The sequence below is a fragment of the Solanum pennellii genome, chromosome 1 (assembly GCF_001406875.1).
Source record: "Solanum pennellii chromosome 1, SPENNV200".
In the NCBI taxonomy this organism is placed as follows: Eukaryota; Viridiplantae; Streptophyta; class Magnoliopsida; order Solanales; family Solanaceae; genus Solanum; species Solanum pennellii.
Genome location: NC_028637.1, coordinates 4,595,428 through 4,667,516, shown reverse-complemented (window position 1 = coordinate 4,667,516; position 72,089 = coordinate 4,595,428). Strand labels below are relative to the sequence as shown.

At 30.3% G+C, this 72,089-nt stretch overlaps 2 protein-coding genes and 2 long non-coding RNA genes across 4 annotated transcripts; 3 read left to right on the top strand and 1 right to left on the bottom strand.

Moving 5' to 3' along the window:
* Positions 1-5,556: 5,556 nt before the first annotated feature.
* On the top strand, positions 5,557-12,451 carry LOC107008574 (uncharacterized protein At2g33490). The gene is made up of 10 exons (XM_015207672.2): positions 5,557-5,762; positions 7,124-7,196; positions 8,215-8,289; positions 9,136-9,197; positions 9,281-9,349; positions 9,814-9,842; positions 9,920-10,127; positions 10,252-10,503; positions 10,681-10,734; positions 10,998-12,451. The coding sequence occupies exons 1-10, from the start codon at positions 5,658-5,660 to the stop codon at positions 11,967-11,969; spliced, it is 1,899 nt and encodes a 632-aa protein (XP_015063158.1). The 5' UTR covers positions 5,557-5,657; the 3' UTR covers positions 11,970-12,451.
* Positions 12,452-32,456: 20,005 nt separating this feature from the next.
* LOC114074412 lies at positions 32,457-34,859 on the top strand. The gene is made up of 3 exons (XR_003574810.1): positions 32,457-32,543; positions 32,672-32,801; positions 34,529-34,859. It is a non-coding gene; the product is annotated as an uncharacterized LOC114074412 (long non-coding RNA).
* An 11,846-nt stretch (positions 34,860-46,705) lies between these two features.
* On the top strand, positions 46,706-49,546 carry LOC114074415. Its single transcript, XR_003574814.1, has 3 exons — positions 46,706-46,734; positions 46,864-46,996; positions 48,282-49,546. It is a non-coding gene; the product is annotated as an uncharacterized LOC114074415 (long non-coding RNA).
* Positions 49,547-53,502: 3,956 nt separating this feature from the next.
* LOC107010045 (GSH-induced LITAF domain protein) lies at positions 53,503-56,840 on the bottom strand. Its single transcript, XM_015209319.2, has 3 exons — positions 56,472-56,840; positions 53,837-53,963; positions 53,503-53,738 (listed from the first exon to the last, which is right to left on the bottom strand). The coding sequence occupies exons 1-3, from the start codon at positions 56,717-56,719 to the stop codon at positions 53,655-53,657; spliced, it is 459 nt and encodes a 152-aa protein (XP_015064805.1). The 5' UTR covers positions 56,720-56,840; the 3' UTR covers positions 53,503-53,654.
* Between the last annotated feature and the right edge of the window lie 15,249 nt (positions 56,841-72,089).

The following is a 72,089-nucleotide window of genomic DNA, read 5'->3' as shown; positions in this document are numbered from 1 at the left end:
TTGCGGTGAGGGCGGTGGCCGGCTCCATAACAGCGGCTTCTCGGAGAAGAAGTTTGCTCTCCAGATCCACGTTGATTTCTTCACTTTTTAGCCACGAGGAGAGAGTAGCCAGGTCAACGGGCGTTGGACTGATGCGAACCGCCTGTTTAATGGAGGAGTAAGCTGATGGGAGCCCCCGAACGACGCACATGACGAGATCTTTTTCGGGAATGATTTCGTTCACGGTGTCGAGGGCTGTGATGATGGTGGAGACCTCGTCTAAATACTCCGCCATAGTTTTCGTGCCTTTGGTAATTGTGTGGAGACGATCACGCAATTGAAAAATATGAGAGTGGGAAATTGATGCATAGCGTGTTGCGAGGGCCGTCCACAGGGCTGAAGCAGTTGTGTAGGATCGGACGTGTTTCTGAACCGTGGGAGAGATGACCGCAATCAAACATGATCGGATCTGGCCATCCACGGCTTTCCAGGCGGCATGGGCCGGATTGGTTTTTTCTGATTTGTCCGTGGCGGTGATGACTGCCGGCGGCGGTTCTGTGCTTCCATCGACGTATTTGAGAAGGTAATTGGCCTCAAGGGCTGTAAGAACGGTGATTTTCCATGTAGGGTAATTTATGTCTGATAATTTTTCGGGAATTAGGGCATGAAGATGCCTGAGAAGGAGTTTAACGCCAGAAGGAAGTGAATCGAGAGGATCCACCTCGGTTGTCATGGCTGCCGCCGCCCAAGAGAAGAGAGGGAACGATCGGTGCCCTAAAGAGAGAAAAAAACCTAGAGAAAAGAAGATCTAGGTTTTCTGGCTCTTGATACCATGAAGGAATATTGATTGTATTGAAGTGTTAACCTAATAAGGGAATACATGGGAGATATATATAGGAGATATAGGAAGGAGTACTAATCCTTAGGGAATACACAGTAAATACTAATATTATTTAATACTATTTATTTAATACTATCTGTTATTAATAATATTTGTAAAGCTACAAATTCTAAAATTACTTTTGGTACGTGCCAATGATTTTATTTCTTGCTTGAACTATGTATCCATTCAAACACTATTATTACATAAATAAATGCATTGAGTATATTATTTATGACTTTGAAATCTAAAGTTAACAACCTTCCTAACTTGTTTGCTGTGGTACTAGAAGATGTGTTTGGTAAAATGTCAAATCATGGTTGTTAAACCTTGAATTATATAGTTTAGACTATCATTTTCTTCCTTTTTAAAGAAACATAACAATATTTTTCAGTTGTTTTGAATTGTATTATTTTGTTTGATTTCAATTATTCTATCAAGACTTTTTAAGGAGGAAAACAAAATCGACTTTTTTTAATTAGTAATTTTAACATATAACAAACATAAAAAATATATTTATATGTTATAACTATAGTTTGTATAATTGGACTCCATAAAAAATTATCAACACGCATTGGCCCAGATGATAATGCCATGTAGGTGGAAAAGGGGTAGAAAATTATTTATGTAATAAATTAGGGGAAGAGGGTAATAGGAACTTAATATAGTATAAGTGTGTATCCAAAATTTTGAGTATAAATTGGGGGTACTTATACATTTCTCCGTTCCTTGTTGTTGTCAATTTGGTCCAACTTTGAAAAGTTAAAAAGTATTTTTTCCAAAAACAATATTGTACTTATTTTAACGAATCCAAGTGTTTGATTATATATGTTTTTAGAAAACAATCAAGTGATTTGAGTAACTTCAAAAGTTGCTTTTCGAATCAGTTCAGTCAGAATGAGTCCCCGAGGATCCTGGACATTGACTTCCGTCAACTATGAACTATTAAGGATCGCATCCCGCGCAACTTGACCGCATTTTTTTTTCTGGAGGAGTAGTAGCATTGTTTTCTCTATGGGCAGATGACTCTATCATTCGAAGTAGGAGCTGGGGTTGCGGGCAAGAGAACTATGCCGCGAGCAAATATATTAATGATCAGGAAGACTGGAGATTGGATTGATGATAAAATAGAATCCTGGGTCGCGAACAGTGATTCGATTGAGGATGAAGAAAGTGAATTCAGTTTTTGAATATATATATATATATATATATATATATATATGATACTTTTCAAAATATATATCGATTTTTATCGAATTTGTTTTGGTCATTCTTAAAAATAAAATTGAAATTTCGTCTTGCCATCATAAATAACTATGCTCACTTGTAGAGTGTAGAATATTGATCAAGTACAATTTTCTATTATAATATATAAAATAAATTCAGACTAAACATGTGGACGAATCAAGAAATGATACATGACTAGAAAAATACGTTAAAAATGACTAAGAAGAGATAACATTAAACGTTATCATAAACATGACCAAGTAATCATATCAATTAAAGTTCTAAAATTAACACACATAATTAAAATCAGTATCGTACGGATGACGTCCACCTAACCAACTTTGAAAGTAGAAGATCAAGCACTCACTTGTGTCCAATCAAGATGACCAAAAACCTAGTGCTGTGAAAGAGCTTGAGATCTCTCATGCTTATGCTTTGAACTTCTCGTGTTTCATCTTTTGTTGTCCAAAATTACATTAATAAGTACATGTGAACACTCTGTCTTCGATTCAATATTTCCAAAAATCAATTATAATAATCCTTAACTAAAAGCACACACTAAATACTGAATCTTCAAAAGATTCAATTCAATATAATAATCATTTGTCAACATTATAAATTTCGATTCAATCCAATAATTTGAATTTTGATAATTTATACCATCCCTCCCATACTCATATATATTAAAATAGAAATTGATCAAAAATATCCTTAAACTATCAGAAATAGCTTAAATATACCCTTGAAGTATATTTCGTCTCAATATACCCTTACCGCAAACTATTGAGTCAAAAATACCCTTCTCATTAACAGATCGGTTAAACGTCACTTAGATGTCATGTGGATGTCACATGGCATGCCACATAGTTCCACTCTTGCCACGTAGACTAACAAACTTATCCTTAATTTTCCTCAATTTTCTCCGTTTTCCGTAGAATTTAGAAACGATTTCACTGAAAAACATAGAACTCTTTTTCCTCATTTCTCCATTTCCTTCAAACGATTTTACAAAATACATAAGTTCTAAGGGAAGGGTATTTTTGACCTTATAGTTTGAGAGGAAGGATATTTTTGAGACAAAATAAAATTCAAGGATATATTTAAATTATTTTGAATAGTTTAAGGATATTTTTGAATCCTTTTCTGTATATTAATATACATAATGTAGAAACACATTTATTAGTCATTGCTTCCCGAATAGTCAATACCTTTAATTACGTTATCTTAGAAAAAATCCTTGAATTTCTTTGCCTCCATACTAATTATTTTAATTTCCTAGAAAAAGTTGGACTGGTCAAGACTTTATAATAAATTTTTTTATTTAAATAAAGAAAAAGGACTAAAATAATGACCTTAAGAAACAAGAAACTACTTGGAGACCTAACTCATTAATTGGACCATTGACCATAAAATAAATCCAAGTCAACATTTGATTGTACATAAAATAATCATTAATGAATTTTCTTAATTTGACGAAAAAAAATAATATTTTTCTATTTGTTGTCCTCTTTGACACGATTATTATGTGATTTCTTATTAAGTACACCTTTTTCCTTAATTGCCTATTTTTCTTTTTTATAATTATCTTAATTATTTATTCATTTTGTTAAATTAAAAAAATTTATTATTTTTCGACCTATTATATTCTCAATTTTTAAAAAATAAAACTTCCCGAAAACTTAATTTTTAAATTCATTCACTTCATAATTAATAGGTGTAAAATAATAAACTTACTATATCAATAATTATTTTCTTAATAGGTGTGTCAATTCAAAAGTGGACAGGTAATTAGTAATACAAGGAGTATCTATATTAGAATCTGATCAATTTAAATTTGTGTGGTATAGAATCCTATTTGAAAGATAGTGTTTCGTGTTAAATTGTTTTTCATATTGAGACTTCAATCTGTATCCTTTGATTAAGGAACGAGCAACTACATCCACCAGTGTTTTCAAAAACGTCTTTGGAGCGAGTTCCAGGGCGGGGCATACCAAAAACGCTCTGGGGCATAAATTAAAGACGTGGATCCATAAAGCGTAAGTCCTAAAATTTGAGGCGTAAGTCCTGAACATAAAAATGCAAGTCCTGGGCGTAAAAATGTATGCATGAGCGTTTTTAATGTATTTTTTTATTTAAATCAATATTTTTATTATTAATGTAATGATATATCTCAAATAATATGATAATCCTTTTTTTCTTCATTATTGAATATTAACACTTTATCTCACATAAAAATCATAATTTATTGAAAAGTTTACTTTTACTTATTTTATTAGTAATAAAATTATAAAATTGAATAGACATGCTACTACGCTCCGTAAATCCATGAGACTTACGTCCCGTGTCTCGAGGCTTACGCCTCGCCCCATATTGTATAAAACGCATCGCCTCACGCCTCCGCCTTTTAAAACACTGACATCCACTAATCATATTGTCTTTGACCGGATTCTATTTGGTACTTCCATCATTTTATTTTATGTATCTTGTTTTAACTAGACACCAAACATAAAAAGAGTATTTATTTTTGGATTTTATAATAAAAAAATTTAAATATATGCTATGAATTTGTAAAATTACTATAACTTAAAAACACTTGAAATAAGCAAATCTAAACAATTTCTTATAAAAAGGTAAATAAGTTTTATGAATTTTAATTTTTGCAAAATCAATCAAAATATCCTTTTGCTTTATTTCTTATATTAATCAAATAAAAAATCAAAATTAATGAATATTGCAAAAGAAAAATGTGTGAAATAAAGGTTGGGTTATGAAGGTGATTAGGCGTCATGCAGAAGTTTATAATTACAAATCAAGATGGTAATATATTAGATCACAAAAGTTAATATTAAAAAATATAATATTATTATATGAAAACTAAAATTAATATAAAAGAAAAATTTAAAATGCATTTAGAAAAATCTCCAATAAATCAAAGTCTTAAAGTCTACATTTTGGATTGTATTGTGTTATGCGAAATTATATTTTCTGTTAAGAATAAGTTCAAACATTTATGGTAATAATTTGACTTTTCTATAATGGAAAAAAAATACTTCAAATAAGGAAAAGAAATCAATGCAAAACTCCATTTTATATATATCATATTATAAAAAGAAAATAATATTCCTTCTGTCCTATTTTATATGATTTTTTGGATTTTAAAATTCAAATAAAATTATTTTTGACTGTAAATTTTTTATAAATATTTTAAATAATTTTAAGTTATCAGTTATTATGACTCATAAATATATTTATTAATTTACAAATATATAAATTTCACTTAAAAATGAAAATTATATTCAATTTTTCAATCAAATCTATACTATTTTATTTTTTTTAAAAATAAATAATATATCACATATATTAGATAATCAAATCTATAATATTTTATTTTTTCAAAAAATAAAAATTATCAGATAAATTAGGTAATTGACATAAACCACAAAACCATAATAAATACATACAACAAAATAGTTGTTCATGTTGATTTTGACCAATTTTTGGACACGCTTCTCTTCTTCCTCTCTAAAATCTCCTTCTTTTTTCCTTCATTCAAACAAAACACTTTGAATCTATGAAGACATCTTTGAAGAAATTGCGAGGATTAGCTACTCTTAGACATGAAAGGAAAGAAAGAAGGCTTCGCCAACCTTCCGATGAGCTTGCTATGGCTGCTCAGGTTTTTTGTTGAATTTGTTTTTTGATTTTTTTAATTTTTTTGATTGATTTGGTTGTGGGTGTTGGGTGGTATGATAAAAGATGCAATTTTTTTAATGAAAATGGAAAAAAGGGATTAATTTAGACAACCCCAATTGGTTTTCTTGGGTAATGGTGTGGGTTTGGAGAGAAATGAATTGATATGGAGGATTTTAGAGGGGTGGGGTGGGAGGGGGTGGGGGAGGATTTTTAGGTTATGGGTTGTAAATCATACAGTTATTCTTTGAGTTTAGTGGGTTCTGAATATTTTAACACAAATGAAGGGTTTGAGCCAAAGTTATTGGGTTCTGCTGAATCTGTATCTACTATTCTGGCTGTGATCCTGAGGTCTGTGCAGCTAGTTTGGGAGTGAGTTACAGTTGATTGATTGATTCATTGGTTGGTTGTTATAAAAATGTTGATTAATTGATGATGTGCTTAGGTATGTTGTTCTAATTGAGACGTCACTTGGAAAACCTACTTCAGTAATTCATGATTAGGATTCAGATTTATGCTATATGGATACGTCTGTTCCAACACAAAGTGCGTTCGTTCCGTTTGCCTAGGCCTTAGTGGAGAGGTGACGGTGGATTAGTCGAAGTGGGTTCAGGTTGGCCTAGACATGTCACCATTATTGAAAAGATGTCTGTCATGACTTTGCATCTCCGTAGTATTTTATGTGAACATGGTCTTTCTTAGAGGGTTTATGTTCTCATCTAGGTAATATAAGACTGCTAATTAATTAGAAATGTTCTCTTTTGATCGGATTAAAAAAAATCAATCTTGAGCACTGGTATAGCGAAAAGTGTTTCCATGTTATCAATCTAGCTTAAAACAAGGTTTCGTTGTATTAATGTAAGGGGTGTGAATTTGGGTATGTATAGGGACTATACTTGTGGTTAGCCCCCAAGAAACAGTGAATCGAGTTCATCATCATGCTGCAGCATTTTGAACTGTTTTAGCTGAGATAAGGAAATGCTGTTTGTTGTAGACAATGCTGGGGATGTTAGTAAAAATTTCATACTCTACCACTTGGGGTCTCCTTCAAAATCCCAACTCTGGTTTGTAGGTGATTTGATTCAGGAATCAACAATGAATATAGGTTTTCCTAATTAGCTGTTCTAATCTTCACTTAATTTATATATACAATTATAGATGAGAGTTCCTTATAGAAACTCTTCACTTAATTTTTATATACAATTATAGATGAGAGTTCCTTATAGAAACTCTTCACTTAATTTATCAATAGATGTATAGATGAGAGTTATCAGAAGTATTTTGTCAATTTTTCTGGTTAAAGTTTATTACAGCCTGGTCTTTGACTGTTGCTTTCACCTCTCCTAGGATATGCAAGAAATGAAAGATTGCTACGATAGGTTACTTTCTGCAGCAGCTGCTACTGCAAATGGTGCATATGGTAATTTACTGCCATTTACTTCACTGTACCTTCTGAACTGCGTGTTTTCTTTTGAAGCTATTTTACAATATGATAGTATCTCTCTTTCATCTTCTAAGAGTAGCTTCAACTTGTAAATACTTTTACTGATAGAGAATTCCTTAAGGGCCAGTCCGCACATTGTTTGGAACTCGCATAAATATTTGAGAATAATTCATGGGCTAGAAGCATACTTATATCTACCTACTTTTCACTTACTTAAATGCCCCAGATAATAATGGTTGTAAACTTAAAACACTCTTGCATAGACTATGTTCATTTTGCATCTGTAATAGGTTCGAGCATTAAGCTCCAGTGGGGCACATTGGTGACTTTGTGTTTCTTCTCAGCGCTCCTTGAAGTGCTATTCCAACTCAATTCATCCTAATAGAAAAGAGTTATTGGTTAACAAGTTTACTTATCAAAACAAAAGAAATGTAGTTATTAGTTAACATAGGCCTTTAATGAATCAAATAGGGAAGCAAAAGCATTAGCTACTAAAATTTGAAAACTTGAATGTTTAACGAGGTACTGCAAGGACATGCATGTCCTGAAAATTTATGAAATGACTTAAGCAGATGGAAGCGTAACTAAATGCTGTTTTATCCATCAAACCAATCTACTTTCTGGTTTTGCTTGCTTGAACTTTCCAAAAATGGAATAGTTTGCTAATTTTACTTGGAAGCTTTGAACTTATATTTTATTTTTTGAAGTGTCAAAAGAAATCTAAATAGTTTTAAGAAGCTCTGTGTCTGTGTACTTCAATCAATTATCACATTTACATTATAATGTGTCATACAGGTTGACCAATAAACAATGACGTACTGGTTAAACACTGGTTAAACATGATATCCATATTTATTGTACCTTAGTATGCATGCAGATGTATTAATAGCAGGGATTATTCCTCAGCTTTCATCGTTGTTTCTTACTAGTTGAATTTGTACTTCTGGAGAACTTTTTGTGCAAGTTATATTTAACTGAGATAGTCTATTTTCAGAATTTTCTGAATCGTTGCGAGAAATGGGAGATTGTCTTCTTGAGAAAACGGCATTGAATGAGGACGAAGAAAGCGGTCAGTATGAAGCATTACTATGTTTAGTTGATTAATGATTGACCATGTTGACTTTTTTTTTTTCAACAAGTCCAATTTACTAAATATTTAAGTTGTAGGGAGGAGACACTTTTATTTAGTTGTTTTAGGGATACAATCACATGCGTTTTCTAATGCTTTTTCTTGAACCAAGCATTTTGAAATTTCTCTGTATAATCTGAACCTAGAGTTATTTCCTGCTTTGAGATCATGTTTGAATTGCCTCATTTAAAGCATAATCTATTAAACTGGGGCTTTTATTTATTTATTAGATCTACAGCATTAATAAATACTCCCTCCGTTTCAAAAAGAATGACCTCATTTCCTTTTAAGTCTCTTTCAAAAAGAATGACCTCTTTCCTTTTTTGGTAACATTTTAATTTTAGCTTGCCAAGTGGCATGTTTAAAGCCACAAGATTGAAGGAAAATTTAGTACATTTGACATAGCTTTAATTTAGGACCACAAGATTCGAAAGTCTTCTTTATTTTCTAAAACTTTGTGCCAAGTCAAGCCAGGTTACTCTTTTTGAAACGGAGGCAGTACTTATCTAACAAAAGCAAAAGGATCCCAGAAGAAAAGATCTATGATGTCCGTTTTGTTGAAGGTTCTCAGTGATGATAGATCTTAAAGTTCCTGAATCGAAAGAAATGGATTATTCTAATAGTGGTTTCCTTTGTTCTTCAATCATAATTTGCACATGTTTGGATTGTTAAAACTCATTATATTTATTTTATATGACATTGCTAAGAGTTCAGCTACAATTTTCCTTATCTTTTTTTATTTTTCAATCTTGATTGTTAAAATTGGACTTGTTTCTATATGAACAGGTAAGGTGTTACTAATGCTAGGTAAACTGCAGTTTCAGCTTCAGAGACTTGTAGATAACTATGTGAGTGCTAAAAGTTCAATGTGAATTATTTGCAAGTTCTTGAAAATACCCTGTTTTGATGAGTGTTTATGTTCTCTTTTCAGCGCTCTCATATTATTCAGACTATCTCTGTCCCCTCAGAATCCCTTATCAATGAACTGCGCGTAGTTGAGGTATGGGACTACACCGACTGATGGTTTTCTTGGGTTAGAATAAGTAGGAGGAAGATGATTGCACTTTGGGAGATGTAATAGTGTAATAAATATAACTTGTATTTTGCTCGTCTTACTTCAAGTATCTCTTCATGGAAATTTTATTTCACTAGATTAACACAATCACATTTTTTTTTGAGGATAATTAACACAATCAAATTTTGTGTTAAACTTTTGGCTCTTATTAAGTCATCTACTTTGATTACGTGCTTACTGTAATATGAAGACCAACTAATCTGATATTTACTAAAATTGACAAGGCTAAATAATTAGTCATTTTGTCGTTCCATTTCATGGTAGATAGTAACTACTGGGATTAGGCTTTCACTTAGAAACATAGTTTATGTGTTGACAATAGATATTGTTTCTTTGCTTGCATTTTTTTAATGCTTAAGCATTTGACGTTTTCTTTCTTCTTTGTGAAGGAAATGAAGATGCAATGTGACGACAAGAGGTAAAACTAAATTACTTCTAATCATTTGTGTAGCTTTTCTCTATGTGAGTGTCCTCTCACTCTCTCTTCTTTGCCAGAGAAGTGTATGAGAAGATGATGCAAAAACACAGAGATAAAGGCAGGGTTAAAGGAAGTAAAGGAGAACATATTTCTTCTCATCAGCTGCAAGTAGCTTATGAAGACTATGATGAGGGGGCTAATGTTTTTGTATTCCGTATGAAGTCCCTCAGGCAAGGACAATCCCGCAACCTTTTAACTCAGGCATCTCGACACCATGCTGCTCAGGTTTTTTTTCCCGTTGATGTTAATAAAATCCCTTGCGTTTCTTAGTGAACCAAAGTGTTTGCTACTACGCTTGCACTATGTTTAGGGTGGTTGATCATGAGCTTTGGCTTGTTTTTCAAATCAGTTATCTTTCTTCAAGAAAGCCCTCAAGTCCCTTGAGGAGATTGAGCCACATGTCAAATTGGTGACGGAGCTGCATCATATTGATTACCACTTCCGTGGGCTAGAAGAAGATGATGGAGTTAATGCTGGCAATGACAATGAAAACAGTTCCGAGGATGACTCTGATGATGGATCTGAATCGCTTGATGATGGTGAACTGAGCTTTGACTATGGACAGAATGACCAGGTTTATACATCAACCCATTCAATGGAGGTAAGCTTTCTCCTTTTTTTCTTTCTTTCTGGGATTTATATGGAAATTCATGAATACTATCTGCTTAAATATTATCCTCATTTAGTAATTTGCCGTTCATTAGTTACTATAACTACACATTCACCGAGCAATATTTTCACTAATCAAGTGGTTGTTGACAACATGACATTTCTGTAGTTGGATAAGGTGGATGTTGCGGTTCCTGAAGTTGCTTCAAAGGGTGCATCAAAGGTATTATACGTTATCTTCACTGACCTCCTTTAGCAGTTGAAAACCTTTCTTTGGAGCCCTACACTGTGTTTGTGAATTTAGTCTCTTTCATCTTTATCATAAAAATGAATTGAGGCTTTTATTTATTTTTTGATAGAAACAAAATATGAATTGATTTTTTCTTAGTATGATTTGTTATGGTTTCTCCTTTCATATGAGATTGCTGAAGTCAACCTGTCATCATCTGGAGATTAAAAAATATTTTCTTCTGTTGGGTTGTATAGGAAAATCTCAGTAAGATTCATGGTGGGAACAGTTTTTCCTTCTTCAGGGATGTCAACAGCACTAAATCAGCACCACTTCTGTCTGGGAGGAAACCAGATCCTGCTGAGGGTGCCGCACGAATGACTTCGTCACTCTCAAACAAGTTTCAACCATATGTTCTACCCACACCAGTGGAGGCGAAGATTCCAGAATCAGTAAAATCGCATAACATAGACCCTCAAACAAAGCGGACTAGCCAGACTACTGGTGTAGTTCAGAAGTGGCATTCCTCCCCTTTGGATCAGTTCAAATATGAAAAGCTTATGGCAGGTGATAAGTTCCTTGGACCTATCACCGTGAATACACAATCAGGAACCACAGAGAGCAAAAATAATGCAAGTACTGGTTGGTTGCCCCCTCCACTGTCAGAAGGCCTCTCATCTGCACAACGTGATTTGTCCAATGCCAAAAAGGTGAAGAGACAAGCCTTTTCTGGTCCATTGACGGCAAAACCATGGCCAAAAAAGCCAATTGTTTCTTCTGGTAGTCCAATTGCCTCATCTGGATACCCTCTGCATTTTTCTCTGCCTTTCTTGCATACTTCAACGCCTGAACCTTCATCGACCCCTAAATTATCTTCACGTACTTCTCTCATGTCATCACCTAAAATAAGTGAGCTACACGAACTACCTAGACCACCAGCTAAAATAATCACTACAAGACCCTTACGTCCAGTTACTCGTTCAGGACCCTTGGTCTCAAAAGTTCAGGATTTTTCTCCTACAAACAAAGCAGCAGTATCTTCAGCTGCTTCTACCCTACCAACACCTCCAGCTCTTCCTCGCAGTTACTCTATACCATCTCGGGGTCAGATAGAAACATCACTTCATGTTTCTAAGCCACTGGAAGATATGACTTCATCACCTCCTTTAACGCCAATAGCCTTGGTGAAGGACCACCATACTTCCCCTGCTTCACAGCCTCCAAGTTAGCTAGTCAAATTGAAGGTGTAACAAAGAGAGCCACCAGGGATTTTTCTGGCTCTTCAAAGGAGCTTAATAATTCTTCTATCAGTGCAATTCAGTTAGGGGTGAAAGGCAGCATTTTGCTAGGGTGTATCCTAAATCTACAGGTTAAGCCTTCTGTTGCTTCTAATATATGGTGACAATTTTGTTCTTACCGTTAAGTATGTCTGTTTTTCTTCTCTCGCGAGATGCAGGCGTTCACCTTGTTACTATTCATAGCTTGTATGAGACCACAATAAGTGGCTTAGACAGCTGTTTTGAGATCTTTGTAAATATCTTACTAGTAGTAACCTATGAAGATGGAGAATAGGAAATTCTAGAGATAATATTTTTTCATTTGCTTCTTGGTAAGTTGTAACAGATGGATAGTTACAGTTTAATTGACATATCCTAATAACTTTAGTGGGAGAATTGGAATATTTTAGAGTTCAAACTTTATTTTGGCTCAATGCAACACAAGTGAACTCTGTTTAAGCATATTAGATTGATTTAATCTTTATTTCAGATAGAGGATGCAGATTACAGTTTAATTGACATATCCTAATAACTTTAGTGGGAGAATTGGAACATTTTAAAGTTCAAACTTTATTTTGGCTCAATGCAACACAAGTGAGCTCTGTTCAAGCAATATTAGATTGATTTAATCTTTACTTCAGATAGAGGATGTTGATTACAATTTAATTGACATAGCCTAATAACTTTAGTGGGAGAATTGGAACATTTTAAAGTTCAAACTTTATTTTGGCTCAATGCAACACAAGTGAGCTCTGTTCAAGCATATTAGATTGCTTTAATCTTTACTTCAGATAGAGGATGCTGAGAAAAAAACCATGCATCAAGGAGATAGTTGTATATTGAGTAAATGGCCAAAGGCCACCTGAATCCAATTTCGAATCTTCAACTATATATTTATACTTCAGGGGATCCTATTAATCACCTGAACATTTTAAAAGTATAATATACACCTCTTAAGAACTCATATCCAGATAGGTATCAAAAAGTAAGTGGCACGCACTTGTCACGTAATTTACCTTTTTAAAAATTAAAAATTACTCCTTCGTTTAAAAAAGAATGTCTCTATTTCCTTTTTAGTTTGTTTAAAAAAGAATGACCCCTTTCTTTTTTTGACAACACTTTAACATTGACTTTCCACGTGACATGTTTAAGACCACAAGATTAAAGAGCATTTTGATACATTTGATATAACTTTAATTTAGAACCACAAGATTAAAAAGTCTTATCTTTTTTCTTAAACTCCGTTCCAAGTCAAACTAGGTCATCCTTTTTGAAACGGAGGGAGAATTATTTTTTCCTTTATTCTACTTTCTTTTATATTAAACCTTTTTTCTCTTTCCTTTCTTGCTCTTCTTTTTCTTTACCTTTGACCAAATGATATCAAACTAGCAAAGTAAGATCAAATTTAGAAATTCTTGAGTGAAATTTCTTCATAAACCTTTTGTACATCAACTGAAAATTCATCATGATTCTTGTTTAATAGAATAAGAGAATTTGAAAGGGTTGATTAGTGGTAAAAGATAATGTCGACAAATTGTACGGATACAACATGAATATGTCGATCTTGTCGAGACATTTCAAAATCTGAGAAAGTAAGATGAGGTATGAACAATATAAAAATGATGGAATTGTTGTTGGACAGAATATTGATTTGTGAATCTGAAAGCACCATTGCAGCTGAATTAGAGATCGATCAGTTGAGGAAAATTTTGAATATCTTATACCTCGTTGAGATGAAGAAACAAGAGTTTGATTTTCAAATATGTATCTGTTATGCATTGATACAACAAACAAAAAGGTTGAAACGATGCATAACTTTGATGGATCATTCATACCTTTTATAATGTTGTGTAGTCATTTTTCTGAATTTTATTTTCGAGATGGATAATTGTGTATTTGTTCATGCAAGAGTAGAATGTTGTGTATCTGGTACATTCTATCATGTATCAACTATATGGTTTAGTAGATGTAATATTGTGTTCCATAAAATTGTGTATTTAACACACAATTTGTGCAGTTATGTTTGATAAAAAAATTGTACAATGTAGTGTACATGATTCATTATGTTGTGTCTAATACATGATTTAGTATTCGTATTAATGTACTCCATGTTTATTTTATCACATACACAGAGGCAAAATCTTCACTTTTTATCTCAAACTAAACAAACTTTTGATAATAACATTTATGTGTCATCATTTATGAATTCGATACATACTTGTGTGACAGTTTAATGTATCATGTATGATAATAAGTATCAGATACATTGTTGCGTGTCAGGATTGCTATTATGTAGTCATGACATGCTGTTATGTGTCAATTTCATAATTATTTTCTTAGTTGTCTATCTATAATAGAAAAAGACAGTATCGACAAATACATGATAAATGATACATTTGGTGAAAGTTATATCAACTATCAAAACAAATTAAGATTATGTATCAAAATTAATATTTGAACATGACACACTGTGCATGACGAAATTGAAATGCATCGTAGTTTAAAACAAAGACATTATGTGTAAATTATGAAATAAAATTAACTAGATACATTAAAAATCTAGTTAATGTATCCCAAACTATAACCGTAAGATATTTTAGTCTTACATGACATCCAAATATCTCCCACGTACCTCAATTGCGTGGAGTCACGGAGTATGCCACATAAGCAAAAGGTCCACAAAATTACAAAAAAAGTTCGGGTGGGGGGGGGGATGTAATAGGACCTTAGTTTAGTTAAGACGTGTCTCTGAAATTCGGTCATAGTTTAGGGGGGTACTTGTGTTTTTCCCATTATAATTTATAGTAATATGATCATATATTATAATTATATAAAAATAATGAAAGGAGACTTATAATTAGAGCTGTCAAAATGGGTTTAACCCATGGGGTTGGCCCAACCCTACCCTTTATTGGGGTAGGGTTGAAATATGATTTTTCAAGCCCATTTAAAACTAGGACTTATAAGCTCAATCCATATAAATCCTTGGCCCTTGAGGCTAGATCAGGGTTGGGCCGAGGTCGGCCCATGGGCCAAAACTTTTTATTAAAGAGTAATTTACAATAATCTCACTAATATATAATCTAATAATTTGAATACAAGTTATGTTGTATTATTATGAATCTTCGTACCCGATACATATATCTTGAAATATAAGAACTCAAAATTAGACTAATTTGTTTTAGATACACTCTATCCAAGTAGATTCACATGTATCTAGGATACATATATAAATCTCGCGCCCTCACCGCCCTCGCTTCTTGCTGGTCACTCTCTTATATCACTTACATATCTTGTATGCGAGATGCATGATAATTACACTAGATTTTTGCTAGTGTTATTGAAACACTAACCATATTTGATTGGAAAATCTTCTCATTTTCTTGATTTTATAGAATTATAAGTTTGAAAAGAAAAAAAATCAAAAAGAAAAATAGAAGCGCTAGCCCACCCCAGCCTTCGATCCTTCTAGGGTTGGGTTGGAGTTGAGCATTTTCAGGCCCAATTAAATAAAGGATCGGCCCGTCCTAGCCTTCAAATCCTTGACCTGTGAGACTTGGACCTGATGGGGGTTGGACCGACCCTTTTTGATAGCCCTACTTATAATATAGGCCATGAGAAAGTTATTATCTTGGAAGTGAAAATAATTTGCTAAAATCATGATTTTTAGTTATTATCTTGGAAGGGAAAATAATTTGCTAAAGTCATGATTTTCCAAGTGGATCAAATTATATATATATTAATTTGATGTATACTATATAATTATAATTATAAAATTATTCATGTAAAATCAAACGTGTGATTTTTAATTTAGAATATAGTATCAAAACTATTTTCATATAAAATATAACATTAATAATATTGATGTATATAGTTATACTAATGATTCACAATATTCCAGATAGATAAGATTATGACATATTTATACCATTTTCAAAAATCATTCTTATCATATATCTATCAATTTTTAAAAATAATTTTATCCTAAACAATGTATATTGTCTATCATATGTTTTTAAGAATTAACCTTATCTTAAAAAAATATGTACTTATTACACTATGACAAAAACGATCTTAAGTGGCTATTAATTAACGACAATAATTTAAGTGCAGTTAAATATATTTTTAGCGACAATTATACTCTTTATAAATGTCCCTAAAGTTTATAGAATCACTGGATCAAATGACAATTAACTAATATCGGTAAAATATCATCTTTGTTAATGTATATATTTATTGTCATTAAAAGCGTTTTTGTTGTAGTGTTAATCCACAATCTTCTTGATACTGACACGTTTGTCACACATTTTTAAGAATCATTCTTATTCTAAAAAATATCTACTTATTGATCTAAAATCTTTTAGATAGAATAGTTTATGACACGTCTATCACACGTATTTAAAATTTGTTCTTATCTTAAAAGATATGATTTTATTCTGAATTTGATATACCAATTAATAAGCCCACACTCACAAATTACTATAAAAGCCAATCATACTATGTCCTCAACTATTACAAGCAAAATATATTTTTTTATATTATCATTCTTTCTCAAGTAAAGTTTCATTATTAACTTGATATATTTTATATTATTTAAATTTTGAATATTTTTTTATATGGACAAGAGATTTTCATGTTGTTCTTGAGTTGATGAATTTTCTTTCATATTGGTGATAGATTAATAAACAAATATTAAGCTTGATATCCTCAGTTGACGATTGAAGAAATATTTTTTCTATGATTCTTCATCATTATCTAATAAGCAAAGTTTCTACTTATTGAATTTATATTTACAAGTTTTTTTTTTTTTAATGTATGAGTATATGTATAAGTGATTTTCATAAGATTATTTACTATTTTATATTAATTGTGATTTTATTTTATGTGTGGCTAAAATGGTTACTTTCATCACTAATAACAAGTTCAACAAGAAGAAAGTTATGTTCATAATCGGAGCAACAAGAAGAAAGTGTTGTTCGTGTTGCTCCCATTATGAATATCACTTTCTTCTTGTTGGACTTGTTTTTGATGAAAGTAATCATTTTAGCTAAACATATAATAAAATCATAATCAGTATAAAATAGTAAATAAACTAATGGAAACCACTCATACATATATTCATACATTAAAAAATCTTGTAAATATAAAGTTAATAAGTAGAAATCTTGCTTGAGATGTAATAAACTATGTAAAAGAATATCTTGTAAATACTGATAGATCTATACTAACTCAAGATGGCAAGCCTATTGCTTTTTTCAGCAAGGGGTTAGCGGCGGAGGCCTATCCAGGAATTTGACATGACGGGTATACTATTACGAAAAATATGAATTTAAGATATAAATTTAATCGATTTAACATTTTAGGTTTTATTCACTAAAAATTGACCGAAGTCATTTATTATATGTTATACCATCTAATATTACTAGTTTTAATAAGCACAAGTTTGATTTAATTATATAAAAAATTAGAGTGCTAAAATTTTTGGAATTTCCAAAAGTGACAAACTTAAAAATTATGAAAGATTAAAGTTATATATATAAAGTGCTACCAATTTTCACTTAGAGAGATGTTACCTAATTTTAGGAAGAAAAAAAATACATAACAAGGTAGATGTAAGATTCGAACTTCTAACCTCACACGGAGAAGCACACCTAACCTATCATTACATATTTGATACCTCTAGTGAATTTCACTCATCTATATGTAATTTATTTTAAAAAATATATAACACAACTATATATCATTTCAGAAGGGAAGTATGAGTTCACGCGAATCTGGTGAACCACTCTTGCATACGCCTCTAGTTAGAGGTTAAGGTCAAAACTTTATCTGCATATGACTGTGAGGCCAAGTTGATCTCTTATTTCCATGCTAGTTCTATTGCTGGTCTTTTTGGCATTTTTGCTACTCTCCACAGGTCGAAACATGAGTTCTATTAGAAGAGAATGAAACAAGATGTGTATTCCTTCATTAGAGAATGTGATACCCGCCAGAGGTGTAAGGGTGAAACTGTGGCATTGTAATGATTTAGAAAATCATTTTTGGAAATTTACATAAATTATTGTTTTACCCCTCCTTATATTGTCCTCAAGCTAACTCTAATGAATTTTGAAATTTGTTTTGAGTTTTGATTAAAAATTATGAATCATGTAAGTTTTTGGGTTTTAAAAGGTTAAATTATTAAAAAATGATTTTTTGTATCTTTTGAATTTTTTATTATCAAAATGGAATTTCATAGATTCAGACTGTCCCAAAATATGAAAATTAGTCTAAGAGAGTTTTAGGTTTCAGAGTTGGAGTGTTTTTGAGGATTTGAGGTTCTTAGTTAGAAGTTTTAGTCTTCAAATTGACTTTTGATAACATTTGAGGTTCGAATGCTCAAATTGAATTTCTGAAAGTTCCATTAGATTCGGGGGAAGATTTTAGGCTCAAAGAAAATCTTGGTGGAATTTTCAGAAGTCTCAATCTTGTTTTGACCTTTTTAAGTGTTAGTTCCTTTTTTGTAACTATTATAAATGTCGGGTTAAGAAGACGTTGAATTCATATTTTTAGTTTGGAACGTCGATTTTAGTTAGGTTGCGTATATGGTTTATGTGTATGAGGTTCTGAACTAATCTCGAGAGTCCATTTGATGATTTTGTTGTTGGCTGATTTTTTTTGGTGTGCTCGCATTAGATAGAAATGATTTGTTAAAGCGAGTCTCGCTTTCGCGTACACATGGAAACTTTCACAGCTTTCATTTTAGTAAAGGATGGATCTTGAAAGTGATAGACCACATTTTAGTGGGGCTTTCTTTAGCGATGATCACAAAAGCGAAGCCTAGTTCGCAAAAGTGAAGGCGGGATTTATTTTCGTTTATTGAAAGAATGACTTTAAAAATACATTAAATAAGGATAGAGTTGTAAATTTACTTAGTTTCTTAATACAAGGGAAATCTAAAAATGTAACATATGTCACGACTCAAAAATCACGAGTCATGATGACACCTATGTTCCCAACCAATAGGTAAGTCAACCAACATATTTTAACAAACTTAACTAACTAATGAGTGAAAAGACAACAATTAGCAAAATCTCCAACACTGAGTTCCTTATAAGTACGAATGCGGAAAACTGAAAAAATGTACTACCTAAGAATTGGTGTCATAAGTACAAGATTTTCTAAAATACGATGCAAGTCTGAAACGAAAATGACAAATCTAACATAAGGGATATCCTGTCTGAATACTGAATAACTAAATAAGTAAAAGATAGAGGGAGGTGTGGGCCACGGAACAGTCAAGCAGCTCACCACAACTCCAAGACACTCCAAACTCGGACTCAAACTGCTCCTACTCGGAATCGAATCTGCACCACAAAGAGTGCAACAAGTGTAGTATGAGTACGAAACCACGTGTACCCAGTATGTCTCATTGACCGTCAACGAAGAAGTAGTGACGGGAGTTTATATAAGAAAAATAAATTCTTAAATTATACAACTATATATATATTATGCTTACTATTCAAGTTTCATCAATAAAGGTAATCAAACATCAAGTACTTTCCAACCACCAAACAAACACATAATCATCAAGAATGAATGATGTGATGAAATCCAATGCAATATGATACCATGAAATGATATGTCTCAGAATACCCAGTACTCACTCAACCGTATATACATGATACTCCTCGAAAATACATCAAGATTTCATGACCCATGGGGGACTCGCGAGGTCCATCTACCGACACGGACGATCTTTACGTGTCTGTGCGGACGATCTCAACGCACTATCATAATATCAAACAATTTCCGCACGGACGGTCTCCACGTGCCCAAATCACAATCTTAACATCTCACCATCCCCAGCAGGGACGATCTCCACGTGCCCAACTTATACTCAATCTCATGTCAATGCATGTACACAATATTATTTCAATATAAGGGGATGACGATGCATCTCACTCACTCAATATCAACATAATACATAATCACCTTAATTATCACAACAATACGGGTGTAATAAAGAAAACACAATCACACAATAATTTCAAGTCAATAATAAATCAGCTAATGCCCATATGCTTGACAATTCTCAAATTACAATCCGCATTCTATAGTAGTAACTTTCCATTTTATAACACCGATACTCGTACCAATGCCCGTCACACCATTGATATGAGACCCCCATCTTTCGCCCTTACCCCTTTAAATATTTTCATTTTTAATCTTTAATTAGGAAAACGTCCTTCAACAAGTCTAAAAAGTCTTAACATACCTTAGATGCCGAACTCGCACCACGAATCTTTTAAGATTTTTCCTTTCCTTTTCGCAAAGTTTCGGAACGTTCCCAATCTACCAATGATGCAATATTCATAAGTAAGCGATTTTGTAGACATTCAAATTATTATATGTCTATCATAGACACTAAAACTTATTCATATTTCTAATCAAGCTTTAAATCTTGATATAATTTGTACGCCCAAATTATCATACTTGCTAAATTTCAAGTCAAGAGTTTTAACTTTAACCTCTCCAAATACCCTAGAATTTAATGTTAAATCAAATAATATACACCCAATAATTAATTACCTATCTCAATATCTCAAAAACTAGTATCTTAATTTGATAATTAAATAAAATAAGAACAAATTTCACCTATTGAAAGAGGTAGTACAACGTGACTATTTTTTTCCTTAACCCATTCTACAAAAATGTCAAATTCCTAAATATTTCTACCAAAATTTTTTTTTCTTCCAAAAAAAATTCTGTAAAACTTCAAATTTTTCTACAAATTACTGCTCCTTGTAATCATTAGCCAGTCATTGCCAATAATTAAATTAATTAAAATTTAAACCCTAGCAAATCATTAGAAAATATTATTTTAATAATAAAATAGAAAGTTTATTTTTTTAAAAAACCCCTTCTGCACTACACAACGAGAAATTCCCAAACCTGCGTTGGTTATCATTCCTGTAATCATTGTCTAATGATTTCCTTCTAATTATTATTACGTAAACAACCATCCCATTCAACCTAATAAATATACTAAGGGCCCGTTTGGATGGGCTTAATAAAAGCAGCTTTAAAAAAGTACTTTTGAAAGTGCTGAAACTTATTTTTAAAATAAGCAGTTATGTGTTTGGATAAAAGTGCTGAAGTTGCTATGCCAAACGTGAAAAGGGAAAAATGGAAGAAAGAGATGTTAGGGTTATGTGGGTAATTTGGAGATTGTATAAAAATATTAAGGGCAAAAAGATAAAAATATGGTCAACTTAAAACAGCTTATAAGCTAAAAAAAAAAAAGCACCCCTACCCCAGCTTTTAACTTTTGGCTTAAAATAAGTTTTTTTTAACTTAAAATAAGTTATTTTGAGTTATTTTGAGTCTTGCCAAACAGCTGAATAAGTCAAAAATCAGCTTTTAAGTCAGTTTGACCAGCTTTTAAGCTGAGCCAAACAGGCTCTAAATTTTCTCAAACTTCTCAATACCAAGTGACAACAAAATAATACATTATCAATATATTCTTTTGCACCAACATTCATATTACTTATGTGCACTTATGCATAAATTATAGTTGGCTAAAGAAAAGTTTTTACCTGAAGTATTTATTTTTCCGTCCTTCTCGCTCTGTATTCTACGCTGCACAAATTATCTTTTGTTTTCCCTTCTTCTGACTCCACTAACATATTTTAATTGCATGGGCCAAAAGTAAAGGGGTATCAAAGGAATTATGGACTTGCCCACTAACTATAATCAATATTAATTATTTAATAAAAATTTCCTCAACTAGATATTCGTAATTATCGAATATTTCAAAATTCTCGATTTAAATTCTATGAAAAAAGTCAAATTAGTCCTAGTTCTAAAAACGATCTAGCGGGGGTCGTTACAATATAAAAAGGAACGATGTGAGTATTTATTAAAGAAATGTATCCAAATATAATTGAGATTCTAAATAACAAATAAAATAAAAGGTAAAATAAGAGTCCCATAAAATCACCGCACTAACCAATAAAATAGGTCTTAAATCGTGTAGCTATTTATTTTTTAATAAATTGTCATGTTTGTAATTAAAATCCTAATGTTATAAATAAAAAGACTAGAATAATATTATGTAAATTAAGGTCTTAAATAATGTATTCCTATAATTTTTTTTGTTACTTGTATTAAATTATTTTATTTTTATGAAAAAGATTTATCTGTACGAATACTCTTAGGGAAGAAAAAGAAAAAGAATAACGATAAATAAGATCTGAAAAAATATTTTTTTAATCTTTCCAATCATTTTATTAAAGAAAATGGATGTTTGTGCTTTTGTTGATTAGAGTGTCAAGTCTCTTGTAAAAAATGCAAGTGTTGAGGAATTTAAATTTTTTTACTAAGATCACAAAGCTAAAAAAAATGGTATATCACATTAATTGCTAGATTTATGCTCATTCAGTATTTATACCAAACAGCTATTCGAAAAATTTTATAGTAGTAATTACGAATTCAAGTGAAAAATATATAATATTATTTAAAATATTATTCTTTCAATATTGATAGTGTGTGAGAAATTTAACAATAGTAAATACATATATTGAGTGACTTTTTGAAATTTTATTTTCTAAATGGTATTTACTTTTCTTTTTTCCTATTCCCCGCAATTAATAATATATATATAGGATACTATACAATTCTATCTATATTAAAATCATGGTGGGGGCGAGTTGTACCTAGAGGAAGAAGAAATTGAACGCCGTCTGATCATTATCGCAACCTTATCTCCTTTCTTGTTATAAATTAATAAAATAATCATAATAATTTTGTGTTACTTATTCTAATAAATGGGTAAAGTGGTATAGGGTTTTAACAAATTATGGTTTTAGCCCATTAACCACCAATTAAACTTAATTATTTAAATCATACGTCAAAAAAAATAATATCGTAGCTATCGAATAGTTCAAAATTTCAAATGAACTTCACCGACTAGTCAAAAATTACTCGGAGCGACTATCAAGAGGGGAAAAATAGTAATTTTATAAAAGTTTTCAAAAATGACCTTGTGGGTCATTACATTATCCACCACTAAAAATCGTGTTCGTTCTCGAACATAAGGAAGAAGAAAAAGTAAGAATAACCATCATTACAAAAAGCTTAAGTTATAATCTACTAGTTGGTATTCATCTCTCCAAGTGAGATCCTCCTTATGATCACTCCATCAAGATCAACTAATAAGAATTGAACTTTCGAACCAAACTTTGAAAGATGTACAAATTTGGAGTGATTATCAACCCACAAAATAACTCATGAACCCATTCTGATCTGAAACACTCTGTATTATAACATAATCTCCATGATGAATCTTTTCTCACATAACTACAATAAAATTCGAAATTAATACTTGCTACAACCAGAAATGAACTTGAACCAACCATCTCACACTCATGATGCACAAACCACTACATATCTTATCAAAATTCTCTTCTCACAACATTATATTTCCACGAGCTTAATTTAAATAATTGGATCTTAGACATTTGATACTCATTAAGGGAAAATCGTACTCAACAAACCCAAAGAAAGAAATGATCAAGTAATTACCGAACAAGTGATACACTTAAGTATATAGAACCTTTAACAACACTATCGGCAATCAAAACTTACTCTTCACGGTAGCTCTTCTATGAGTTCTCATAAGTAAGGCTGTGCATGTAGAATCACTAGCATACTTCAACTATCCCAAAGAACACCAAATCTTACATAATTGAAATGAATAAGTCTAACCAAGGTTGTCATCTTACCAAGAGGACAATCACAGGATCGGTACACCAGATCCACCAATAAGGATTCACCCATAGATATGAAAACACGTGTGGGTATAGGTAGCGAATCAAACTCAAAATCATATCCAAAATGAAGTATATGGTCATATAAGAATATACAAAACCAAAATCAACTAGATACTCCTTCTATAGGACCCATATTAATAAAATTTCATTCATCTGACTCCATCTCTCAGTTTGTAGCCACCCACAATCCACCAGATTGATCCCCATTGTAATTGCTCACATACTTGTTTTATCGAGCTCCACATACTCTTCACATCATTCCACTAATTCTCATAACTCTAAATACTAACAACTATTACAATCACTAGGTTATTCACCTTACTCTCAAACCATCAATAGTATCAAAGTCTTCTTAATAAATTATTTTTGCCTCCAAAATTTCAAAACTATGACTTCCTTTTTTTCTCATGATAGATATGGGTTTCATCCAAGGCTAATTACACTAATTAAATTTTTTTTTTGTACATTTTCATCGTGATAAAACTATTGAATTTTTCCAAAGTCAGCTCCACACAGTCTCACATACCAACTTTAACTACCACTCACACCCTTATATATATCATGTTTAAACTTAGAGAAATGTTTGACTACCTCAATGAGTCTATATAGTATGACCACATAACTTTTATTTACTCTCAATTGTCTATGTAATTTGTCATAACAGTTAGTGTACCATCAACAAAGTAATTTTAATCCCCCCGAAATTCTCAATAACTATGTACAAATTTGAACAATTTAGCTTCACATAACAACCCCTAATCTTACACACCTCATTGCTTGTAACCTTAATCAAAACTCAATTTTTATTAATGGAGTTGAAAGGCCCCTAGTAAGTCTGTGTTAAATCAGTTGTCACATCATATAGTCATATCTAAATTCATAGGTAAAAATCACTACAACTTTCAACTACAAACCAAAGATTTGTACGAGAGATCTTATTATTTCACATTTCCTAAATTCTTTCCATGTTAAAAAATTCAAATACCTTGCTCTTCAATACATCAGAATTTTTTTTATTTCGCTGACTCGCTTACCAATCTTATCATCTGACCAACAATCCATTATATTTTTGCCTTATCCTCTAAATCAAAACATTACGTGAAACCCCCTTAGGTGTAACAATCAAAAGTAACCAACTGTACTACTCAACTTTTAAGTCCTTCCAAATATTTTATGCTCAATGTGATCGATTCTTTCTTACCTTACCAATTCATACCTTGACAAAACACACTACCACAACTATATTTTAACATACTTTCATCATGCGGGGTGTGTTGTTTCAAACCCTAAACCTACTTACCAACGAGAAGTAGATTTATATGGTGTCGCCGTAGATAAAGATCATTTTTGTTTTGTTGAGTTTATTTCGTACACTAAAGAACTTGGGTACACAAATGTTAAGGCATTTTACTGTGAAGATGGTGATGAATTATTTCAAGTTACTTCTAATACTCAACTGTTAGAATTTGTAAAAGACTTGGTAGATGGTGATGAGTTTCATGTTTATATGGTCCATAAAGTTGATGAATTAGAAGAAGAATTACCTGCTTCATCTTCTCTTTTACCATGGTCTGACACTGTTGATGAATTTGTGGGTATTAACGTTGAGGGGACTGTGGATAATGATTCAAATTTGAATGGAGGTGATACAAATCATAATGAAGCTAAATCAGATCTGCTTAGTAGTGACTCAGATGTAGATGATATTCCAGATGAAGATGACTCAAATGTTGATGAAGAACTGAGATCCCTTAGGGCTGAAAGGAGAAACAAAAGAAATGAAAAAAGATAGGAAGAAAAAACAGTAACTGAAGAAGTACCAAAGGTGAGGCAGGTGTAGACAGAGACTTTGAAGATATTGGAGTAAATAAAAAGGATAGATATATTGGCAGATTGGGAGGGGATGAGAAGTACATTGATAGATCAAAATGTGATAGTGATGATAGCACTGATATCTTAGATGCAGAAGTTGTTAGAGGTGGTGATCTACCAGGCAGAAGAAAGAGTAAAAAGGTCAGCTATGACGATGAATATAGTGTTGCTATTTTTGAACTTCAAATGATTTTTGAGAATGCTAAGGAATTTAGAAATGCACTAGATAAATATGCTGTTGAAAAAAAAATTCAGATTAAGTTAAGGCCTAATGAAGCTCATAGAGTGAGAGCTAAATGTAAACTCAAAGAAAAATGCAAATGGTTGTGCTATGATGCTATTGATAGGGATTCTGGTAACTTTATGATTAAGAATTACCATTCTATACACAAATATTTACACCATCTAATAAGAACAAAATGTGTACAACTAAGTTCCTAGCAAGTATATTCAAAGAAGAAATAACTACACAACCATTTTTGAGGATTTGGGAAATACAAGAATTGTGCAGGGAGGAGTTAGGACTGCATGTCGGTAGAACAATTTGTCACAAGATAAAGATGATGATTCTTAGAGAAAACATGAAAAACATTGGTGATTGGAATATGGAATCGGCAAGGGTATTGTGATTATGCTGAAGTTATAAAACAAATCAATCCTGGTAGTTCTGTTTGGGTAAGAATGGATAGAGAAATCGTACCAGGAAAGAAATTATTTGTGTACTTCTATGTATGCTTGGATGCATTGAAGAAGGGGTGGAAGAAAGGATGTAAAAGAATAATAGGATTTGATGAATGTTTCTTAAAGGGTGCTTGTAAGGGTGAACTTCTTGTAGCAGTTGGCAGGAATGGAAACAATCAGATGTTTTCTATAGCTTGGGCAGTTGTGGACAAGGAGACTAGACACAGCTGGAGCATCTTTATCAACTACTTGAAAGATGACTTGCAGTTGGGTACTGGACTGGGTCTTACTGTAGTGTCAGATATGCAGAAGGTAATTAATTGTCTATTACTTTGATAATTGTAGATTTGTAAAATATGTTTTCTTTCTTGAAATTTATTGAATTGTATTTTATTGTAGGATCTTCAAGGAGCTGTTGCTGAACTGTTACCAAATGCTGAAGTTAGAATGTGTGCTAGACACATCTGGTCTAACTAGAGTAAAATATGGAAGGGAGAGAAAAGGAGCAAGCAATTTTGGAGATGTTCGAAAGCAACTTTTGAAGTGAAGTACAATGAGGAGCTTTACAAAATGTGCAAACTTGGTAAGGAAAACATTAATCAAGATCTATTACATTATCTAAAAGTGTCATAGGTTAGAGAATTCTTTCAAGAGCACTCCAAATATGATGCAATTGAAAATAACATGTCTGAAACCTTTACTCATGGATATTATCTTGTAGACATAAATCTATAATAATCATGTTGGAGGAAATAATGAGAAAATTAATGACTAGAACTGTGAATATGGTTAAGTTTGCTGTCACCTGGATATGTGATATTGCACCCATGGCTAGCTTATGTTAGAGGAGAATAAGGAAAAGTCTAGGGATGCAAGGTGCTTTGGAATGCTGATGTTGGGTTTGAGATTGGAGAAGGGCAGTATAGGCATACAGTCAACTTTACTAATAGAGTTTGTAGCTGTAGAACTTGGCAATTGAGAGGCATTCCCTGTCAACATGCTATTTCTGCATTGTACCACATAGGACAGGAACCTGAACCACTTGTGGAGCAATGGTATAGGAAGGATACTTTTTTAAAGGCCTATAGTCATTTTATTCAATCAATTCCAAATACGAAGATGTGGCCTAAAACTAACAATCCAAGGATTGAGCCTCTTGAGCCTAAACAAATGCCTGGTAGACCTCCAAGATATAGAAGAAAGAGTAAAGATAAATCAAGAAAGAAATATGGAAAGATGTCCAAACAAGGGGTGAAAATTATTTATTCTCAGTGTAAACAATCAGGCCACAACAAGAAATATTGCAAAGTAAAATAATTTATTATTTGTTTGTGTCTTTTTTAAAGTCTTCTTGAATATTATGAACATACTTTATGTTTTATATTTAGGTTGATGTCATACTTCACAACCAGCTAGCCATAATTCACAATTTACTGCTGGTCAAAGTTCACAAAAAAGTAGTCACCCTGAACAAACAAACTCCTACCAACCTGGACCAACAACATCAAACAATCGTGCTTCTTCAACAACCGTTTGTGGTGATACCAGTAGAGTTAAAAGGGCTAGGGAAACTGCAAAAACAAGCCAACCACCATCAGTTGGGGATACAAGTATTCCTGTTACAAGAGGAATAACTAGTCAATTAACTCCAAGGACAAGACAAACTGCTGGACAAAAAGAGGAAATGTTGAAACTGGAGAAGATTCTGTAAGAGGGGAACCAAAGAGGCAAACTAAGGTGGAGCAAGTAATGTTGGATTTGGCATCTACACAAGTGCAAGTGAAACCCAAATACTAAACGTAAGTTTATCACTAACTGCCTCTTAAATGAATGAAAGTTTATATATTAATTTTGATTTGTTCTTAAAAAAACAGCCTGGGACTTCAAGTCAAAGAATTCTACCAACAGGTTCAAGTTACAAGGTTGCAGTTTAACGGGTATAGATAGTGGCTTTAAGCCTAGAGGCTTAAGATGAAAAAACAAGGATCCTGTCACCACTTCCCAATTTCAGCAAATGGCATACAAAAAGAAGTAACACCAACTTAGAATAGATTGATTTTGGGCCCTTATTATGTTGTCGTATGTTTTTGGAGTATGCTAGCTTTATTTTGATACTAGTAAACACTTTTGTGACGGTTGTATGTAACTTTTGTTTATGCTAGCTTTATTTTGAGACCTTATTTTGGTACACTTTTTTGAAGGTTGTAGCATTGAATATTATGTAGCATAATGCTAACCTTTGAGCTCATTATAGAGCATTCAGTATAACTATCTACATATTGTGTAATTTGGATGTTACACTGTGAGAATATGATCAATGGTTTATAGCCTGGACATTTTCTTTTGATACTACTTTATATGTAGTCAAAAGTAAATTTTACAGTAATAACAACATTAAAATACTACTAGAACTTAGAATTTCATTGAATTCAAAAGCACAATTACATCAAAAACTTACAGCAACAACAACATCTAAATACTACTATATCGAACACCGTTTGGCTCATCAAAATAGTACTAGATCGAACATCTCAAGAACACTAACAATTTGACTTCAATTTCCGTATTCCAAACATAAGCAACTCAGTAGCAACGACACCAACAATAAATATATTTTTTGCTCGCTTTAACTTTTCATCAAGAGCATTGACTTTCTTCAACAATTTCCACATTACCTTGTTTGCTTGTGGAGGGTGTCGATATTCATACCAAAGAAAATAGTCACAACCACCCTTTTTCTATAAACCAATCAAAAAGAATTAGACGCAAACGAATTAACCGTCAATTGACCTGAAAAAAGTAAGGGAACAAGAATTTTATCTTTGAAATTCTACAAGTAAAAAATCTACGCCCTGAATTTAATTGGGTCCATAAAGTCTTTAATAATGCGTCATTACCACACCTACAATATCGACCTTCATCCGCAGATGCCATGGAAGAATTGGAGAAGCTTGCCATGAAAGGCTTAAGAAGAGAAATTGAAAAAGAAGAGAGAAATTGGGGTTTAAATTAGGGTATAATTGAAATAAAATCAATATAAATAGATGACGTGGAGTAATATTATCGTTGAGGACTCCATATCAGACAAAATTTTCATGTTTACGCGCCTTGCATCAGTGAAATTCATGCGGACTCTAGCTGTGCAAAAAGTGTTTAAGTGACACATAGATACCCTACATTAGGTGTTTAAAATAAAAATCCTCCAGTTGAGATATCCAAGTGAAAGATTGTGCCAAATTTAGGAGGTTACCGATGAGTTACCACTAGAATTTAGATTTTCCAATATCAATAAGTCCAACTTACAAAAAAATTAATAGATAAGTAACGTGTAGTCCCATTCATTATAGTATCAAGTCCAATATATAATTATGTACACGATATAAATAATAGGACGTAAAAATTTATACATGGTAAAGATCAAACTATTAGGTGAACTGAATTGTAAATTGTTGTGAAATATTCTAAAGACTCGAAAATCAAATTTGAAATATTCAAATCTACTAGTCAATCAAACTAGAAAAATCAATTTAACCAAAATTATTTGAATTAAAACTTTAAACTGTCATTTCTTCAATTCAAAAATCAAAATTTCAAATATTTTTTTTTCATATTTTATGTGAATGACCCAAACATCCACCCAACCTTTATTGCAAGAAAGAAAAGGATTCTAAGACTAGGAAACTTTCAAATATGGTGGCTCATTGTTAAGATTTCTACAATGAAAATGAGAAGATGTAAGCCAATTTAAAAGTTATTATTCCCTCTATTCAATAATACTTATTTATTATTGATTTTGGGGAAAAGGGTCTGATATACCCCTCAACTTTGTCATTTAGAGCTGATATACCCCTTGTTATAAAAGTGACTCATATATACCCCTACTTGTATACAAATGGCTCACATATACCCTTTTCCTCTAACGGAAATGAAAAAATAATAATTTTAATCTAAATTTTTATTATTTTTTCCCAAAAAATATAATCCCATATGAGTAAATTTAATCCTCGTCAAACATATTTTTTTTGACTTTTTTTTGTTTCAATGACTAATTTATAATTATTATTTTGATAATCAAATTTATTTATGTTTCACAAATATTCTTGTAAAACTTATTGTAGATGACCAAATTTTTTCTTCGAATACGAAATTAAATTACAATATGAACAAAAAAAATAGTTCAATTTTTTTCTTCTTTAAACTTAGGAATGAAAGAAAAAAACAAAATAAGAATAAGAAACTCAAATAGTTATAATAAAAGAAGTCAAAAAATAATTTATGTATGAAAAAAATTAAAATATACCTTGAACTTTGATAGAAGAATCATATATACCCCTAAATAATTTTTTTAAAAAAATTAGAAGTAATAAATATAAATTTTAAACTAATTTATTAACTTTCATTAAATGAAGGGTATATGTGAGCCATTTTGTAATGGCAGGGGTATATGTGAGCCGTTTGTATAACGGCAAGGGCATATATGAACCACTTTTATAACAAGGGGTATATCAGCTCCAAATGACAAAGTTGAGGGGTATATCAGACCCTTTTCCCTTGATTTTGCATAGTTTTTAAGAAAATATTAATAGAATTAAAATTTTACTATATCACCTTTTGAATATAATAAATATAATGTTTTGAAAATGTAATAGAAAAATAACTAAAATTAATGATAAAGATAAATTAGGAACTAAGCGTAAAGAAATATTAATTTTATAAAGTAGACAACTATTATTGAACGTCTCAAAATAATATAATAGACAACTATAGTTACAGAGAAAACGTAGTTTTTAAAAACTTCTAGAAGTTCTTTTGAAAAAATTCATTTTAGACTAGGCCTAAATTATAATGCACATGACGTGTTTTACTAGAATTGATCAAATTACTTAAGATTAATATTTTAGATTGTTATGTTAAGATATAATGTACAGGTATTCTTCTAGACTATGATTAGAAATTTAGAGACATATCTTAATTAAATTAAGGTTTTATTACCCTTATGATTTTTTTTTAATTTGATACATCTTTTGCCATAAATGACACATTTCGTGAATCCACGCACTTGAGGCGCGTGAGAGATATTTGAATTCCACGTAAACTAAAAGTGCACAATTTTTTTTAAAAAAATGGATCAGAAAATAATAGAACCTTGGTTTAGTTAAAATACGTCTCTAAAATTTTCGTCATAGTCAAGGAATATTTCTACCTTATTCCTTTAACTTTGACTTAATTGTACCAAATAAATTTATTCTTTTATATAAAAAATATCACTTTAAATTCATTTAAACATCATTATCATTAGATCGTTTTTATGTTAATATTGGACTAATTACCACGTTCATTAATGAATTTATTTTAATTTTTCTCTTCTATTGTTAATTTTTATCAGGTAAGAGTTAAAGAGTATATGAGTTATTTAAATTTTACAATGTATATAACATATAGGACGAAAATAACATTCTATTCGTTTCCTCCTTTTTTTCGTCATCGTTCAAGATTTTCTATATTAATGTGAAAAGTAATTGCAATTTACAAAATTTTTTTATATAATTATCAGATATCTAAATTTTTAGTATTATTTTTTCAAAAATTTATATTAGATGTAACTTGTATGTATGTCCTATCCCTTTTAAATATGTTTTTAAGAATTAAACTTATCCTAGAAAATATGTACATGGATCTTTAGTGACTATTAATTAACGATATAACATAATTGCAGCTAAATATATTTTTAACGATAATTAATAGTCTTTAGAAATGTCTCTAAAGCTCATAGCAACACTGGACAAAATGATAATTAACTAATATCAGTAAAATATCACTCTTTATTAATGTATGTATTTATTGCCGTTAAAACATTTTTGTTATAGTGTTAATTCACAATCTTCTAGATACTGACACGTTTGTCATACGTTTTAAACAATCGTTCTTATCCTAAAAAATATCTACTTATTAATCTAAAATATTTTAGATAGAATAGTTTATGACACGTCTATCACACATATTTAAGATTTATTCTTATCTTAAATGATATTAATTTTTTCTGAATTTGGTATCCCAATTAATAAGCCCACACTCAACATATTACTATAAAAGCCAATCATACAATCTTGGTTAACTATTACAAGCATAACATATTTTTTATACTATCATTCTGTCTCAAGTAAGTTTCACTCTTAACTTGATATATTTTATATTATTTAAATGTTAAATATATTTTGATATGCATAAGTGATTTTCGTGTGAGTATCTACTATTTTAATGTGACCACTTATTTTGTTTTATGTGTAGAAAAGTGAGCATTTTTCTCAATAATTACAAGTTGAACAAGAAGAAAATGGTACTCATAATAAGAGCAAGAGAATAAAAAATCTCTACTCTGTTGACCTTGCAAGAAAAAATCAGTGTTTGTGACCTTATGGTAAGAACATCACTTTCTTTTGCAACTAAGAGTTATACAAATGAAAAATAATTATTAATTTTTTTCGTTTAAAAATGAATTAGCTTTTTTTTTTATCTGTTTCAAAAAGAATGATATTTTTTCTTGTAGTATTTTAATTTTAACTTTTCACGTGGCATGTTTAAGGCCACAAAATTAAAGGAAAATTTTATACATTTCACATAACTTTAATTTAGAACCACAAGATTCAAAAATCTTCTTTATTTTCTTGAACTTCATATCAAGTCAAACCAGATTATTCTTTCTGAAACGGAGGGAATAGTATTTTTTATTTTACTTACCAAAACATATTTTTTGTCGTAATGTTATATAGATGTCATTTAAGAGTTATACAAATGAAAAATAATTATCTAATATTTTTATATTTTTGTCATAATATTTTTTTATAATCATTCTATTTACAAAATTTTGTTTCAATAAATTAAATTATTTTTGAAAATTAAGTTGTTTTCAGGATTAGTAGATAATGTACAAGTAATATATATTAAATATGCCGATTACATCAAAGAAATTCACAATTCATGGATATTCCTGAAATGGATAAGTATTTAAGAGAAGAAAAATAAATTAAATAATGTTGACCAATTAATAGAAGTACATTTTTTTTCAATCAGCAATTGAAAATATTAATCCAATTTTACAAATTAATTTATCGCTAATTTGAGAATTCAACAATTGAAGAATGAAAAATGTGATCATGGTCATATTTTAAGAACATTGATTGTATCAATATGATGCAATTCCATCTCAAGTAAGATTTTTACTTATTGACTTTATATCTATAAGTTTTTTTAATGTATGAGTATATGTATAAGTGATTCTCATGAGATTATTTACTATTTTATATTAAATATGATTCTATTTTATGTGCGGCTAAAATTATTACTTTCATCACCACCAACAAGCTCAACAAGAAAAAAGTGGCTTTCATAATCGGAGCAACAAGAAGAAAGTGGTGTTCCTGTTGTTCCCATGATGAACATCACTTTCTTCTTGTTGGACTTGTTGTTGATGAAAGTATTAATTTTAGCTACACAAAAAATAAAATCAAAATTAATATAAAATTGTAAATAATCTAATGAAAATTACTCATACATTAAAAAATCTTGTAAATATAAAATTAATAAGTAGAATTTTTGCTTGAGATGTAATAACTATGTAAAAAGAATATCTTGTACATGGTGATAGAGTTGTACTAAACTTAGGATGGCAAGCCTATTGCTTTCTATCCAGGATATTGACATGACGGGTATATTATTACGATAATTTTAAATTTAAAATATAAATTTGATCGATTTAATATTTAGATTCTATTCACTAAAAATCGAGTGAAGTCATTTATTATATGTTATACCATGCAATGTTACTAGTTTTAATAAGCACACGTTTGATTTTATTATATAAAAAATTACATTGCTAAAAAAATTATGAATTTCCAAGGTGACAAACTTAAAAACTATGAAAGATTAAAGCTATACATATAAAGTGCTACCAATTATCACTTAAAGAGGTGTTACCTAATTTTAGAAAAAAAAATACATAACAAGGTAGATGTAAGATTCAAACTTCAAACCTCACACGGAAAAATGCAGCTAACCATCATTGCATTATTTGGTACAACTAGTAAATTCACTCATCTATTTTTAATTCATTTTAAAAATATGTAACACAACTATGTGTTATTTCAGAAGGAGAGCATGGATTCACGCAAATCTGATGACCCACTCTTACATACGCCTCTGATTAGAGGTTAAAGATCAAAGCTTTATGTGTGTATGACTCTGAGGCCCAAGTTGATCTCTCATTTCAATGCTAGTTCTATTGGTGGTCATTCTGACATTTTTGCTACTTTCCACATGTTGAAACATGAGTTCTATTAGAAGAGAATGAAACAAGATGTGTATTTCTTCATTAGAGAGTGTGATAGCTGTGAGAGGTGCAATAGTGAAATTGTGACATTGTAATAATTCAGATAATTATTTTTGAAAATTTATATAAAATCATCGTTTTATCCCTGTAGATATTGATCTCAAGCTAATTCTAATTGAACTTTGAAATTTGTTTCGAGTTTCGAATAAAAAGTTATGAATTATGCAATTTTTTGGGTTTTGAAAAGCTAAAATTGTTAAAAATGATTTTTTGTATCTTTTAAATTTTTGAGTATCACAATGGAATTTCATAGATTCAACTAGTCTTAAAATATGAAAATTGATCCAAGAGAGTTGCAGATTTTAGAGTTGGAATTTTTTTGAGGTTTTGAGGTCCTAAGTTAGAAGTTTTAGCCTTCGAATTATTTTTTTCATATTTTATCTGAATGACCCAAAGATCCATCCCAACCTTTATTGCAAGAAAGAATAGGATTTTAAGACTAGAAAACTTTCAAATATGGTGGCTCATTGTTAAGATCTCTACAATGAAAATGAGAATATGTAAGCCAATTTAAAAGTTATTACTCTCTCTATCCAATAATACTTATTCATTATTGACTTTCCATAGTTTTTAAGAAAGTATAAATAAAATAAAAGTTTAACTATATTACATTTTGAATATAATAAATACAATGTCTTGAAAATGTAATAGGAAAATAACTATAATTAATGATAAAGATAAATTAGGAACTAAGTGTAAAAAATATTAATTTTATAAAGTAGACAACTATTATTGGACGTTTCAAAATAATATATGTAACGACCCTTTCAGTCGTTTTATTAATCTTAACCATTATTTTTATATTAACTTTTTTGATAGCTTTGTAAAAAAAAATTATGACTTATAAGAATAAATGACATGATTTTCAAACTTAATAAAGAATTATTTTGTTGCTAATAATAATGGAAAAAAATAAAATAATAGAAAATAAATAAATAAATGAATAAGAGAAATAAAGGCTAAAATCCCTAATTGTTGAAACATGAAATTTGCGGTTGATGAAAAAAAAATAAGAAGAAAAGAACAAACAGAAGAGGAAGAACGAAACTTGTGCGACATCACTAAGTTAACCACGAGAGTACATGTTATATCAATTTTCTTAATGTTGTTTATCCAATTTTCTTGTTTATTTAGTGATATCATTAGCATTAATATTATATGAATAGATAGAAGAATTGAAAGAATTGTTGTTTAAATTAAATCACGTGGTTGTGATTAGTGATTGGAAGTTGAGGCAATCAAATAATATATGGCCAATGATGAGGAAGTGATGACTAATGATTGCCTCATCAAGAATATAACATGATAATGGGGATCAGACTGGTTGAATTTAGGTGGACAAAACAAAAAAATCAAATTTTTTTTTTGAGAGATGTAGTCAGATGAATGGAAATATTTGATATGGACATGATGGAAGAAGTGTTTTGTATTATTCAATCTTGCTACTGTATATTCTTATGTAACCACCTTCTTCGTATTGGGCACTATTTGGAGTATGATTCCCTACGTATATTACGCGTGTTTCACATATATGGGTGAATTCTTAGTGGTGGATCGGATGAACTGATCCTCTTATGTCCGTTGATATGATGAGATCCTTGGGCAGAATTGATCATTTCAGTTACGATAGGTTTGATTTTGTTTGGAAGTTGAAGTATATAAGTAAATCAACACGCATAACATTGCTTGTGAGAACCTATATAAGAGTATGAAGATTTACAATTGTCTAAGAGTGTTGATGGAGGTTCTGTTAGCTTAAGTGTATCGCCAGCTATGTGGTTACTTGATCTTGTTGTTCTTGGGTTAGATAAGTTTGATTCTTTCTTGATTAGTACTTGATGTCTAAAGATCATATTTTTATAGTTAAGCTCATGAAAACATTATATTGTCACAAGTAAATCTTGATAAGATCTAGGATGGTTTGTGCATTGTGAGTGTGTGATTGATTTAGGTTCATTTCTGGTAGCAACTGGTATAGATTTAGAATGTTACCTTGATTATATGAGAAAGGATTTGTCATGATGATTATGTTAAGGTCCAATGCGTTTGAGATTATATTTAGTTCATGAGTTAGTGTGTGGCGTGATAGTCACTCTTGAGTTATAGAACTTCCAAAGGTTAATTTGAAAGCTGAGTTCTTATTAGTTGTTCTTGATGGAATGGTCTTAAGGAGGAGCTCACTAGGAGAGATGAATACGGACCGGTATGTCACAACTTAGACTTTTGGTAACGTTGGGTATTCTTCCTTCTCCTTCTTTATGTTCGAGGACGAACATGATTTTTAGTGGTGGATAATGTAACGACCCTTTCAGTCGTTTTATTAATTTTAACCATTATTCTTATATTAACTTTTTTGATAGCTTTGTAAAAAAAAATTATGACTTATAAGAATAAATAACATGATTTTCAAACTTAATAAAGAATTATTTTATTGCTAATAATAATGAAAAAAATAAAATAATAGAAAATAAATAAATAAATGAATAAGAGAAATAAAGGCTAAAAGCCCTAATTGTTGAAACTTGAAATTTGCGGTTGATGAAGAAAAAAATAAGAAGAAAAGAACAAACAGAAGAGGAAGAACGAAACTTGTGCGGCATCACTAAGTTAACCACGAGAGTACATATTATATCAATTTTCTTAATGTTATTTACCCAATTTTCTTGTTTATTTAGTGATATCATTAGCATTAACATTATATGAATAGATAGAAGAATTGAAAGAATTGGTGTTTGAATTAAACCACGTGGTTGTGATTAGTGATTGGAAGTTGAGGCAATCAAATAATATATGGCCAATGATGAGGCAGTGGTGACTAATGATTGCCTCATCAAGAATATAACATGGTAATTAGTGAATTCAAGGAAAATTATGAGTGAAAAAGGTTTTGGCTTAGTTTGAGGCTTCTGAAAATTTATATGTAATTGATTTTTGAATTTTTCTTATAGTTTTCATATTAAGATTCAAGTTTGATATATTGATATATGTAATACAATATCGAGTTTACTATATTATAAGAAAGTTATTAGAGTTGAAGTTTTTGGAGAAATTATGATTTAACCATAGGCTTGAAATTTGAAAAATATAAAAATTGACAAGTTAATGGTCATCTAGACTTAGGAACTTAATTATAAATTTGGGTAAGCTTTTGGGTCTAAGCTAAACTTATATAATATGAGTGTTGTTAGTGTCGAAATCTTATTGTGACCATGTACTTGAATAGATTGCATTGGTTTGGAAGCTCAACGAAAGGGAAAAGCTCAAATCCCGGAGTGATAGTTCGTTTATTTAAGGCAAGTGAATTTCTAAACTCTTGTTAAGTGTATGAAATGTGTGTATTTCCTTGTGGTATATGTTTGAGAGTAATGGGACTTGGTGATGGGTTGACTTGTCCACATAGATTAATTTTTATGATAAAAAGGGGTAATAAAAGACGATGTGATTATTTGTTTGTATGAGATGTATTGAGAATGGTACGAGTACCGGTGTTATAATGGGAAGGTTTATTACTATAAAATGCGGATTGTAATCCGAGAATTCCAAAGTATATGGGCATTAACTGATATATTATTGATTTGATTTAGTAGGTGTGATTGTGTTCTTTACTAAACCCGTATAAGTGTGATAATTGAGGTGATTATATGCCATAACTACATTTGATTTATTGAGATGTTGCATTATCTCCTTCATTTGATATCATATTGTGCACATGCATTGACATGAGATTGGGTATGAGTAAAGTCCGTGTTCAGATCGAGTTATGATTATTTGGCACATGGAGATCGTCCGTGCGATAGAAAAGTTATGATTATGATTTGGACACGTGGAGATTATCCGTGCGAAATTTATTTGATTTATGATAGTGCGGTGAGATCGTCCGCACAGACACGTGGAGATCGTCCGTACCGGTATATGGACCTCGTGAGTCCCCCATGGGTCATGAACTCTCGATGTATTTCCGAGGAGTATCATGTATATACGGTTGAGAGAGAAATTGATATTCTGAGGCATATCACTTCATGGTGTCATATTGCATTGCATCACATAACAACCTTCATTCTTAATGATTATGTGTTTTATCGGTGGTTGGAAAGTACTTGATATTTGATTACCTCTATTTGACGAACTTGATCTTGTGTGTTGCTGATATTGTGAGTATCTTTTTGTGAAAGTTGTGATTGTTGAATATTGAGTTTGTAGTTCAGGATGTGCAAATTTGTTAAAATGATTTTGATGAGCTGGGTGTTATGAAAACTGTGAATTGTTAGGTGGGCTTAATTTTATGCAGGTTATCGTTGTGAAAGTTCGGTTGGTGTGTAAGGAGTATCCGTTTTTTATCCCCTTAGTTTGTGTTTAGAAGTTTACTTGTTGGGTACCGTGTGGTTTGGTACTCACCCCTTGCTACTACAATTTTTTTGTAGGTTACTAGCTCGGACTTAGTGATATTTTCTCTTCTCCTTGTCTGAGGCTTCTTGTGGAGAATTGTGAGGTATCTGTTTGTTATCTCAGCAGACCTTCTTACTCCAATTTATGATCTAGTTCTATTCGAGAAACAATGACATTGTTCCTAGAGTAGAACAAGATCATAAATAGGAGTAAGAAGGTCCGCTGAAATGACAAGCAACTACCTCACAAATCTCCAAAAGAAGTCTCAGACAAGGAGAAGAGAAAATATCACAAAGGTCCAGGCTAATAACCTACAAAAAAAATTATAGAAGCAAGGGGTGAGTACCATACCACAGGATACTCAGCAAGTAAACCTCTAAACACAAGTTAAGGGGATAAAAATACGGGTACTCCTTACACCGCAATCGAACCTCCACAACTACCATCTGCATAAAACCAGCCCAACCTAATAGTTCACCATTTCCAAGCACATATCTCAGCAACAACATTCTAAAAATCCCATATTCTTAACAACAAGCTCAATATTCATCATTACAGCCTCCACAAAAGGCACTCACACAATATCAGCAACATACAAAATCAAGTTCATCAAATAGAGATAACCAAATATCAAGTACTTTCCAACCACCAATAAAATAGATAATCATAAAGAATGAAGGATGTCATGAGATGTTATGCAATAGGACACCCTGAAATGATATGCCTCAAAATACCAAGTACTCCCTCAACCGTATATACATGATACTCCTCAAAAATACATCGAGAGTTCATGACCCATGGGGGACTCGGGAGGTCCATATACCGACACGGACGATCTTCAGTGTCTGTGTTGACGATCTCAACGCACTATCATAACTCAAACAAATTTCGCACTGACGATCTCCATGTGCCCAAATTATAATCATAATTCTCCATCACATGGACGATCTTCACGTGCCCAAATAATCATAACTCGACCTCAATGTTAGAACTGAAATAAGCAGGTATAAATGCGGAAGCTAGCAAAGCAAACCTCGAAAGACCACGAGTAAGAAGACAACGAGAAATATACAAAAAGACACAAAGACTTAACGTGGTTCGGTCAATCGACCTACGTCCACAAAGGAGATGAGTAATCCACTATAAATATGAGAGTACAAAATACAGAGGGAAACAACCTCAACCAATTCACTCGGAATAAATGGGAGGTTTTCACAAGTGATAACGTATCAAGCTTGTGACCCACAAATTCTCCCTCTAACCAAAACTCTCAAAGTCATTAAGACTACATTGTGAATGCTGATTAAGTTAGAAGGAACATTCCTCTATTTATAGAGTCCTAAACCTTTTCCTACAAGAAAAGGATTAGTCAATCCAAAACCTTTTCCTAATAGGAAAACATATTTATGGTAAGAAATTTAGGGCAAATAAAACCCAACAAATCTCCCCCTGGGCCTGAATTTCTGACAAAATAAATTTGTCCACCTTCTTTACTTAATCTTCAACAACTTGCTTCTCCTCTCCATAATCTCCTTTGCAAAATTTATGTCTCAACACAGAGAACATCTCTGAAATAATTTCTCCAACAAAATCTTCATTACTGTCAAAAAGGTTGCGGCTAGAACTACACCCGTCAAGATGAACACCTCCGTCTAACCTGGTTCAATCATCGATTATCGAACCACTAAACCTGACTCGATCATTGAATCTGGCTCTGATACCACTTGTTAGGATCGAAATAAGCAGGTATAAATGCGGAAGCTAGCAAAGCAAACCTCGAAAGACCACGAGTAAGAAGACAACGAGAAATATACAAAAAGACACAAAGATTTAACGTGGTTCGGTCAATCGACCTACGTCCACAAAGGAGATGAGCAATCCACTATAAATATGAGAGTACAAAATACAGAGGGAAACAACCTCAACCAATTCACTCGGAATACATGGGAGGTTCACACAAGTGATAACGTATCAAGCTTGTGACCCACAAATTCTCCCTCTAACCAAAACTCTCAAAGTCATTAAGACTACATTGTGAATGCTGATTAAGTTAGAAGGAACATTCCTCTATTTATAGAGTCCTAAACCTTTTCCTACAAGAAAAGGATTAGTCAATCCAAAACATTTTCCTAAAAGGAAAACCTATTTATGGTAAGAAATTTAGGGCAAATAAAACCCAACACTCAACACGGACGATCTCCACTTGTTAGACCTTTACTCATACCCAATCTGATGTCTATGCATGTGCACAATATGCTATCAAATAAAGGGGATGATGCAACATCTCAATAAATCAAATGTCGCTATGACATATAATCACCTCAGTTATCACAATTATACAGTTCAATAAAAGACATAATGACACATAATAAATTAAGTCAATAATATATCATCTAATGCCCATATGCTTTGACATTCTAGTATTACAATCCATATGCTATAGTAATAAACTTCGCCTTTATACCACCGGTACTCACACCATTCTCAATCCATCACACACAAACAATTAATCACATTACCTTTTATAACCACTTTTTCATCATTAGTTAGAATAAATAAAAGTGGAAAGTTAATCCATCACCGAGTTCCATTACTCCCAAACACATACCACAAGGAAATACACGAATTTCATACACTTAACAAGAGTTTAGAAATCTACTTGCCTGAATCAAAAAAGAATTTACTCGGGAACTTGAGCCTTCCCATTCGTTGAACTTCCAACTCAAAGAACTCTGTTCAAATAAATAATCACAATAAATTTTTAAAACTAACAACACTCATATTACTATATGTTTAACTTAAACCCATAAACTCGCCCAAATCTATAAAATATGCATTATTTCGTAGGTAAATGAGCCTATAGACAACATATTGATATAATTCTATCTCATACTCCAAAAATCACATAAAACCCCTCGAGTCCACATTTATAATCAAGTTCTTACTCTTGATACCAATGAATATACCAACTCTCATATTTTAAAACCTTCAAGCCTAGGATTAAGTCTCAATTCCTTTGAATATAAAATTCAATTGACATTCATAGAACATAATACAAATACTATTTAATTAGGTATCTTAATATGTCAAACCTTGAATTTAAGGCGATAACCATATGAAAGCTTTTATAATCAAAAATAAAAATATTTCTAGCAATTTACGATAACATACAATACTTAAACCAAATCTACTCCATTTATATTGATAAAATCTAGCTACCATACCAATGACAATCTAACTAATGTGAATAGTTAGTTAAGTAATGTAAAAGACTCCAATATCTCAAAGGAATCTTATTCATCTTTTGATTATTATAGACATTACAATATCATAAAATTCTCTAATTTCTATATATTCACACCAAATATAAATTAAATCACTTTCATATAATTGGAACAAATTGTTCCTTAACACATGGCATATCATCACACACAATGAAAAAATATGCACTATGAGAAACAATTAATGCATGCCTAAGAGAACTTGAAAACGAATTGTCCTTACGTGATGCAGTTTGTCCTCCCTTCATCCGTATTCGTGTCACAGACAGGTTAGTTTTCTGCTCCCCTTTATTTTCTTTTATAAATAAATTAGGTATTAAAAGTGACAAAATCTATTTACTTATTTTGTTAAATAATGGGTCAAAAGATTTAGGATATAAAATAAATTATTTATTGAATATCTGTCAATTAATTAACTATAGTTCAAAAATTTTAAATCATCTAAATTGACTATCTAAAAATGATTCGGGACATATAGCAGGAGGGGTAAAATAGAAATTTTATAAAAGTTTTCAAAAATGACCTTACGGGTCATTACATGAGTTTTGACATATATAATTTTTTCTTCGAATCTCACATAAAGGTGAGTTGTGGCATATATCCAACCCAAAATGATTTTATCATATATTGACCAATTCTCTGGTAGAATGATCGGGCATTCACAATACTTATCATAAGTCACATTCTTTCAAAGAAATGAACCAATCATTTATATGTGTTTCATAAATTTGCATTATAAGCACTTTGTCATGCCTTTAAAATTCATCATATTTACATGACACACCCACTTTCAAAGATCAAGTATACCATCACATTATCTTCTTGTCTTTTGATGGAGGATTTACAAACTTATCAAATTATTGAATCGACAACATTCACAAGCCCAATGACCTTTCAATACCATTTTGATAACGAAAATTGTTTTCACAATTTGAAGGACTATTTGGAGAATCCATAGGGTTCTTCCTTTTATAATTACCACGATGATGACTGTTATAATTCCATCCCTTCCCGCCATTTTCGTATCGTTAATCATTTGTTATCTTTCAGACTAATTATTTACTGCTACCACATTTATACGATAGAATGGAGCAAGTCAATATGTGGATTTCAAAGTTATCATATATTGCTATCATATTCTTTTCAAGGAATTGAGCAAATTCAATGGAACGAATTTCAAGGCTTTTTATTAAAAATATATTATTTTTGCTTTAGCCATCATTTTATCATCACTATGGTGCATTGACTCAAACTCAATGTCTTCCCCATATAAGGCGTGTTACGCCATAATTCTATGAGACTTGAACTCAATTATGATGCATCAAAACTCAAATTGATGTCTTACCCTCTTGGTGCGATAGAACACGAATCTACCGTCTTACCCTCAAAGAATTTTTATTACGATGCATCCGAACTTTAATCTGATGCCTTAGCCTTTTTGGTGCGATTGAGTTTGAATCCACTATCTTAACTTCTAGTAATTATAAATATTAATAAGTTCCTCATAATTAACACTAAGAAAATCAACATGAAAATTACTTCTTTATCCTTCAATTCTTTTCTGAAACGAAGAACTGTTAGTATAATCATAAACCAATGTATAAAATTGTTAAAGTAAAACAAAAAATATGTTCTACCTTTTCATATCAAATATATACTAAAATAAATTATTTGTATAAGAGGATCTTTTGAAAATATAAATATAACATGTTCCTGCTCACAAGTATTTCAACTACAACACTTTTGCGAAGTACTACAACTTTTAGATTATATTCGTGCTGATAACGTGTTATAACAGTAAACTCATAATGATATAATATAAAGAAGAAGGCAAGAAATGTAGATAGAAGAGAGAACTTTTCTTCTTATTCAAGTGTATGTATCAAATGGTGAGTTATAACTCTATTTATAGTGTTGAGATATCACTCCAAAAAATTACCACATTAATAAATACATTGTTATCTCTTAAGGTTTTTATCACCTTGAAAACAATTATACATGAATTCAAGTAATTGTGGATAACTCTAATGATCAATGGATCATCCGCATCAAACAATGAATTTATAACATTATATTATTTTATTAGTTTTTTCATTTTAAAATGTGACACCTTTCCATAAAAATCATGTATTCACCATGTATGTATGCCCTATCCCTTTTAAATATAGTTAATAAATATTTCTTTTAATAAACAAATAAAGAACAAATTTTGATAATGTTTAATAATAAATCAAAATAAGATGCATACAAAAAAAGTGGTAAATAAGATAAGTTCTTTACAATGTAAAATAGAAACTCATATATAAATTCAATCTTGTTAAGACTATGTAATTATTCAAAGATTAATGAAACAATCAATTATAATCGGTAAATGGCAAAAATAGTCAAAATTATTATCTTCGTCTGTTTTTTGGTAATATGTAATATTTCACGGTGGTGGAGGAAAATATTTTTAATAGATGTGTTAAAAACAATTTCAATGTTATGTTAGTAAAAATATTTCCTATAATTTTTTTTCAAGAAATTAATTCCTTATCAAAGGAGAAAAAATTCCTAGTAAACTAGGAAAAATAAATAACTTAATAATTGTAATTTATAGTATAATATGATCATATACAATATTTATATAAAATAATGAAAGGAGACTTATAATTAGAACTATAAAAATGGGTTTAGCCCATGGGATCGGTCCAATCCTATCCTTTATTGGGGTAGGGTTGGGATAAGATTTTTCAAAGCCAATTTGAAACTAGGTCTCATAAGCTTGATCAGCATAAACCCTTGGTCCTTGAGGCCAGATCATGGTTGGGCCGAGGTCGGCCCATGGGCCAAACTCTTTTATATAAGAGTAATTTATAATAATCCCACTAATATATAATCTAATTATTTGAATATACGTTATGTTGTGTTATTATGAATCTTCGTATCCAAATACATGTATCTTGAAATATAAGAACCCAAAATTAGATTAATTTGTTATAGATACACTCTATCAAGTAGATTCACATGTATCTAGGATACACTTACTAATCTCGCGTCCTCATCTCCCTCCCATCTTGCTTGTCACTCTCTTATCTCACTCACATATCTGGTATACGAGATACATGCTAATTGCACTATTTTTGTTAGTGTTATTGAGACACCACCATTGTTTGTCATATTTGATTGGAAAATCTTCTCCTTTTCGTGATTTTATAGAATTCTAAGTTTAAAAAGAAAAAAATTAAAAATAGAAAAACAGAAGTGCTAGCGCGTCCCAGCCTTCGATCCTTTTAGGATTGGGTTGAATTGATCATTTTCAAGCCCTACCAAATGATGAGCCGGTCCACCTTAGCCTTCAAATTCGTTGACCCGCGAGGCTTGGACCAGGTGGAATTGGGCCAACGCTTTTTGATAGATGTACTTATAATATAGGCCACGAAAAAGTTATATCTTGAAAGTGAAAATGATTGCTAAAATCATGATTTTTCAAGTGGTGCTAATTTTTTATATATTAATCTAATGTATACTATATAATTATATTTGTAAAATTATTCATTTAAAATGAAACATGTAATTATTAATTTAGATATAGTATCAAAACTATTTTCATATAAAATATAACATAATAATATTATTGTATATAGTTATACTAATGGTTCACAATATTTCAGATAGATAAGTTTATGATTTATTCCATTTTCAAAAATCATTCTTATCATACATCTATCATTTTTTAAAAATATTTTTATCCTAAAAGATGTATATTGTCTATTATATGTTTTTATGAATTACCCTTATCTTAAAAATATGTACTTATTACACTTTAATAAAAATAATCTATAGCAGCCATTAATTAATAATAATAATTTAATTGTAACTAAATATATTTTTAACGATAATTTATACTCTTTAGTAATGTCCCAAAATCTTATAGCAATACTGAATCAAATGACGATTAACTAATATCGCTAAAATATTACTCTTTCTTAATGTATATATTTATTGTCGTTAAAGCATTTTTGTTTCAGTGTTAATCCACAATCTTCTAGATACTGACACGTCTGTCACACGTTTTTAAGAATCATTCTTATCCTAAAGATATCTACTTATTGATCTTAAATCTTTTAGATAGAATAGTATGACAGATCTATTACACGTATTTAAGATTCGTTCTTATCTTAAAAGATATCAATTTATTGTGAATTTGGTATACTAATTAATAAGTCCATACTCACATATTACTATAAAAGCCAATCGTACTATCTCGTTTACTATTACAAGCATAATATATTTTTTATATTATCATTCTGTTTCAAGTAAGGTTTCTCTCTTAATTTGATATATTTATATTATTTAAATTTTGAATATTTTTTAAAATGCACAAGTGATTTTCATGTGATTATCTACTATTTTAATGTGACCACTTATTTTGTTTTTATGTGTAGAAAAGTGAGTGTTTTCTTCAATAATTACAAGTTGAACAAGAAGAAAATGGTACTCATAATAAGAGCAAGAGAATAAAAAATCTCTACTCTGTGTTGACCTTGCAAGAAAAAATCAATGTTTGTGATTTTATCGGTAAGAACATCACTTTCTTTTGCAACTAAGAGTTATACAAATGAAAAATAATTATTTACTTTTCTCTATTTTAGAAAGAATGAGTTCATTTTTATTTTTAGTCTGTTTAAAAAAGAATGATCTCTTCTTTTTTTTATAACATTTTAATTTCAATTTTTAACGTGGCATATTTAAGACCACAAGATTAAAGTGCAGTTTTCTACATTTCACATAACTTTAATTTAGAACTATAAGATACAAAAATCTTTTTTATTTTCTTAAATTCCATGTCAAGTCAAACCAAGTCATTCTTTGTGAAACGGAGAGAGTAATATTTTTTATTTTACTTACCAAACCATAATTTGTGTAGTAATGTTTTATATATTATATAGATGTCATATAAGAGTTGTACAAATGAAAAATAATTATCTAATATTTTTTATCTTTTTATCGTAATGTTTTTTTTATAATCATTCTATTTACAAAATTTTGTTCCAATAGATTAAATTATTTTTGAAAATTAGGTTCTATTCAGGATCAATAGATAATGTACAAGTAATATTTATTAAATATACCGATTACATCAAAGAAATTCACAATTCATGAATATTCCTGAAATGGATAAGTATTTAAGAGAAGAAAATAAATTAATCCGATTCTTAATTTTTTCTATGATTCTTCATCATTATCTAATTTGATTTTTCTCTTTTACATACTTGTCTATTTAAAAAACACCAATGAATCATCAAATTTTTAATGTCATTTACAATTGGAATAACTTACCTTTCACTTGTATTAGCTCTTCCTCGTATTCTTTTACATAGTTTATTCTATCTAGAACAAGATTTTTACTTATTGACTTTATATCTACAAGCTTTTTAATATATGAGTATATGTATAAGTGATTTTCATGAGATTATTTACTATTTTATATTAAATATGATTCTATTTTATGTGTGGCTAAAATTATTACTTTCATCACTACCAACAAGCTCAACGAGAAAAAAGTGATTTGCATAATCGGAGCAACAAGAAGAAAGTGGTGTTCCTGTTGTTCCCATTATGAACACCATTTTCTTCTTGTTGGACTTGTTATTGATGAAAGTATTTATTTTAGCTACACAAAAAATAAAATCAAAATTAGTATAAAATTATAAATAATATAATGAAAATCACTCATAAATACATTCATACATTCAAAAATCTTGTAAATATAAAGTTAATAAGTAGAAATCTTGCTTGAGATGTAATAATAAACTATGTAAAAAAGTATCTTGTAAATACTGATAGAGTTGTACTAACTCAGGATGTCAAGCCTATTACTTTTTTTAGCAAGGGGTTAGCGGCAAGGCCTATCCAGGAATTTGACATGACGAGTGTACTATTACAAAAATATGCATTTAAGATATAAATTCGATCAATTTGACATTTTAGGTTTTATTCACTACTGGAGTCATTTATTATATGTTATACCATCTAATATTACTAATTTTAATAAGCACAGGTTTGATATAATTATATAAAAAATTACAATAGTAAAAAAATAGGAGGAATTTCCAAAGTGACAAACTTAAAAATTATGAAAGATTAAAGTTATATATTAAAGTTATATATATATATATACGTCTAGTGAATTCACTCACATTATTTGATACGTCTAATAAATTCACTCACCTATATTTATTTATTTTAAAAATATATAGTACAATTTCATAAGAAAAGTATGAGTTCACGCGAATGATCCACTCTTGCATACGCCTCCGGTTAGAGGTTAAAATCAAAGCTTTATCTGCGTATGACTGTGAAGCCAAGTTGATCTCTTATTTCCATGCTAATTCTATTGGTGGTTATGTTGGCGTTTATGCTATAAGTTCTATTAGAAGAGAATGAAACAAGATGTTTAATATTTGTCAGAGGTGCAAGGGTGAAATGTGATATTGTAATGATTAAGAAAATTATTTTTGAAAATTTACATAAAATTATTATTTTATCCCTCCTTATATTGACCTCAAGCTAATGTTGATTGAATTTTGATAACTGCTTCGAGTTTTAAATAAAAATTGTGAATAATGTAAGTTTTTTTGTGTTTGAAAAGGCTAAAATTATTTTTAAATGATTTTTGGTATCTTTTGAATTTTTGAATATCATAGTAGAATGTTATAGATTCAATTCGGCGCAAAATATGAAAATTAGTCTAAGAGAGTTGCATATTTCAGAGTTGGAGTCTTTTTGAGGATTTGAAGTTCAAAATTAGAAGTTTTAGCCTTCGAAATAACTTTTGACAACGTTTGAGGTTCAAATGCTAAGATTGAATTTATGAAAGTTTCATTAGATTCGGGGGATGATTTTTGGCCTAAAGAAAATATTGATGGAATTTTCAGATCTCCCGATCTTGTTTTTACCTTTAGGTGTTGGTTCATTTTTTGTGACTATTACATATGTCGGGTCAAGAAGACGTTGGATTCTTTTGAGTCTTAAATGTTGATTTTAGTTAGGTTGCATATATGATTTATGTGTATGAGGTTTTGAACTAATCTTGAGGGTTTATTTGATGATTTTGTTGTTGGTTGATTTTTTTGATACCTGGTATACTCACATTAGATAGAAATTGTTTTTTAAAGCGAGTCTCGCTTTGGCGGAGACATGGAAGCTTTCACAACTTTATTTTAGTAAAGAATGGGTCTTGAAAGTGATAGAACACGTTTTAGTTAAGCTTGCTTTAGTGATGCTTACAAAACCGAAGACTAGTTCGCAAAAATGAGACCCCCATTTTAGGCAGAATTTATTTATAATTTATTGAATAAATGACTTCAAAAAAAACAATTAAATAGGGATGGAATTGTAAATTTACCTAGTTTCTTAATACAAGGGAAATCTAAAAAATGTGACCGATAAAAAGGAAAAATGTGAGTATTTATTAAAGAAATGTATCCAAATATAATTGAGATTCTAAACAATAAATGAAATAATAGGTAAAATAAGAGTTCCATAAAATCACCACACTAACCAATAAAATAGGTCATAAATCGTGTAACTATTTATTTTTTAATAAATTGTCATATTTGTAATTAAAAGCATAATGTTGTAAATAAAAAGACTAGAATAATTTATGTAAATTAAGATCTTAAATAGTATATTCTTGTAAAAAATTTTTTTTTGATATTTGTATTAGATTATTTTATTTTTATGAAAAAGGTTTGTACAAATAGTTTAGGGAAGTAGAAGAAAAAGAATAATAACAACATATACCCAATAAAATTTCACAAATAAAATTTTAAAAAAATATTTTTTTATCATGAGTTTCATTCATCGTTTTTTATCTTTGCTATCATTTTATTAAAGAAAATCGACGTTTGTGATTTTGTTGATAAGTGTGTCAAGTTTCTTATAAAAAATACAAGTGTTAAGGAATTTAAAAATTTTACCATTAGAAACATGGTATATCACATTAGTTGCTAGATTTATGTTCATTCAGTATTTATACCAAATTGCTATTTGAATAATTTAATATTTGTAATTTCGATTAATATTATTTAAATTTTTATTGTTTCAATATCGACAGTGTGTGAGATATTTAATTATAGTAATTACATATATTGAGTGAAAATGTATTTTACTTTTTGATATTTTATATTTTGAATTGTGTTTAGAGAGCAGCTTTCGCACACCTCAACTAATTTTATGTGGTATTTTTTATTGAGCAACAACTGTCACATATAGCAAGCACAAAATTCATATTTGTATGTCATAGTTATAATTTGCATAATTACGCTTAATAGTAAACTTAAATATGTATAATTCGGCGTGCATATATACAAAAGAAGCTACACTATTTCACTATACATATATACAAAAGAACCAATTGTACAAACCACTGGCTCCTCTTCATGTTTGTATAATTCCCTTGGAAACCATTTGTATAAATTATTGGCAGTCTATTGTTTGTATAAATCGTTGACAGTATCTCGATTCAATTTTATGTGTTTGTATATATGTATAAAATTTGAATTTGTATACAATTGAATCGAAATAAAACGTTTGTATATCAAACATCGTTCTCTCTCCCACGCGCTTTATCCAAATATAAATTATACATTGTATTTTGTATAATGTGTTTGTATGAAACGAGAAAGAGAGAAAGGCAAAAGAGAACTGGGCAGGGGAATATTTATATTGTATAATTATAGGTGTATAAGACGAATATATATGTATTTGCATGTGTATATACAATTTTCTCTCATTTTGTACAAACAAAAACACAATTTATACATTTCTGATTGTATAAAGTGAGAGAGGTGAGCGACAAAGGGAGCGAGCGAGCGAGAGTTTGAGGGAGAGATGTGACTGGATAACAGTTTGTCACATGACACAATTAAATCAAAGTGTGGTTATAGCATTTAGTTAAATAAATAATTTGTCATTATATACAATTTTCCCTTTTTAAAATAATAAATACATATATTTATAATACTATACATTAGTATATTAAAAAAATAATTGTTGCACTACTAATAGAATTTAACTGAATTTAACTATATCATTCACCCTTTGCAATGGTTGGTTAATTATTAATAACTATTACCGTAAAAAAATGGGGAAATTATATATATAGCAAATATAAAATTCTTAATTTTATGTGATGACAAACTTTTCAAAATTGCATTTCGTAGCAAATTTATAGTTTGCTACGGATGAACACAAATACGGATGTGTTGTTCAAATGGAAAATTGTGTATAAAGTTGTAATTTGTATATATGATTTTTTATATAATTGTATATCCATAATATGTATAAGTATATGAAGATGTTGAGTGTTTATATAAATTTGTAAGTTTTTATATATATATATTATCTTGGTGAATTGTATAATTATATGAAGATGTGAGTGTTTATACGAATTTTTATATTTATACAGTGCAGAAAAATTGTATAAAGTAAAGAGAAAAGAGAAAACACCCGTTTTAACTTTTTAATAATTTATACAAATCAATGGGGCCCTATAATAGCAAAGTGATCGAATATTTGCTTATTAATGGAAATAATTGAAAAGATAGTTATTTCATTTAATTTAATTTATTTGTTTGTCATTTTCTACCATTATCACAAAAAAATTGTGATAAACTGATATTAAAAATTTATAGTAAAAAAAAAAGAAGGAAAAAACTTAAAATTGGAACTTGATCAGGATTAGAATTTCTTGTAATTCGTTTGAAGAAGTAGTATTTTAATAGGAGTCTTCTTATATATTTGATTCGTCACTTATTTAATTCAACTAGGACTTAATTTTTCTTTTATATATGTTTGAGATATTCATAGAAAGAGAAATATTATATCTACTCATCGACAAATTTTAAGCATACAACTTTTTGCAAGTATGGTGGAATCACAAAAAAATAATAATTTTAAAAATCGTGTGAAAATTATTTAAGAGTGTGATAATTTCAATGATCGTAAAAAAAATTGGCCATCGATTTGTTTTAACGGCCATAATTTTGGTCTCATCACTTGCAATATACTTTGGAATTTCCGATAATCCACTCATTTGTCCACTTAAATGTTATCTTATGTTGTTTGTCCCTGCATTCTTTATATTTTTACATAATAATGTTATTTTACAGCGTAGAATTAGATGATTTTAAAAATCGTGAAAAAATTGTTCATGCAAATGATAATTTTTAAAAATCACGAAAAGATTAATTAACGTATGATAATTTCAAAGATTGTGAGGAAATTGTGCATGCATATGATAATTTCAAAGATCGACAACATATCATGCTTAATCAAAGCCAGCATGACGAGTAATATTTACCCTATTGAAGGACAACATAAGTTTAATTATCTTTTCTTTTTAAAAATTATTTTTGCATTTTTTGTTTCATTGTTTAATTATATAATAATAATACAAGTATTATCTCTTCTCAATTTGTTATGTTGATTATATAATTATAAAATACAAAGTGATTTATTACTTATCACGTGTAGGAAGTACCATTTTACTAAAGATTATTCTTGGCCGATCTCTTCCATATTTCTGCACTCTATTTTAATTGAGCTTGCAATAGTTGACCATTATTTAATTTAAAAATTTACTCATGATGTTTACATAAAAAATAAATGTAATTTTTTTTATTTTGTGATTTAATGAAGTAAAACACATATTAATTAAATAAAGTTAAGTAAAATAAATTATAAATTTATGACATGCATGTATTAAATTGATGTAAACACCTGATGTAGGTAAATTTTATTTTTTTTAATAAAGTGCTTCTAGAAGTGTTTTTTACACTAATGAAAAGTATTTTGTAATGCTAAACAAGCTCTTATTTTTTGGGTCAACTAGGATTAATTTATTTGTAATCAAAATTTTGATATCTTGATTGATCTACCGCATATATTTTACGCAAACTTATAATATTAAGATTTGTGAGTGAATTTAACCCGGAAAATTGGAAAAACAAGGGCGTGAGATTTCGACATCATAATTTTTTTTATTTCATTGTTTAAATACACAAAACTCAAAAGAGCAATGAACAATAGAAAAATCTATAGTTATAAGATAACAAATATAACAAACTGCATTTTAGTTCACATCCATTCTCTTGAGCAAACAAGAAACACGTATTTATACACAAAAATACAAAGAAAAGGGGTTAAACCAGGCAAATCCAAGATTATGCCCTCATGCAGGTAAAGCAAAACTTTTTTCTTCCCAGTTTGGAGGGTCCATAACCAAACAAAAATCGGATTTCTCAAAATCGGCAACCTACAAAACGCGGAAAGCTTGCTTAACAAACCATCAAATGACATAAGATCCATGAAATAAACGCGGAACATAAAGTTGGATCAGTAAAAGATCGTTACCTTCTGATTGCAACTTGGACAATAATGATACTTGTGCCAGAGGCAATCCATTGATGGCAACAGAAAGCATACTCCAAGCATAAATGGTGTCATGCATCCAACAAAAGCTGCAGGACTCGGTTTTGATCTAAATGGAACACACATTAAAGGAAATCAGAATTTCGCTGACACATACTCGAAATAGGCCATAGTAAGAAAGCCCGACAATTCAAAGCTGATGGAAGTTAAAACAGGCGAGTATACATAAACTCTGGATAGACCTCTACAGGAGAAGTCGGAAGCAAAGTTGTTTGTTGCAACAAAACATCGCTTATGCCACGAAGACAATTTTTTTATTAGTAACTGCGAAGAGAAATTAAGAACATAAATATGGATCTAGAAGGCACATATTGCTAATGCTGAATTACAGGTTGCTTCAAACATTCACAAAATAGAGAAGTTGGGAATTGCATATACAAGTTCAATTGCTGCTAGAGTGCCAAAAATTTTTTGTTGCCAGTGGTATGCAAGCCAATTCAGTTGAATCAACCCATGAGCTGCAACATGATATTCATACATATGCGCAGCATACACATTTTATATATAGATGTATGAATGTATGTATGTGGATCTCTAATCTATCTCTGCTCCTTATACATTAAACTTGGTCAGTTACAAAGTCAACGTAAAAATTCATTCTAAGCATGTGTTACACTGTCATATGGATAGTCTACCTTTTGTAATTTGTAAGTTTGGGCTTCTACCTATTGGATGTGATAGACTTCAGCCATGAAATTTTCCTACATGGGCCTGTCACTATAATGTGAAACCACTGAGATTGGAAAATGGAAATCAGTTTTCTTTTTACCCTAACAGGCACTTTTTGAGAAAGGTAAGTCACTCTAGTAGGCCATTAACAGAGGAGAACAGTAATGTCTCTGTCTAAGGCGTAATTTGTAAATGCAGTGAAAATCACACGTCTCGGTAAGTATTGCTATTGCAGCAGTCTGTTTCTTAAACATCCTTTTTTTCCTTTTCCTTTTCCTTTCAATAATGGTGCTGTTCTGTTACCGCACCTGGACTATTTCACTGTGTACTTGCTACCTCCACCAACAAAGATACACGAGTTACTCAGCCCACCAAGGTCTTTAGAATCTTTAAGACCACAAGAAACCCTTTTTATTTTGGATATCCCCATTAGCCAATGAAGAATCTAGAGAAGAATGTTCACGTTTTTCTTCGGAAGCAAAGAAGAAGGGGGTTGACTGCTTACTATTTGTTCTCGACTATGGAAGAATTTCAAAATCTCTTAATTATGTTTAACATCATAAGTGGATGAAGTTCTTGTTTAAGTAGCTGTCAAAAGAATCAGTGGTACACTTAACTCAGGAATAAACTAGACCATTAACAAAGTTCAGGAATGAATTCTCATGCTCATACTTCAGAAGCTATGAATACTATTTACTTAAATATTGACACATCTCATATGAAAGGACATGATAAAGCCTTGTCACCAACAATATCTGCATAAACATGGTCTAACAGTAGACACATGAAGTGCAAAAGTAATACTAATAAATATAAGTTACAAGAGGATGAAGATAGGCCCCTGACGTAATACTGAAGTCTCACACTTGTTACCTCTTATCAGCGAAGGTGGGATAGGGACTGTGTTTGCTTAAGGATCCAGAAGGAAAGGAGAAAAAACTGCACTGTTTAGTTACAAACTATAATCCAGATATCAGTTATAGAATGAAACATGATTGTAAGTTTTCCATGGTTCCACCAAGATTTATCTACACAGAATGTTTTTGCATGCCCCATTAACCCAATATGTATAAAACTATTCCACCCTGCATTAGTTAAAGGTAGCAGGTGTGCAAAAGGGGTATGCTCTTCCAAACTTCTTCCATATTCTTTCTTATCAAACTAAACTGTGATGCAATTAGCGAACCAGAGAAACAGATACCTGTGAGATTTAACTTTTTGCTGACCCAAGTATACTAACTACGGATACAATATCTTAAAATACTAAAATACACATAAAGTAACAACGAAACCCAACAATCATCATCTAAACCTAGCAATACTTTGATTTCGCTTCAATAACATGCCGAGCAAGTTCTACACTACCAATAGCAGAACAACAATATAGAGTAACAAAGAACCAAAGCTGCAAATTGCAGTTATCCCCAAAAAAAAGGGGTTTAACCATTCGACATTCATTTAGAACACTGATAAATTCATTGATAAATGTAAGGTGAATTAGCTTTCAGTGAGAATTCATCACCAAAAAATCATATCATGAATAGAACAACAAAGTTGCACACACATTGCAGACAAACAAAAGAAAACTTCCACTTTGTAATATTGATCAATCAAGGCAAAATTAATACATCAAATGAAACGTTACAAACACAAGTATACTAACTACTGATACAATATCTTAAAATACTAAAATACACATAACGTAACAACGAAACCCTACAATCATTATCTAAAACTAGCAATACTTTGATTTCGCTTCAACAACATGCCGAACAAGTTCTAGACTACAGAACAACAACAGCTATATAGAGTAACAGAGAACCAAAGCTGCAAATTGCAATTATCCCCCAAAAAAGGGTTTAAAGAGGTTAAAAGGGAGAAGAATTACTTGACTTGGGTGAGACCGGTGTTACCACAGTGAAGGCAATTGAAAGGAGCAGGTGTATCTCTGTAAATAGTTTGTTGAATCGGAATTCCTTTAGGATCTCCATAAATGGCGTTTGGTGGAACCATACCTGCTTGATAAGGATTTTGACCTACATAGTATTGTTGCTGAAATTGCTGCGGCATCGGAGCCTGGTACGGTGCCGACGGATTGTAAGGAATTCCGATCGCCGGTTCTTCGTACTTCGCCATCTCCGGTGATCGAATTGATGTTGATTATTATTACTATGTGATAAAAATAAATAAAATTCAGAATTATTTATTTTGCATACTACGCGTTTGTAGAATTGTTGTAGCGTTTATAGGGGGGCAAATTAATTAATTTGGTTTCTCGAAAAAAAATTGACTAATAAATCGCCGTGTATTTATCGTTTAACTTTGACGTAATATATAACGAAGGAGACTTGGAATGGATCATTATTCGTTTATTATATTAAAAAAAATTGTTTAATAATATTCGTTTCATTTAATAAATTGAAGAGATAATTTTTTTTTATCGATAAAATCTTGCTATTAAATATCACGTCTTCTGTTCATTTTTATTTGTCATATTACACTTTTTGAAAATTAATTTTAAAAATTAAATTAGATCAAATTAATTTGATATGCTAACTAGAAAATTTAAATATTCAAAAAGTAATTTTTGAAATATGATAAAAAAAAATACATCATAAGATGTTAATCAAAAAAACATTTTAGTTTGACTTTGAAAAAAGAAATCACTACAAATAAAATGGACGGAAATAGTATTTAACATCTAATACACTTTTTAAATCGTTAAATTCAATATATTCAAAGAGTAATTTAATAATCTTACTTTTATTATTTATTATTATTTAAAAATTATCGAAAGTCAATAGTAAAATATTATTATTGGATAAAGGGATCGGAGTATGTTCCATTATATTTTGATCGCTCCATTTAAATGGTCTCCTTATGCATTTTATAATTGCATGAATAAATAATTAATTAATTTGGTTTCTAGAAAAAAATTGATTTTGGAAATTGATGTGTAATCAATGAATTAATTATTATTGAAAAGAAAAAATAACAAAGGACTTTTCGAGTATCTAGAATAAATTAATTATTTTTATTTTATAGTGAAAATAATTTTTGAATAAATAAAATTCTCTCCTTGTACTCGAGCTAAAATACAGAAAAATCACAACACAGTGACTTTTATTTGAAAATTCCTATAGTTTGAGCATATATTTAAAAAAAAAGCTAAAAAAATAAGATGACTTTGACTCGTTTAATAATTCAAATTCTAAAAAAATAATTCATGGTGTTTGAATTTTTATCAACTCATTTTTAGGCAAAAATATCAAACAAGAAATTGCGTCCACAATTTCTTTTAGCAGGTAGCCAGCTACTATACATGAAATTACTCATTATTTTCAAAGGACTTTTGATTTGATTTTAATGAATAATTATATCATTCAATTCTGAATGTGTATAAGTAGACACTTAAATTTATATAAAATTGAACAAGTAGACATACATGTTCCTATATGGTATAATGCATGTTGGACGTCACGTAAGACACAAAATTGTCATGTAGGGTGGCATGTAAGACGAATCTGTCTATTTATTTAATTTTATACAAATTTAAATATATACTTATTCACCTCAAAAGTTAAAGGGTCATAATTGTTATCTGACGCCAAATTAAGAATCATTTTTATGCATTGTGTTACCAATAAAATTGCACCTACAATATAAACCTAGTTTGCTTACTAGAACCTTTTTTCGTATTTTAACTAGGATTTCTTAAAATAGAAGAAAAAATATGTTTTGACTTTCACATACAATACCTAGTTTAAAATAAAAGAAAAAATATTTGAATTTCACCTACAACTAATTAAAAAATAAATTAAAAATATATAATTTTCGTCGGTGAAAATAAGGGATACACGTTAGATACACGTTAATTGGTTATAGAAATTTTACTAGTTCGAAACCTAATTGGTTAGATACACGTTAGTTTGCAACATTATGAATCTTAACGGATTTTGGTGAGTTTCAATACCTCCACATACTTGTAACTCGAACATATTGTTGGGAAAACGCGGACGAGCAAAAAAATATATATGGTAAACGTAATGGAAATAAATGGGAAAATAACGACACCAAGAATTTTATATGGAAACCCTTCTGAATAAGAAAAAAAACCATGGGCCAAGAGGAGCAATTGATATTACTATAGTAAAGAATTTTACACTGTGTAGTCACGAATACAATACTCAAAGTGACTACTACACACTCAAAAGGAACAACAGTCTTTTGGTTTCCGTCTTACTAAAATATCGCTCACAGACTATTTTCTTGTATAATCTATGGAATACCTCACTTTGCTCTCAAAATGGTTTTTCTTTTTAACTTGGTGTGTTCTACAAATGAGCAAGAATACTCTATTTATAGAATGATAAAATCATGTCTATGTCACTAATGACATGTGTAAATATAGCAAAGTCAAGAATGATTGCAAATCTTACCAATTTGCCAACCACCAAATCTTTTATTTGCAACTCCAATTACTATTCTTTTTTAACAATTGCTTGTACCAATTAAATAGCTAAAGTTGACTAAAAAATGGAATGGATTCAACAATTATTGCACTATTCGATGAAATATTTGAAACAATTACTTAAATACGTAATTTATTTTATCACATTTTTAAAGTTTTTTTAATATTTGAAAAAATCATAAAAAGAGTTTCCCTCTCATATTTTCTGATATATCACTTAAAATGATATATTGGTCGATATATCACCATACACGATATATCAATTGAATACATTATATTACTTAACGTGATATATCGGAACGTAAGCGAAGTATCGATACGTTGAGCAACGCATCAGGACGTTAAATAATGTATCAAGACAGTAAGCGATGTATTTGAAACTAAAAAGTGTGTGATGTATTGAGACATAGAATAATTTTTAGCACATGATAGAGTTAGGTGGCTTATAAGATATCAAATTGAAGGTCGTTGAGTCCTCTTTTCAACGATGTTGAGTTTGGATGAAGGAGATATGCATGTTTGAGTGCAGCCTGCTTCGTAAGGCATTTCCATCTGATTTAAGGAGGGTATTTTGATCTTTTCCAGCACCCACTAGGCCTACACATTTTTGTTTCACCCTTTTAGGGGTATAAACTGATTGGAATCAGTTTTTGTCATTCCAAAAGTATTTGAAGGGTTAGGGAAAGGTTCAAAGAAAAGAAAAAGGGAGAAAGTTTCAAGCGGTCATCGAGTTTGAGGATTTTCGCCAAAAAACATAGTTCTTTCGAAATAGGTAAGCTTTCATAGTGTTGGATTTGTTCGTGTTAGGACCGTAAATAAGCAGGTGTAAACGCGGAAGCTAGCAAAGCAAACCTCGAAAGACCACGAGTAAGAAGACAACGAGAAATATACCAAAAGACACAAAGATTTAACGTGGTTCGGTCAATCGACCTACGTCCACAAAGGAGATGAGCAATCCACTATGAATATGAGAGTACAAAATACAGAGGGAAACAACCTCAACCAATTCACTCAGAATACATGGGAGGTTCACACAAGTGATAACGTATCAAACTTGTGACCCACAAATTCTCCCTCTAACCAAACTCTCAAAGCCCTTAAGACTACATTGTGAATGCTGATTAAGTTAGAAGGAACATGCCTCTATTTATAGAGTCCTAAACCTTTTCCTACCAGAAAAAGGATTAGTCAATCCAAAACCTTTTCCTAAAAGGAAAACTATTTATGGTAAGAAATTTAGGACAAATAAAACCTAACAGTTCGTCCTCGCGCCAATCATATATATTTTACCGATGAATTCATTCTTGAAGTTAATTATTGAGTTCTTGAGTCTAAATTGATAATGGAGATCCTTTAGTCCTTTAGGCGAGGATTTTTGTGAATGAATTGAGTCTCTTAATGGAGTTATGAGTGGGTTTCATTGAGAATATTTTGGGTTTGTGAGATTTCATGAAATTGGACCATGGAATTGCATTAAGGATGAATTGAATCGAGTTTGGGAGAGGAAGAAAACATCGGGCAAATATTTGCGCCAAGGTTCTTGTCGTAGAGACACTCAAGATTTTCAGTCTTCAGATAGTCATCCCCCTCTCCGCGTCATGGAGAGGATACGAAGTCCTTCGCCTCAAAAATTAATTTCGCGACCAAGATCTAATTCACTTTAGTGTCGCACCCGTATTCTCCAATTTTTGTCTTCGTTATTATCAACTATCTAAGCCTTCATTTATCATTGAGAGATCCTATATCCTAATCATAATTCTTAAATCTTAGTTTCAAATTAAAGTAAAGATTAAGAGTAAAGTTTGAGGAATCTTATGAGTCATTTTGAGAAGTCTTTTTATAATTATTTACACTTGTCCTTAAAACTTGAGTAATTGACCATGAGTATGAGGAGAGTTAGAGTTGTATATTTCAAAACGACTATACGAAAACTAAGTATTTTTAAGTGTAACACTTTTACATTAAAATGAGAGTACAATGATTTTTAAACGAGTTTATGAGGAATTTTGAGCATAATCTCTTTTAAGAGAAAAATTTTGAGTAATTATCTCAAATTGAGAAAGAGTTATGTTTTTAACATATGAGCATGAGATATTATTGGAACTAGCACTGAGCATCGATATAGGGATGAGTTTAGGCAACTCGAAATTCTCATAAACCATGTATGTCAACATGGATAAATGGTCATAATATTTAGATGATCTATTATTGCTTTTAAGCATAGCTTAGTGGATCCACTTAGTTGAGGATGTCTTATACTCGTGCAAGGTATAGGACAATTTCGGTAGAGTGGGTGAGATGCTATATCATCACGCTGCTCATAGCGATGGTTGTCAATTAGAGAATCTCCCAAATAAGAGTAAAAAGTTTATTATTGTATTTTTATGCATTGAGTTATTATCTATTATTTTAAAAACTTTATACATCTTGCATCCTTTATTGTTGCATTCATATTGAGTTGGGTTGAGTATTCTTGAGTTCATTTGAGTATTCTTGAGATTGAGTTGAGTTGAGATGAGGTTAGTATGTCTTCCTTTCTACTAGTTCAAGTTATATGTTATGTTCACTACTAAAAAAAGGCCAAAAAGAGACCTAGAAAAGAGACCTCACGAGGTCTCTTTTCGGGAAAAAGAGACCGAAAAAGAGACCTCAACGGTAGGTCAGTAAAATGCAGGTCACTTTTTTACAGACACCTCATGAGGTCGCCAAACGGAGACCTCACGAGGTCACCAACAAATAATCTGATTTTTTACAAAAAGGAGACCTCACGAGGTCACTATTGTATTATTTAATTTAATTTTATATTTTTTATATAGAGACCTCATGAGGTCACAATTTTATTATATTATTTAATTTTATATTTTAATAAAGAGACCTCATTAGGTCGCTAAGATATTATTTAATTTAATTTTATATTATTTTAAAGGAGAGACCTCATAAGGTCTCTTTTCTGCATTTATTTTTAGAGACCTCGTGAGGTCTCCATAATGAAATTTACGGAAAATATAATACAAAAAAGAGACCTCATGAGGTCTCTTTTCTGCATTTATAAAATATAAAATGTTAATTAGAGACCTGATGAGGTCTCTATTATGAAATAGCTGAAAAAATTAATACAAAAAAGAGACCTCATGAGGTCTCTTTTCTGCATTTATAAAATAGAAAATGTTAAATAGAGACCTCATGAGGTCTCTATTATGAAATATCTGGAAAAATTAATGCAAAAAAGAGACCTCATGAGGTCTCTATTATGAAATATCTGGAAAATTAATGCAAAATAGAGACCTCATGAGGTCTCTTTTTCTGGAAAAAAACTGGCAGCTAATTACTATTTCTGCTGCTTCTCATCACCTGTCATTTTAATTCAGTACCCAAATCAAACTCAAAGAGCTTCAAAAACTCAATTGAAGCAATACATTTACTAAATATTCTCTTATCAACTCAATTGCAACTCACTTCAACATAATTATATATTAAACAAAAACCATGATATCCATAAGTTATATAATACATTCCAACGTTATCATGTATTCACAAAACAAATAATTCCCATCACAAAATTATAAAGTTAACAAAATGATCCATAAGTTAACTATCACAAGTCTAAACTTCACTAATGTGGTAGTGTGTTTGCCACATAATCATCACTTTCTTCATCACTACTAGTCTCATGGGTCATATTTCTTTGTTGACCATACATTGGATATTGAGTAGGTTGAGATTGAGGAGGTCGAGGAGGGAAAGTGACATCACCAGAACAAGGGGGAATCCCTCCTGAAGCAAGTAATGCATCGAATTGAGCCTTAAGACCCGCAAACTGTAATTCCAACCGCCTTTCCCTAGCCCGTGATTCTTCAGCTTGGCTAGATAGCTCAACAATCTTTTTCTCCGTAGCCAAATTTTTCTTCATTGATTCATCATGATTTGAACTATTTAGGCCTTCAAACTCAGAAGAAAATTCACGAAAGGTTTTTTGCGGCATTCCATATGCATACCCATATCTACTCGGCCCACAAGTCAAGTCTAACCAAACTCTCTCATCCTATTCTTGAGTAAGTGGCATACTCCACAAAACCAATGACACCTTCTACAAATTCAAGTCTTAGCCCCATTCGACCAAAATTAGTCATATTATACATCCAACTACGATCCATCTACATAAGAATCATAAATTAAATTTGTCAAGCACTACATTTTGTAATAATTTACTGAAAACAAATTTTAACAAGTTTAACTTACCAAATAACTTAACAAATTTCTAAGTTTAATTAGTTTAGTTTTACCTTAATACTAACACAATAGTTACAAATTTAACTTATTAACCAACTTAACAAATTTCTAAGTCTAATTAGTCTAGTTTTAACTAAATTCTAATACTATAGTAACAAGTTTAACTTATTAACCAACTTAACAAATTTCTAAATCTAATTAGTTTAGTTTTAGCTTAATTCAAACACTATAGTCACAACTTTAACTTATAAACCAACTTAACAAAATTTTAAGTCTAATTAGTTTAGTTTTGACTTAATTCCAACACTATAGTAACCAATGTAACTTATTAACCAACTTAAGAACTTTCTAATTCTAACTAGTTTATTTTTAACTTAATTTCTTATACTATTGTAACAAGTTTAACTTACCAAATAACTTAACAAATTTCTAAGTTTAATTAGTTTAGTTTAACTTAATACTAACACGATAGTTACAAACTTAACAAATAATTATTTCCAAAATTTAAAGCTAAGTGTCAACACTAGATGGACACAAATTGATTTTCAAAGAAAATCAATTTTGTCATCAATAGGATCAACTAGTGTTGGTTCTTAAGCTTAACAAATAATTATTTCTAAATTTAAAGCTAAGTGTCAACACTAGATGGACACAAATTGATTTTCAAAGAAAATCAATTTTGTCATCAATAGGATCAACTAGTGTTGGTACTTATGCTTAAACAAATAATTATTTCTAAAATTTAAAGCTAAGTGTCAACACTAGATGGACACAAATTGTTTTTCAAGGAAAATCAATTTTGTCATCAATAGGATCAACTAGTGTTGGTACTTAAACTTAACAAACAAATTTTTCAGTAATTGGAGCAACTTGAAAGCCATATCTCAAATTCATAAATATAAATGTTAACTTCAAACTCAAAAACACAAAAAGGGGCAGTACAAGAATGTGGAATCAATTGAAAACCAACAACAGAGCCGGAACCATCTATCTCATGACCCAAAAGAAGCCCTTCAACACTTTCTGATTTTCAGCAATTGATGAACCATCTGAAACTAAACTTGTAACACACAAAGATTGAACCATTCTGTTTCTTTGTCCCTTCAACAACCAAGAAAATCCCAATCCCACTTGTCTTTCTACCCTCAAGAAAAATGATAACACTAGAACTAACTTATTTTCAAAGAATTAATTTGGTCAAAAAATTTACCTGGAGTCAAAGGGGAACGCTGCTGCTGAGGCGACTGCAAATGGCGGAGATGGAGGCGGCGCGACCTCCACCTGCTGAAGCACGACTGCAAATGGCGGAGAGTTGGCGGCGGAGACAGAGACGACGGCGGACAGAAGAGACGGAGAAGATGACGGCGGAGAGGAACGATGAGAGAGAGAGGGACGATACAGAGAGAGAGGGTCGACGAGAAAGAGAGACGATACAGAGAGAGGGTCGACGAGAAAGAGAGAGGGTCGACGAGGTCGACGAGAAAGAGAGAGAGGCGGTCGATGAAAAAGAGAGAGGGAAGAAAGAGAGCTATTTTAATTTTGGCTAGGTTTTTTGTTTTGTTTAAGAGACCTCATGAGGTCTCTAATTTTATGAGAATTAGATTAAAAATTTAAAATTTTTAAATAAGTCAGGTAAAAAAAAATATATTCATTAAATTGACCTCACGAGGTCTCTCCTACATTAAATTTTTTTTAAAAGATATTAATTTAAATAGCGACCTCATGAGGTCTCTTATTATTGACCTATTTCTGAGGTCTCCATTTCTAGGTCTCTTTTTGGCCTTTTTTTAGTAGTGGTTTCAATGTTCCATTTGCATGCTCGTACATTCAATGTACTGACGTCATTTGACCTGCATTTTTTTATGATGCAGATACATATATTCATGGCCATCAACAGGCGCTCCGTTGATACCACTTGTAGTTCCAGATTTTCTTTGGTGAGCCTCCTTACTTTTGGAGGATTTCCCATTTACCTTTCAGTCTTGTTAAGATTCGTGGATCTTGTCTCAACGTCAATCATAGTATTTAGAGGCTTCATTGACAATAGTGTTTTGAGGAATCTTTTCCATTTCCATTGTTAATGTTTAAGACTTAAGTTGCTTTCTTTTGGCAGTTGAATGTTTCCAGACATTTCTGAGTTTATTTATTTTAAAGACAAATGAGTAAATCTTTACTTTTAAGTTCATATATTGTTGAGTGAGTTTTCTGCTGAGTATCGAGTCATGCCTAGAGTTCGCTTGGGGACCAACAATGGTTCTCAAATGTCAATTACATTCAGGATATAAACTCGAAGGATGACAATATTTTTCTAGTATTTAACTCTAGTCTAATGAGTTAGTTGTACGTATTGTTCACTTGGTTGATAGATTTCTTTGGTTTGACCCTTAAAAAAATAAATTATTTGGGCAGATACATAGTGTGATTTTTCAAAAAAAATCTTTGAGATATTAATACTTATATACAATCCTCAATCAATATTCGAAAGGTTTTGGCCTAAAATTAGGTTTAGCAACTAAAGCCTAAAAATGTCAATGGATAGCTAAATAATGTCTTTGCCTTGCGGAATCGGAAAATTCGATTTTGTTACTCATCATTTTGCAGAATTATTTAATAAATTGATGTTGATTTGATCTTTTTTATGAACTTGATATTTTAGTATGTACATCCTAAAGTATATGAGCTTATCCTCATATTAATAAATAGGGGTATTCACCGATCATTTTAGGTCAGTTATTGATTAAAATTAAAATCAACCAAATCAAACAAAATATAATATATACGTATTAATTTAGTTGTTATTATTTCGATTTCGACTTGGCTAGGTTATTTGGTTATTAATCATACACAAAAATTAAAAAGAGAAGATTCATTCAAAAAAAAGAGGGAAAACGCAACAATTCATTAGTAAAAATAACTTAAACTGCAGAACTTTCGATCACTAAATTTATTGTGAATAAAACTTCAAAAATCACATTTTTTGCCTAGAAGGAAGAGACAATGACCTTCCTAGTCTACCAAAATCATCATACGCACTTATAGACACGAAACCAATAAGATAAGTTTGCTCATCTTGGATGTTTTTGCTTTTCATAAATAAATTTGATAACAAAAAATATAAGATATTTAAAATTATTTATAAAAATTGTATATAATGCATGTATAATAATAATAATAATAACAATAATAATAATAAATAAATATATATATATATATATATGCATATAATTTATCGATTTGATTATTTCACAAGTTTATTTAATAAATTTAAAATCAAATCAAATAATATCAATTTTCAAAAATCTAAAAAATCAAATCAAACCCAAATAAAATCATTTTGATTTAGTTATCTATGTGAACAATTTTTTATCTAAACTGTGAACACCATTACCGACATATATCCCTGTTGTTACACTTGTAATAAATAACACCTATGACATGGTATATAATACGTGTGTCAGTGTGTGTCGTCATACACAAGGATATGCAAAAGATATACATAATATACACGAATATATAGGAGGCGCAAATTGATATACATGTGGATTATACTTAAATTGATATGAAATTTGAAAGATTTTGGTAAAAACTATAAGGAAGGAGAGGGAGGGGGTTTAAAATAATTATTTTTCCTTTTTTTAGGAAAACATTTTTAATTATTAGGTGTTATCTGCTATAAAACTAAGTTTTTGTATGTCAATTATTGGATACACTTGCCATATCCTGCCAATTTCTCAAATTATTATACTGTTTGACATTTGCTTGGTACATTGTTAACCTTATCATCATGTATTGGGCCTATCATAAATCCAATAGTTATTTTTGGGCTTCTTACGTATGTATATGTTCAAAAATCATTGAATAAATAACAGAAATCTCATCTTTAAGTTCTCTTATTACCATTATTTTCTATTAGTTTTATAAATTTTCAAAATTTATCATTTTCACGCATCAGATCAATGTATCAGCGCATCAAATTAATGTATCTCGTGCATCAGATTAGTGTATCATGTATAAAGTTTACATCAAATTAGTGTATCATGTATAAAATGTAATGTATATATTACTAACGATTAATGTATCTCACGCTTTATAATAATGTATCAGTGCTTATATTATTGTATCAGTTTGAGAAATTTTTGTAATTATAAACTTATAAGGTACAAATGGTAATTTTACCTTAAAAGTATGTGATTTCTGTCATTTGTCCAAAATCATTTAGAAAAATTACTTATATACAAATTTTATTTATTAATTAATAAAGTTTGGAAAAATTATTTGGATGAATGCCTTATTAATAAATTACTGATTTTAGTGATACTTTTTATTCATTACCTTTATTAGCAATACTATGAAAAATCTGCAATATGTTTTAAAAGTAAATTAAGTATGCAATATATATGTATTATAATTATTTTTAAAAATATATTATGCTTGTTTGGTAAGTAGTTGACACATTGTATTATAAGTGTGTAAAATGTGTGATAAATGCATTATACATCAATAAAACTTGTATTGTATGTGAATAATAACTTATTTTTTTATAATACGAATTAAAAGTGTATTATAAATGTATTAAAAGTGATAAAGTGAAAAAATGTTATTGCTATAAATGGTAAATATTTTTTATTTGTAGTGTATTTATGTAAGTTTCCTTCTATCATTTAAAATAAAAATAAAAATCTCCTCTCTAATACATCGCAGATCTCGCGCGATACATCCATGTCTCCCTCTCTAATACATCTCTCCCCTCTCTCATACATGCCTTCCCTCATGGATACATCCCTCACCCCTATGGTACATTCTTCCCCTATTTATCTTGATGTCTTATCCCCTTTGATACATTTCTATCCTTTCTATTACATCCCTCCGGTGATGTATTTGGAAGTCCAATAATGTATTCAGATTTCACAAATTTTAAGAGATTCTTGTAATTTAAAAAACAATAGAAAAATAATGTAATTAACCTTCAATACTATGATTCATTTAAATGTCATATTTATATGAATATACTGATATTGTATTTGTATGTACAATGTATAACTATACCTTTGTAATGTATATACATCCATATATATCATTTTATACAATATTTATACACTGTAAATATTAACGATTTGATTTTTCTTCTACTTTTGATCAATTCAAATCTCCTTTAAACAGTTTCATCTTTTAGATATAAGTTTCTCTCGACGTTTTCTTTTAGATATAAGTTTCTCTCGACGTTTTAAGTTTTTTCATATATTATTTTTCTGAAACAATTCACATTTATGACATATCCATTTTTAATAAAAAAATATATAACATCTTTTTTTTTCCAGAATATATAAAAATAATACTTAAGTGACATAATATTTAGCTGACACTCATTAATCAATGATGTTTTATGAAAATAATTTTCTAAATTTATCCTGGTTTTTGTTATCTTCAATTGAATAAAGACAAACTATTCCACCAAGTTGTTGGTTGTGCTGTTAAAATTATATGTAAAATGCAATCAATCCATAAATGCACTCTGTCTATAATTAAATTTGGCCGGATGACCATTTTTAGTAATTGTTGACAATTAGATTAAATAAAAAAAATGACTAAATAACTAATTTTTCCTAATTTTTTGATTGATCAGCTTGGTTAAGGAAAGATTTTTATCCTCATGAAAATTTATCAGTAATCATCCTTCAAATTTATTATAATTATATTTAAGGCTACTAAATTGGATAAAAACTTGAATATACATCTATTCAACCAAGTGGCTCAAAGGTTTACTTTATTGTATTAGCGGAGTCAGAATTAGAAGTTAAAAGAAACTCTAAATTTTAAAGAAAGAGAAATATTGCAAAGCAATACTTCCTTTGGAAAGGAAGTGAGGGATTTTGGTTGTGTTCGAATTCGTAACAAATGTGTAAAAAATATTTTCACCGTTCTTTCTTATTTCTGAACTATCAATCAATTTTGTTAGGAAGAATCACAAGTTAATATACATTATATATATTTAATTTACTAATACAAATACGAGCTCTATGAAAAAGCTAGTAAATTCTTCTAAACCTAAGAACCCTCACCTAACTCCGTCTCTGATTATTAGTGATTTGAAAGTCACTCGATTTTATTCAAATATTATAGCTAATCTAATTAAATAATTTGGCATAACAAACGAATTATTAACTTACCTAATAAAGACTTTCTGAGACATTTTGGCAAATCTGAGTATTTTTTGTCGCAAAAAATAATTTAGTAATTTTCATCATACTTAGCTAAAGCATGTCACTATAATAAAAAAACTAACTTTTTAACAGTAATAAAGAAAAATTATTAAAATATTTATCGATATTAGATAATTGTCATTAGATTTCGTATAGTAATTTAAAAATTTATAAACATTTATAAAAATTATTTTTGATATAATATATCGGGACAGATTTTGTCACGAATCTAACACAAGGTAAATTTCATGAATTTACTTCTCAATAATTAATTACTTCAATTTTTTATTTGTTACCATAAATAATAATATGCAGTATATAAGTCAACTTTTCATTTTAAACTCACACATTCAGTCAAATAAAGAGTGTGGGGACAGTGGGCAAAATCATGAAATGAAGAGAGGGGTTGATGATAGCTTCATGTGCATGGTTAAAATATTAGGAGTAAGTTGAAATACCTCGATAATACTTTAAATTTGTTAATAAATTTTATTTAAAATATTCAGAATGTGATCTGTATTTCGATTAAATATTTAAACACGTGATAAAATATTTTTTTTATACTATTCTGACAAGAATTTTAAAAAAAATTTATGCAACTGATTTCAAACATTCATGACATAAATAAGTTAATCATCTAAAACATATCACCTTCTTTTATTATAATTAAACATCTTCTCCAATAAATGTTGATGCTTATAATTATTAGATGATCTGATATATGAGTTCGTAATTAGCACTTAAGCATACATACAAATATATTTTTCAAAATTTAAGACAAAAATATCTAATAGAAACACTTATCATATGTTGAGGTACTCAACTGAATATGTCATATGTAGAGGTGTATTCGAGATTTTGAAAAAATGAGTGTACTATTACAAAAAGCTGGATCTAAGATATAAATTTGATCGGTTTAATATTTAGATTTTTATCACTAAAAACCATTAAAAATTTAAAATTGTAAGTCAAAAATATGTTTTATCTATCCAAACCACTTAGACGGGTGTTATCCAATTTTAAAAAGAAAAATGAAGCCAAGATAAATAAAATACTAGCCTCACTTAAAATGGTGCACCCAATCATCATTGCACGACATTATATGATACTTTAAATATGAGTTCATACATCTACATTTAAATATTTTACAAATAATATAACACTAGTATATATAATTTCAAGAGGGAGAAAATAAATTCACATGTACTTAGTGAATCTCTATAATTCGATTGCCTAAATAAAATTTCTCGATAAATAAAAAAAATTATCTGACATATCCAAAACAATATAAAATGACTAAAGTAAAAAATTGAGGATGATAGCTTCATGTGCATGATTTAAATATTAGGAATAAAGAATGATTAAAATAATAAATTGTGGCATTGGAAAGAGCTTTAAAGAATTCATGAAGTTTGAGGCATCAAGAAGAGAGAAGCAACAGAGTATGTTCCCCTTCTTGCAATGTGTGGGGAGAATGAATTGGGAACCTCAATATCCAACTTCTTTTTATAATCCAATTATAATCTGGTCACTGCTGTTTATGACAGTCAACACACAAAAAATATACTAAACATATTTAATTTTTAAATTATTAAGAAATAATCATTGTCCAAATGCTTATGTCAAAAGAAGTCCAAAAAGACTACAGTGCCCTTGAGTCACATTAGGTGGTATTGATAAAAAAAAAATTTCCTCCCAAAACTTAATAATTTCTTTCATTTATTGCTTTATCAGTATCAAAATGTCAATGATACATATGCTCTAATATCTAGATAGGAGAATTTATGCCTTCAAATTGAAACATAAAAATGTGGAAGTGAAAAGACATAAGCTAATATCTTATTAAAATAATAGAAAGGGATAATGCACAAGTACCCCCTTAACTTATGCTCGAAATCTCAGAGACACATTTATGCTATACTAAGGTCCTATTACCCCCTGAACTTATTTTATTAATAATTTTCTACCCCTTTTCGGCTTACGTGGCACTATCTTGTGGGCTCAACGCTGGTTGACTTTTTTTTTTCAAGCTAGTGTTACGTAAGCCAGAAAGGGGTAGAAAATTACTTATAAAATAAGTTCAGGGGGTAATAGGACCCTAATATAGTATAAGTGTGTCTCTGAGATTTCGAGCATTGGTTGAGGGAGTACTTGTGCATTTTCCCTAATAGAAATACTAAAACTTGATAAAAATAAAATATTTTTATCTAAGAAATACACAAAACCCTTTCTAAGAAATTATCTAAACATGTACAAGACTTTCTTGTAAACTAACACTGCTCCATTGATTTGATACTACTCCATGACAATGGAGCTTGAAAGAAAGATGAAGAAGAAAGAGAAAAGATATTATTAAATGAATGAGAATTACAGCTGTATAAACTACTTATATATAATTTGTAGATTAGTTTTACTAACTATCAAACTAACTGTCATTATTACTTAACTACACTATTATCTAACTAATTAACACATGTCAGTCAGCTAACTAATAGTTAGTTACATCCTGCTCAGCCTGCACTATATTCAACACCCCCCCTCAAGCTAGGTGGTATGAATATATCCTTAAAAGCTAGCTTGGACATCAGATAAGCATGTTGAAAAG

Bases quoted from the DNA above. Each gene is read 5' to 3' on its own strand.
- LOC107008574 (XM_015207672.2), top strand. From the start codon at position 5,658: ATGAAGACATCTTTGAAGAAATTGCGAGGATTAGCTACTCTTAGACAT. The intron at 5,763-7,123 runs GTTTTTTGTTGA...CACCTCTCCTAG, and splicing joins AGCTTGCTATGGCTGCTCAG to GATATGCAAGAAATGAAAGA. The intron at 9,843-9,919 runs GTAAAACTAAAT...CTTCTTTGCCAG, and splicing joins ATGCAATGTGACGACAAGAG to AGAAGTGTATGAGAAGATGA.
- LOC107010045 (XM_015209319.2), bottom strand. From the start codon at position 56,719: ATGGCGAAGTACGAAGAACCGGCGATCGGAATTCCTTACAATCCGTCG. The intron at 53,964-56,471 runs GTAATTCTTCTC...TGTTCCATTTAG, and splicing joins ACCGGTCTCACCCAAGTCAA to ATCAAAACCGAGTCCTGCAG. The intron at 53,739-53,836 runs GTAACGATCTTT...CGCGTTTTGTAG, and splicing joins GTCCAAGTTGCAATCAGAAG to GTTGCCGATTTTGAGAAATC.